The sequence below is a fragment of the Balaenoptera acutorostrata genome, chromosome 1 (assembly GCF_949987535.1).
Source record: "Balaenoptera acutorostrata chromosome 1, mBalAcu1.1, whole genome shotgun sequence".
NCBI classification, from domain to species: domain Eukaryota; kingdom Metazoa; phylum Chordata; class Mammalia; order Artiodactyla; family Balaenopteridae; genus Balaenoptera; species Balaenoptera acutorostrata.
The window spans coordinates 20,528,384-20,589,331 of record NC_080064.1 but is presented as its reverse complement, the minus strand read 5'-3'; the positions used below and the strand labels follow the sequence as shown (position 1 = coordinate 20,589,331).

General features: G+C 44.7%; 1 protein-coding gene across 3 annotated transcripts; it reads left to right on the top strand.

Annotated features, from left to right (window-relative positions):
• The first annotated feature begins 973 nt into the window (after positions 1-973).
• Positions 974-32,084, top strand: PAFAH2 (platelet activating factor acetylhydrolase 2). Of its 3 annotated transcripts, XM_007178680.3 has the most exons (11): positions 974-1,104; positions 6,840-6,981; positions 7,950-8,103; positions 8,885-8,981; positions 13,037-13,105; positions 13,489-13,630; positions 14,580-14,693; positions 18,413-18,504; positions 19,919-20,089; positions 22,620-22,774; positions 29,557-32,084. In XM_007178680.3, the coding sequence occupies exons 2-11, from the start codon at positions 6,892-6,894 to the stop codon at positions 29,649-29,651; spliced, it is 1,179 nt and encodes a 392-aa protein (XP_007178742.1). In that variant the 5' UTR covers positions 974-1,104; positions 6,840-6,891; the 3' UTR covers positions 29,652-32,084. The 3 variants fall into 3 exon arrangements, with proteins under 3 accessions (XP_007178742.1, XP_057412533.1, XP_007178743.1); XM_057556550.1 differs by lacking the exons at positions 974-1,104; positions 29,557-32,084 and adding an exon at positions 28,739-29,489 and having other exon boundaries at positions 6,805-6,981; XM_007178681.3 differs by lacking the exons at positions 974-1,104; positions 22,620-22,774 and having other exon boundaries at positions 6,805-6,981.
• The last annotated feature ends 28,864 nt before the right edge of the window (positions 32,085-60,948 follow it).

The window sequence follows — 60,948 nt, the reverse complement described above, 5'->3', positions numbered from 1 at the left end:
AGTAGGAAGCCTTTGAAAGTTTCTGAGATGCCTGGATGATCCAATTTTCTCATGGAAGTTTACAAGACTCCTGAGGATGTGGTCCTGCCTCCCTCCTCATGTGTGCCTCTCTATCCCATCCTTCACACTCTGTGCTCCAGCCAGAGTGTAGAACATTCTTCATACTCCCCGTACTCCTGGCTAAGTCCTATTCCTTCAGTTCTCAATTTTAACATTTCTCTAAGATCTCCAAGAAGCCTTGAAGACACCGTCCCATTTCTCCCAAGCCTGGGCAGGTGCTGCCTTTCAAGAAGGCTCCTATAACCCCTTGCGTCTTCCCCATTAGAGCTCGTATCACTGTGTAATTCTTCATTTGTCAGAATCCTCCGCTGGATTGTGAATTCTTTCGAGGCTAGCGACAGTAACTTGTTCACCAGTGTGTCCCTAAGAATCAGCATAGTGTCAGCAAAGTGAGGATGGATGGAAGGGCTGGGGCCGGAGGGGCGGGGAGGAATCTCTCAGGTTCCTCTCAGTTCTTGGCCATGAGTTTCTGAAGAAGGACAATGGAATACCACAAGTGTCAACAGGTAGGGTTGGTGGGAAATGCGCCCTTAATTTGAATGATCAGTCTTATACTCTCACTGGAAGCACAAGGTGGAGAACACAAAACAAGCTCAGACCTCCTCCTCACGTCCCTGAGAATAAAGCGAAGCCCAGGCTATCTCCAGGCACGCCCAGGAATTATTTGAGGAACGGTGAGGCGGAGGGTTACTAACCGGGACTATAAGCAGTAACCCTCCGCTCGGGCTTTGTAATCGTGGTGGCGGCTTCTCGACCACCAGGGGGAGGAATCGCACCGCATTCCGGGCCTTGGGCGGTTTCACACCAAGACGAGGGGCCGTGTAGAACTCTGGGAATTGTAGTCCTGGGGGCGGGTCGTAATGGGCCATCTTGCGCGGTGCACCTCGGAAGTTATAGTACCGGACAGAGAGGCGGGAAATGCTTTTAAGCGCTAATTTCGAGTTCTGGAAACTACAACTACCAAAGGGCCACTGGCTCCTGGGCAGTTTCCCGTTTCCGTCGAGTTGACCATTTGGGTTGCTTCTGAGAGGTCAACTTGACTGGGTAAGTTTGATTGGAGAAAGCTTCTATTCTGGACTGAGGGGTCTGCAGACTTGCTCGCATTCCAGCCCGGTTTGAGGGGGCTTCTCGTCTCAATCCCAGACTAATCCACATTAGTCTTTTATCTTTTCTGTTTCCTACTGAGACACCTCCAATATTCGCCCTCACCCTTTATTCTCCCACTATCATCTTGCGCTTTCACTCCCGGCGCCCCTGGAATCCCACGGTGAGCTCTCTCGTTCGGAGCCCACAGCCCCACCCCGAGCCCACGGCATCACCTCTCTGAAATGTGGCCTTCTTTGTGCTCCACACACTTTTTATGTGCTTCACTCTTACCCTCAGTTTCCTGATTTTCATACTAGTGAAAGAAGGGTCACCATTCCTTCTTCACAATCCACGGAAGTGCCCAGGACTGGAAGTCAGCAGACATGTGTTTTATTCCAGCTCTGCAGCTCTCTCGCTCTGTGACCCTGGGCAGATCATACAGCCTCTCTGGGACTCACTCTCTTCAGCTATTGTTGAGTTGGCCAAAAAGTTCGTTCGGATTTTTACGAACGATGGTACGGAAAACCTGAACGAACTTTTTGGCCAACCCATAATACGAAATGGAGATGACAGTTGCTCTCTCCGTCTTAGCTCTAGGCAGTGTTGTGGAGCCAATAAGCTAATACGTGTGAAAGTGCTTTATAAACTGTAAAGCCTCCACAAGCGAGAGATTATTTTTACTATAATTATTAATGCTCTGAAAAACTCTTGGCTCCTTTTATAGCTCTGTCCCCTTGTTGCTCAAACCTGCCCCTTGAGCACTTGGTGTCTCCATTCTCTGAGAGCAGGATGTTAGTTCCTCACTTCCCCAGAGACCACAGACTAATGAGCTTTAAGACTCCAGAGAGCTTTGTCTGGAAGGAAACCCCAGAGAAGTGCTTGTCTTGGACTCTGTCCTGAAATAGCCAGTGATGAAGAGTCCACACAGCTGGCAGAAGGGTGGTCCCTGAACACTGGAAACGGGGCCCCAGCAGGAGATGGACAGCTGCAGTGTAAGCCCTATCCGTTCCCTCTGGGCTCTTCTGGACCTGTTTAGTAGACGCTGGTTTTGGGAGCGGTGTCTCAGACTCGAAAAGGCCAGGAGGAAAGAAACCATTTTGTCAAAGGGTTTAATCCAGAAAACCACAAAAATCCCGGAAAAAAAAAAAAAAGCTTACCTGGGTATGAGGAAAGAGAGCCATAGCATTGTTAATTAATTCCTAGCATTTTATGAGCACTTAAAATGTACCAGGCCCTAGGCAATATCACTTTTCTTATTAATTTTCACTTATGAAGTGTCCTCATTTTACTTATAGGGAACTTAGGCTGAGAGAGGTCATGTAGTTTGTTATGGTTTTAGTGCCTTCTATATGTCAGGTGCTTTACATACATTCATTTAATCCTCATCAGCAACTTCATGAGTGATTTATTATTTCTATCATGTGGAGAAGTTATCAGAGGCTTAGAATTGAAGGACCTTGCTCAAGGTCACACAGCCAATTAAGTGATGGAAGTGGAGTTCAGACTGTCACCAAAGCTTTTTTTCCCCCACTATACCATATAGCCTGATTTTTAGATCAAAAAGACAGAGATTAAAGAATTGAGAGGGTTTAAATCAAAGCCAAATAAAGGAAGCATTTTTGGGGTCCCTACTATGTGGAGAAAGCATGAGGATAGATGGTTTGGACTCCAAAGAAATGTAAAACACAGTCTACCTCTGTAGCATATCTGAAGAGATAAGGCATACATGTGTAAAAAATTAAATAGCATTCATTGGATAAACTGACTATTGAGGCCAGTTATATGCAGGGCACTGCATTAAGCCTAGTAACTGGAAGAAACATGCTTCTAGGTGGCCATGGGGATTAAACTAAGTGGTATCACAGTCATTATCATTTCATTAATATGAAAATGGTGGACTGGAATACCATATACACTCAGTAAATATTTGCTGCATGCACACGTCTGAATAAAAGAAAAATCAGACTGAATAAAAGAATAAAAGAAAAATCCTGGGTACCATTTGGACCAGAGGTTCTTGAACCTTGGGGATCAGAAAGCTTGGCAAGCTTTATAAACTAATTGACCTCTGGCAATGAGGCCCTAAAACCTATATTTTTGAAAAGTTTTCCAGTTGACTGTGATAATAGATTCAGGAACTTCTGATCTAGATTCTACTTGGACCACTTATTGGAGGCAAGTTACTGATTGAAAACTGCTAGAATACGTACTAATTCAAGAGCTGTCCTGAGGCAGCCTGTGATTGGTTATCAGGTGAGGGAGGCAGACAGTACTCAGAGTTGAGAGGAGGGAAGGTTGGAAGGACTTGGAAAGCTTCACAGAGGACCAGAGATTTCACTGGGCTTTGATGGTTGGGACAGGTTTGGATGGGTAGAGAGGCCTTTAGGCAGGCACCACCGCGAATTGTTTAGATAAGGTGAGCCAAAGAAGGTAGAGACACCTGGGCTGATTTCCTTGGAGAATTCCATGGCATTTATTAGAAATGACTTTGGATGCTCGGTGTGGATGTTTCTTAGGCAAAATTTGCAAGTCAGATTGGATTTTCCCATCTTCCCATTCTACTTGTGCATCAGTCAGTATGAGCCCAGGGAATGCAGATTCATTTTCATGTTAGCCTCACTCTGGTCAATTAGCTTCTTTAGTTTTTATTTATTTCCAAATTTAATTTAGTTGATGACCTTCCCAGAAACTTTCCAGGACTGCCAGAGAGTTCTGCTCCCCTCTGTTTGGTTGTTCTCAAGTGCCCTCATCCCGATTCCTATCTCACGTAGTGTTCTCTGTTCGGGTTAAGACCAACATCTCTTCCTATAAGAAGTTACTATCATTCTGGTCACCGAGTCTTGAAACCTGACTCATCTTTGGCTCTTCCCTCTCCCATAACTCCCCAGATCCACTTAGTTGCCAGATCCTATTGTTTCTACTTTTCACACAATCAACAAATATTTCCTGGATACTTCCTAAGAGCCAGGTACTACACTAGGTGCTTTAAATGCATTATTTCATTTTATCTGCATAGCAACCTTATGAGGATGGGTAGCATTTCCATTGTACAGATGGGGAATCAGGCTTAGAGAGATCAGGTAACTTGCCCAAGGTAAGAAAGCTAGGCAGCGAAGGAGCTGGGCCTCAAACTTGGGTCTTTCAGACTTTATATCTCCCATGTGCACGACCTCATTTCTAGAGTAGATTCCAACGCCTTAGCCTAGCACTTGAGGGACTGCTACCCTCCAAATCTGGTCACATCTTCCTTTCTCACCTTGCATCCATCACGAACTTCTTGAGGTTTCTCAAGTGTGCTTTCTCACCTCTGTGCCTTTGCTCACACATTCTTCTACTCGAAAGTCAATCTTCCTATCTTCCCCTGCCCTCCACTTCCAAGCTAAAGGAGCTCTCTTTCTTCTTGGAACTCCCACAGTATTTTGTCTGACCCACTTTTATGGCAGTGAGAACTTGCTGCTGCTTCATTGTCATGTGGGTGCCGTGTCCTGTGCCCCCTCCCCACCCGCCGTGGGTCCTCTGTACATTTGCCCTCAAGGGGAAAAGGTCAGGGTCTGAGACTAAGCAGCACACGTTCAGCTTCCTTTTGGCTGAATAGTCCACTGACTGCATCAGGGGCTTAGCTTCTTTTTAAAATGAATTAGGTTTATTTTTAAATTTGCTTCAGAGAAACAAAATGAAGAAGTCTGTAGTAGAAAGAATATCACTTACTATCTTCCAAAGTTAAATAGAATGGCATTAGTATTATTGGTTGTCTGGGGTTTTCCATTAGATCAGACAATTGGAAGTTGGCAATGAGGAGATCTATGTGTAATAATAGTTCTGGTGACCTTGAGCAGCTCACTTAACCTCTTGAGCAGCTCTCATAACCTCTTAACCTTGATTTTTTCATCAGTAAAGCTCATTTATATACTGGGCTGAGGGGGGTGGTGGTGCAGAGGATAACTGTGAGGAGAAATGATCTCTAAGTTCTCTTCTTGCCCAGGCATGCTTTGACCTGAACTTTCTGATCCATCCCAGAGCATCTTAAAGAAAGCAGAATAATCTAATGACTGAAAATGTGGCTCAGGACTCAGTGTTTCTGTTTAGGTGCTTTTGGTTCAAGCAATAGAATCTAAACCCAGTTGGTTTAAATAAAAAAGGGGATTTATTGGTTCTTGTAACTAGAAGGTCTAGGACTGGGTCAGGTTTCAGGTACAATCTAATCCAGAGATTCTTAAAGTCTTCACAAATATGACTGTATTTCTCTATGATTCTCTCAGCTCTGCCATCCTCCACAAGTAGCTTCATCCAAAAGGTAGCAGAGTGACTGCAACAGTTCAAGGCTTCATATCCGCACATCACTCTAGCTCAAAACAAGAAAGAACTTTTCCACTCTCAACCATCAAACCAAAGTCCTGGGCTTTACTCTGGTTGGACCAACTTATGTCATGAGCCCACTCTTCATCCGGATACTGACGGGGATACCAAGGGATGATTGGCCCAACTCTAGAAGTTAGTGAGGTATCAGCCCCACCCAAATCACAAGGCTTCTGTGTAGGAGGGCAGGATAGAGTGGATATCAAGAAGTTTGCTCGCATTCTCCACTGTCACAGCCACACTGCCCATGATCAAATTCTGGCTCTGCTAGCTTTATGTTCTTGGGTAAATTACCTAACTTTATTAAGCATCAGTTTCCTTATCTGTAAGATGAGATAACAATACATATCCCAGAGGATTGTTGTAAGGATTTAATTAAATAATATATGTATGTAAAGCACTTGGTGTAGTTCCTGGCACAGAGTAAGCGTGATGCTGCTGAGATGATGTGATTGAAGAGGGACGGAGAGCAGTGGCATTAACCCCAATTTAAGAAGCAGCCAAGTTACAGGAATGTTTTCTAGTCAGAGCATGCACACCTGCCATGTTGAAGGCTCCTGTTTGATCTCCTGCCCACATCATACTCTTCCGTATCTCTGCCCCTTTCTGCTCTTACATTATGTCCTTTCTAGAAATGCTTTCCTTCTTCTCCCCTGCCTCTAAAATCTTCCTCATATTTCAAGGCCCGGCATAAGTGCCTTTATAGTTAATAGTTTCGGGCAGTGATTTTGTGTATATGTAACTGAGTCTCCCCATGAGCAGGATCAGTGAGGGTTAGGAGCTCGGGTCTGGATTAGACAGACCCGAGTTTGCCACCTAGAAGCAGTGTGACTTGGGAAGGTTATTCAACCTCTTCATGCCTTAGTTTCCTCATCTGTAAAACAGGGTCTCACCCTCAGACAGTTATTGAGAGAATGAAATGATGCAACGTATGTAAAAAGCTTAGTTCAGTGCTGACACAGAGTAAATAATTGATGGCAGTAGTTATTGTTATTCTTAGCTTCATGAGGTCTGTGTTATAGTCTGTGCAGCAGTTACTGCTGTGCTGGGCACATAATCGGTGCTGAATAAACACTTGTTGGTGGGTTTTGAGGAGTATGGAGGCTCTCTTTCCTTTTCATGACCATCTCCTTACCTCTCCACCACCAACAGAAAAAGCAGCCCCTAAACCTTAGTAAAGGCAGTGTAGCAAAGTGGATGATGTGGAAGATTGACTGAGTCACCGGCGGGAAGGAGGGGTGATAAGGAGGGGTGGATAGGGGTGGCAGATGACATGAATAAGCAACAGGAAGCTGAGAGGAAACCAGCAAGAGGCTGTTCTTTGTTCCACCCTCTAGCCGTCAAGTTCAGCCACGGCCCAAGTCGTTGTTCAGTTCAACTGGTGATGAAATGGGGGTCAACCAGTCCGTGGGCTTTCCGCCTGTCACGGGATCCCACCTCGTAGGCTGTGGGGATGTGATGGAGGGTCAGAGTCTCCAGGTAAGTGTCTCCAGCATGCCTCCGCTACTTCTGTCTGCACAGGACTTATCGATAGTGAGTCTGATGCTGCAATTCCAGGTGGGGGGAAACTGACTTACAGCTGGTCTAGATTTGGTTGTAGAGCCCCTAGGTCTCTTTTCCCTGACCTTTTTCTTCCTCTTTCCAATTAGAAGCATCTCAATAGACAAGAGATTATGGGTTCTTTTTCTGGCTCAGAGGAAATGGGGCCTCTAGCTTCAAAGGTAGCTGTCAGATGTCTTGAGAGCAGATGCCTGATCCTGGAAAGGTTTTGGATCTCATCTTAATCTGAGTGTATGAGAGGAAGAGCAGTGGACCGTGTGCCATTGACCTTTGACTCCCTGACCCGGGTAGGAAGACAGTCTCCTTTTTTTCCTCTCCTGCCTTCGTCTATTTCCCTCTCGTACTTTGGTTGGGGACTTTCCCTCCATCAGTTCCTAGGTTATTCTCTGCTGGCCCTTGAACTCCCCCCTCCCTTGTGAGAGGCACATACTTCCTGGTAACCTCTCACCTACTCCCGTGTAAAATGAGTGTGCTGCTGTTGCTTCCCAGGGGCCAGCCTGGAGGATTGTCCTAGGTGACCCACCAGTGCCGCCCCATTCAGCGTGAGGGCTAATGCCTCGCTCCTGGGACTCCTCCAGGCCTGGGCTCAGGGCCAGATGTAAACCTTTTGATATCTCAAGCATTGGGAATATTGTAGTACCCCTCAGATGTAATTCAAAATACAGTTGGCTGTTTGAAATGACATAAGCCTTGCATGTATGCTAAACATAAAATTGCTTCTTTCTGGATTTTCTGAATACAAAATTCAGGTATATGAATTGAAGGTAGAGTTTCCCTGTTTTGGTGCTTTGCTGGTGCCCCAAACACCTGCTGAATGTGTCTGTTGGGAAATCTAGCCATGCTTGGGCTTCTTGCTCTGAGCAGCTGCTCTCTTTTCTTCCTTACAGGGGAGCTTCTTTCGACTCTTCTACCCCTGCCAAGAGGCAGAGGAGACCACAGAGCAGCCCCTGTGGATTCCCCGCTATGAGTACTTCACTGGCCTGGCTGATTACCTGAAGTTTAATAAGCGCTGGGGGGGTTTGCTGTTCAACCTGGCTGTGGGTAAGATTCTCTCCCAGCTGCTTGATTATATTCCTAGGAGATCCCAAGGCAGACACAGTACATTACAGTTTGCTTTGCCCAGCCCTTTTGTAGTGGGGCATCCATTAGCCAGTGTGGTATGGAGAGTTGGAGAGAATTATGTACATAAGAGCTTTGGTTATAGAGTTAGACTGTCTTGGATTCGAATCCAGACTTTATCATTTACTAACTGTGGGGCTTGGGCAAGTTACTTAAAATGTGTCTGAATATCTGATACTTTTGCCGGGTTATAGTGTGGGACGTATGTAAAATGTGTACTCCAGTGCAGTGCTTGGGATATAGAATGTGTTCCATGGATAGTGGCTATTACTCATTTACCCAGCACGTATTAATTCCACTCTGTGCCAACTATAGTGTAGATCAAAGAAACGTTCTTAACTGCCAAGGAGCATACTGTCTCCTGCAGTTGCCTCTCTAGCTCTTCCTTCTTCTGGGTCAGATGACATTGAATCATCCCCTTTCCCCAAAGGCCCCACTGTTAGGAACTCTACCCGCTGCCTTGGCATCTCAGGGACTTACTCTGTAAGTTGTTCAGTACTTCCCCTTTGGGTTTATCTGCCCATTTTCTGTTGTGTTTATGCTCCCTAGGGGAGAAAAGGGGAAAGAATAGGTGATTGATTGTCCTGGGCTGCTCGGGCAAAAGGTGGTTCTTCTGCGAGGAGGGCCACATATCCTCATCACCCCTGTGCCCAGGCTGCCCTTCGCGTTCAGCCGGAGATGCTATAGCCCTTGTCTCTGCTAGGATCTTGTCGCCTGCCTGTTAGCTGGAATGGCCCCTTTAAGACAAAGGACTCTGGATACCCCTTGATCATCTTCTCCCATGGCCTGGGAGCCTTCAGGTAAGAGCTGCTCTGCCCCAGACCTTGTCATATTCCTTACCTGGTTGCAGCTGCTGAGTCTTAGCTTATTCTCAAAGGTCAGGGAAACACATATTTCCATTTGCCAGTTTTCTTATCTACCATGTGCTTCATCCCAAGGCACTGGGTCCACCTTCTCTAGAAGGCCTTCCCCCAGGCCCCTTTCACCCGGTGGAGCCTTTTATATCCTTTGCTTCTCATGTTCCAGCATTTATATAAATACTTGCTTTTAGCTTTCTTCCTCTATAACAGCCCAGAAGTACTAGAAGGAGCTTGAGCTTTATGGTCAGAGAGTCATTTATTCAACCTACATTGAGGGCACCTCGGCCTGGGGCACTGGCGTAGTGATGAGGACAGACTCGCTCCTGCTCCCGTGGAGCCTGCAGCCTCAGCTGTAAATCTCAGCCATACCACTGCACTCTGTGAGCTCGGGACTGTGGTAGAACTCTCTGAACCTAGATTTCCTCATCTGTCAAATGGAATTCCGCTCCCACAGTGTGGGTTATGAGGACTCAGACAGGCACCTAATAGGTGCACACGCCTGCCAGTTTTCCTCTCTGTCTCTCTACGTGGAGGATCGTGGGGTGATGAGCTGTAAGATCTCTTTCACCAGATTTCGGGAAACACTGGTCCAAGTTTTACAAGTCAGTATGCATTCAGAATTCTCCCCATGAATTCTGATTTTTACACCTTGGTGTGTTATATACATAGCTTAATAACTGTAGTACATGCGTTCTTATTTAAGCTTGTGAATATTCTCTCTATATGTTCATTCATCAACGTATAAGTCTAGTTTATGTCCCAAAGTGTTACACAAAGGCATCTATTTTTGCCTTTTCACACCTCCCACCTCCACCCAAACCATTGTCTACACTGTAGCCAGGCAGATCTATTTTAAAACCAAATATGATCTTGTCATTCCAGCACCTAGAACAGTGCCTGGCATATTGTAGATGTGCAATAAATATTTGTTGAATGAATGAATGAATGTAACTTCCCTATCTAGATCTTTTTAATAGCCCTTTGAACTTAATTCAGCTCTTGTCATTGGCTTACCTGAATGCAGGTCCAGGACAAAGTTTCCAGCCTTGTTGCTTGCTACTTGCCCTACTCCAGCTCTCCAGACAAACAGCCCTAAAGGCACTATGTTAGTTTCTGCCTCAGGGATTTCATTTGTGCTGTGCTTTGTGGCTGTTCCCTTTGCCTGGAATACTTGCTGTTCTCCTTTCTCTCTTCCTCTTCCTCCTTTTCGTCTTTTGCCTGGCTAATTCCAAATTACCTTCAGGGTCTTAGTTTGGGTGTCACTTTCTTAGGGACACCCATCCTGACCCCTATATTATATTAGGTTAAGTTTTCCGGTGGTGTGCTTTCATAAGACAATCTGTACCTCTCAGTACTTAACATAATTGTAATGAATTAATTACTTATGTGATTATTCTTTAATGTCTGTCTTTTTAACTAGATTGTAAGCTCCACAAAGGCAGAGACCATGTCTGTCTTCTATCTTTCCCAGTGCCTAGGGCATTACCTGGAAAATAGTAGTTTCCCAATGAATATTTATGTTTTGCTAGGTTCCATACGTTCAGCAGATATCTGTTGAGCACCTGCTCTGTGCCAGCTCCTTGGCATGAAAAGAAGGTGGGACATATAGAGATAAACAAATCAAGGAATTTGATTCCAGTAGAGGAGACTGAATATGGATTCACATAACTGTAGCGCATGGCAGGAAGTGGAGAGCAGATGTGGAGATGAGGCTAGAAAGGCAGCAAGATGGTTTTCTTTTTTTTTTTTAATTAATTTATTTTTATTTTTGGCTGCGTTGGGTCTTCATGGCTGCACGCGGGCTTTCTCTAGTTGCGGCGAGCAGGCTTCTCATTGCGGTGGCTTCTCTTGTTGCGGAGCACGGGCTGTAGGTGCACGGGCTTCAGTAGTTGTGGCACATGGGCTCAGCAGTTGTGGCTTGCAGGCTCTAGAGCACAGGGTCAGTAGTTGTGGCGCACGGACTTAGTTGCTCCGTGGCATGTGGGATCTTCCCAGACCAGGGCTCGAACCCGTACCCCCTGCATTGGCAGGTGGATTCTTAACCACTGCACCACCAGGGAAGTCCAAGATGGTTTTCAATGTTGATTTCTTATTCAGTAAATTTAGTACCTGCCATGTGCTATGCTGGGGTTGGGTATGCAGTAGTGAATAAAATAGAGACCCTGCTTTCAGATTGTAGTCTAGTGGGGAAGAGAAGCTAAGAAATATTATTTCCTAAGCTGACAGGTATTTTATAGAGAGAGCAGGTGAACACATGACTTTAGAGTGGTCTTTTTGGACTAAGAGTCTGTACTGAGGCTTCAGATCTCAATAGACTGGGGTGAATCAGTTATAAATACTCTTCATTAACCATAGTGAAATTCCAAGAAAAGGGGCAGGGAGGTAAAGGGACATGGTTTCCTCTTGTTGCATCTGTGGTTAATTCAGGACCTGAAATCCTTCCCATGAGTCACAGACCTCTGGCTTCCCATCCCAGGGAGGAGTATATATATTTAAACATTACCTAGCCATTTGTAATGTGCCTCTGTCTCCTCTGGTTCCCACACAGTCCTGTGACGTACGTGGGGAGGGGGATGCATATTTTACAGATGAGCAAACAGGCTCTGAAAGGCAGACTTGTCCAAAGTTACAGTTTAAACTGGGAAGGGATCAGAAATCTCTGGCTCTCAAGTCCAGTTCTTTGCCTCCCTGAGAGAAGTGAGAGAAGGTGAAAAGAAACTTAAGGCACTGACTTTCCACATCAATTAGGATCTGAGTAAGTTGTATTTCACAGAAAAACCCCAAACAATAGTGACCTAAATAACATAAAATGTATTTTTTGCTCAGATAAAAAGAAAGCTAGAGGTAGACAGAGCTGATATGATAGTTCTACAAAGCTGTCAGAAAACTAGACGTGTAGCTTCTATTTCTAAGGGTCAGAAAACTAGACGTGTAGCTTCTATTTCTAAGGGTATCTCATGACCCAGGCTGCTTTAGGTCTAACCATTACATCTGCAGTCTATGAAATAGGAAGGGAGAAGTCTCCTGAAAGTTCTATATAACACAATTGCTTACATCCCATTGACTAGAGCTGCTCTGTCCATTATTGGTAGCTTCTAACCACATGTGCATATTGAACATTTGAAATATGGCTGGTCCAAACTGAGATGTGCTATAAGTATAAAACACACATTGGATTTCAAAGACTTCATATGAAAAGAAAAAGAGAATGTAATAAAATATTTCATTAATTTAAAAATTTTGATTATATGTTCAAATGATGTTTTGGCTATATTGGGTTAAATAAAATATATTATTAAAATTAATTCTACCTATTTCTTTTTACTTTTTAAGATATATCTACAAGAAAGTTTTAAATTACTTAGGAGGATAGCATTATATTTCTATTGCTGGGCTAGAACTTAATCACACAGACAAACCTGGCTGCAGAGAGGCTGGAAAATGTCATATTTTTTTGCATGACAGTGTCTTCAGCTGAAAATTAGATTCTGTTATTAAGGAGGAAGGGAAAAATAGGTGTTTGGAGTAGGCAATTAGCAGTGTCTGCCATATTTTTTCTGGAAAGTTGGAGGACAGACCAAGAAAACCCACATGCTAAATCACAGATGCATATTTGCATATTAAAGAAATAGCCAGAGTCCCTGTCCTCAAGGAGCTTACCAACTAATTTGGGAGACATACAATATATAGACAATAAGAATGCAATTGTTTGAAATAGCCAAACTCTTGGGGTTGGAGGTGGAGGAGATGCGTCAGTGTATGGGGTTGAAAAACACGGTGGATTGACTTGCACATGCTCCCTGGAGGAGGACACTGGAGCCTTGGTGAGAGCAGGGGTATGCTGGCTGGAAAAAGCTCCTGGGGAAGGGCTGCTGCAAATGAAACTTCCTCAATTCCATCTTTTGAGATGGCTACTAGCAGAGCATGGTTGGACTAGGGGCTAAGGGTAGGCCATTCTTTTGATCACTTCTCTCGGTTCCTTCCTGGATCTTTAGGACACTGTATTCAGCCTTCTGCATGGAGCTGGCCTCCCATGGATTTGTGGTTGCTGTACCAGAGCACAGGTGAGGGATGACATTCAGAATGAACCATCATGGGTTGGGTGCCTGCAGTGGGCTAGGGTATAGGCTAGTTCCCTATAGATATATTATTTCTAGTTCTCACAACACTATGCAAGGTAGGGGTTATATTCATTTTAAAGGTGAGGAAACCAAGGTTCAAAGATGTTGAATAACTTGCTGAAAGTGACATAGCTGAATTGGGGTTCAAACCCAGGTCAGTCTCCAAAATCCACATTTTTTTCTACTCTCCTATGTGTGCCCCCAATCTTTTTCCCTATTAGCTAAAGGATAATCTAGAATGTCTTGGCTGAAAAGGAGGATTTGGTAAAGGGGAGAAATAGGTCCAAGTGTCTTCTGGTTTCTCTCTGATGGCACATGTATTGCAGGGATGGGTCAGCTGCGGCAACCTGTTTCTGCAAGAAGGCCCCAGAGGAGAACCAGCCCAACGGCGAGTCACTGGAGGAGGAATGGATCCCCCACCGTCAAATTGAGGAAGGGGAGAAGGAATTCCACGTTCGGAATTGCCAGGTAGGCTTATGCCAGTGGGGAGGGAGAGTTACTAAGCCTGTCCTCCCTATAAAACACTCACTAAGAAGACTTTGAACTAACCTCTCTTGATATCTTGGTCATAGTGGTTCTGAGCTTGTCACATCAGAGAAATGAGGTATTAATCAAGACTCTTACAGTTGCAAGTGACAGAAACCCAACTTAAGCTTGTTAGGCAAAAAGGAGAATTGGTTGCCTTATATAAGCAGACAAGGGAAGGGCAAGACTGCTAGAACCAGACTCAAATGCCATTGGGACTTGTTTTTCACTCTTATCTCTGTCCCTCTGCTGGTTGGGCTCATCTGCTAACTGGCTTACCTTATGAGGTTGCATATGTTTGCCCTCACCCTCTGAGAGAATAGGGCTGTTTTGGGGTTGTCCCCCACTTCTACCCCAAGTTGCAAGATGAAAAATCCTGGATAGAGGCTCCGAGGCTGGGGAGAAGTACCAAAATACGAAGTTCCCATCCGAAATACATTGCTAAATTTTTTGGGGGAGGGGCAATCCTCAAAAGTCAGGGTTAACAGGAGAAGTGGGGGCAGGTGAGTGCTATGCAGACCAAAACAATAGACATGTGCTATAAGTGGGCAAGTGGAATCCAGTACTGGGTTGATGATAGGAGCACTTTTGTGTCCTTTTGTTGTCAAAGTGCTTTCATATGGCGCACTGTATACCCATATTATACCCCTGTGTACCACGGGTAGGTAGGTAGAGTCTGAACAGCAGGGCTGACTTCGTTGTGCTCTTAGGTGGAGCTTACGTGAGTGGCTGTGAGGGAGCTAAGCCTTTCTTAGGGTGTGGGGACCGCAGTGCTGGCTGAGATGTGCATGGGCACATCATCTCTGCGTTCTTCCTCGGCTCTGTAGGGGAGCGAGATCCCCGCTGGATGGTTGTGCAGTATTCCAGCTCCCACTGGGACTGTCTGTTGCAGGTGCATCAGAGGGTAAGCGAGTGCCTGAGGGTGTTAACTGTCCTGCAAGAGGCCGCTGCTGGGCAGACTGTCCTCAACACCGTGCCTGGCGGGTTGGATCTGATGACCTTGAAGGTATGGCAACGGTTGGTATGACCTGGAGCACATTTTATTCATCAAGACTTTCTTGGTTGCAAATAACAGAAGCCTAACTCACTAGCTTAAACCAAAAGAGAATTTATTGGCCCAACTAAGTAGGAAGACCAAAAGCAGATTGGCTTCAGGCCAGTATGGCTAGATCCAGGGTCTCAAACATTGTCATCAAAGCTCTGGCACTCTCTCCCTTCTCCCGGCTCAGCTCCACTCTGTGTATATGGGCTTCATTCTCACCAGACTCTCTCCATTAGGCAAGAAAGGTGGTTGCTGGCATATTCCAAGCCTGCATCTCAACTCAGCTCCAGACCTAAAAGGAAAAGAAACTCTGGTAGCTTTCAGCAATCTGGAAAGGCCATGGCCTGCTTGGGTCACATGCCCGTTCCGGGCCAGTCACTGTGCCAGAGGGATAGGGTATTCTGGTTGGCCTGCCTACGTTATACACCCACTTCCGGGTCAGGGGAACCTGAGCACCAGGACTGACAGCCCCACGGGGCCGCATGGGTGAGGGAGTGAAGGTTTGTTCCGCAAAGGAAGGGCTATGGAGCCGTATACAACGTGTGTTGTCTACTGCAGGCTCGTTCCTGCCTTTAAAGGAATCCCAAGAACCCCCCCAGGAGGAGAGAAACTGTCCCCCCCATGGAATTTGGTGCCTATGAAGGCACATTTTCCTCCCCTATCCAGTCCTTTCCTCCGTAATTTCAAAAGTAGCTCAGGCTTTATTTAGAGGACGAAGAAATCACACAAAAGCATGAAGGAAAAAGAAACGGAGTTTTTTGGACATTTTGATGTTTGTCCTTCCAGTTCTTTTAAGATGCATTTTTTTAAAAACAATAATGTTACTATTTAATACAAGCTGTTTTGTGGCCTTTTTCTTCATTTTGCAAAACAGTATGAATGTCTTCTTATTCCAGTTAATATTTTTCTATGGCATGATTTTTAATAGCCATGTAATATTCCATTGTATGAGTGAGAATGGTATATACATATATATATATAAATATATAATAATTACTCCTTTATGAGGACTTCCTATGATAAGAGCTCTTTTCACAAACATATGCATTGTTATCTCTTTACATAGTAAGAAACCAAGGATCTAAAAGGCTAAGTATCTGCCCAGGGTTACACAGCTAAGCAAGTGGTAGAGTCAAACTTTAAACTGGGGCTTTTTGCCTATGCGGTGTGCCCCAAAGCCTCTTTAGAAAATATCTTTTAAAGGCTCTGGAAAAGTCTTCCAGGAAGAAACATCAGCCTGAATGGCCAATAGGTAAGGCAGGACCTGAAATCTAGAGAGCTTTGCCCACTATATGGTGTATGTCATCAGTCCCCACCGGATAAGCAGGGCCAGGCACTGCAGTTCAGGCCTGTGGGCCTGTGGGCCTGAGACAGGCAGCGGGGGATGGCGGGCTATGTGTAGTTGGATTAGTTAAGAGGCAGCCTTTTGGAGAAATACAGAATGAAAAAAGCTAAGTGAATTTTCCTCTATCAGATTGAGCAAGATCCAAAAATTGATTACTCACCCTGTCGGCAAAGCTGTGGGGAAGTAGGCTCTGCTCCATTGCCAGAGTGAGTGCAGATTGCCCCATGCAGGGCAGTTTGGCAATAGCTCTCAACAGCACGAATACACATAGTGTTTGACCCAGCAATTTCCAATTCTGGGAATTTATTTTATACATCCCTGCACACATGTAACATGATGTATGTACAAGCTTATTCATCCCAGTGTTGTTTGTAATAACAAAAGATTGATAGTATCCTAAATGTTCACCCATAAGTGACCACAGCTGGTTTAATAGATTATGGAACAATGGATGTATTATTTTGGATAATACTAATTGCTATAACATGTAAGCCCCAAATCTCAGTGGCTTAACAAAGAGAAATTTATTTCTCTCCCACCTGAAGTCCAAAATGGGTGCTTCTATGCAAGGGCTGACTCAGGAATCCAGGCTCCCTTCTTCTAATCGCTCTACCCTCTTCCACCTGTGAAACCCAACTTCACCATGTACGTTAAGCCAGGAATGGGAAAGAGCATGGAGGTTTGTATGGAAGAGTTTTTATAGACCATGCCTGTAAATGGAGATAATCACTTTCATATTCTATCACAAGACCACTATCACTCACATCAAGTCACAAGGCCACATCTAACTGCTGGGAAATAGAGTCTAGCTGTGTGTCCAGGAAGAAGAACAGTTTTGGTGATCACTAGCTGTCTGTACCATGGTGAAATCAAATGTAGCTGTGAAAAAGAATAAGGAAGCTCTTTATGTACTAATATTATTATGTAAAACAAGTAAGATACAGGGCTTCCCTGGTGGCGCAGTGGTTGAGAATCTGCCTGCCAATGCAGGGGACACGGGTTCGAGCCCTGGTCTGGGAAGATCCCACATGCCGCGGAGCAACTAAGCCCGTGAGCCACAACTACTGAGCCTGCGCGTCTGGAGCCTGTGCTCCACAATAGGAGAGGCCGCGATAGTGAGAGGCCCGCGCACCGCGATGAAGAAACGAAGACCCAACACAGCCAAAATAAATAAATAAATACATTAATTAATTTAAAAAAAAAAGTAAGATACAATACCACTTGTGTAAAAGGGGGGAAAGTATATATTCATGTTTACCTGTGTAGGCATAAGTAAGCTCTGCAAAGACGCAAGCAACTTACCTGTCTGGGTAGGGAGTGGGCAACTGTGTGGAAAGGGAATAGGGTAGGTGGGAGACTTCTCTATATACTCCTGATTTTAGAGTTATGTAAATATATTAACTTATTAAAAAAGCTGAAGAGGCCTTGACCAATCCAAAGGTACTGAGCAAAGAGGGGAGAATTTAGATACAAAAACTTGGGATAGAAGTTGGGAAGAGCAAAGGAAAGCATGGGTTCAGGGCAGAGGCTGGGCAGCAAATCCTGGAGCGATTTTTTGAGCCCCTTAGCAGGCAGCTGCAGTGGTTTTTTATATAGCCATGTCCTGAAGGCTTCTAGGGACAACCAGAAATAGATGCTTGCAGAGCACATTAGAGCGAGCAGGCTCACTTTGCTAGATAAAAGTCAGGACAGATGTCGGAGGAGGTAGAACCTGAGTTGGTTTTGGTACAAGCAGTCCTTGCTTCAGAGCAAAGTGGAGGGGCAGTAGGAGTGCCCCCATTCTGTCCTTGACTTGGTGCATGTGTCATCCATCCCTCTGGTTGGATTGGTTATAAGGCAAGGATCTAAATGAAGTGAGTTCTTATTCTTTTTTTTTTTTTTGGCCGCGCCATGCGGCTTGCGGGATTTTAGTTTCCTGACCAGGAATCAAACCTGGGCCACCACAGTGAAAGCGCTGAGTCCTGATCACTGAACCGCCAGGGAAGTCCTGAGAGTTCTTATTCTTAACGTGCTCTTATACTGATAGGTCATATAATTTCTGTTTATACATTTATTCATAGATATTTGAATATCTACCTCGCCCAGATATTATAGGTGGCAAGATTATTAAAATAAAGATGAAAAATGTGGTTTTCAGAATTCCTGCCTACAGAAGGCTGTTCAGTCCAGGGATGGCCTGACCCGTTGCTCTCCAGTGGGCAAGAGGCGCTTAATACCATGGTTTTGGAGGTCTCGCCCACTGTATTGTGTTTCTGCATCATTGTCTCACTGTTTCTTCCTCTTGCCCCTGAAGAGTTCCTAAAAATGCACCCCTGTGTTTCTGACCTGGCTTTTTCAGGGCAGCATTGACATGAGCCGCGTGGCTGTAATGGGACATTCATTTGGAGGGGCCACAGCTATTCTGGCTTTGGCCAAGGAGACCCGATTTCGGTGAGTTTCCCAGTGATGCTGCTGTTAGCTCCGCACACCATACATTCATTCAGCATGTATTTTGTGCTAGGTACTGTTTTGGGAGGTGGGGATTCAGTGGTGAAGAAGAAAGCAAGGTCTCTGATTTCATGGAATTATGTTGCTGTGGGAGGAGACTAGTAAACAAGTAATCAAATCCCTGGCACCCAAGTGCAACGAAGAAAGTAAAATAGGCTAATAAGCTGGAGTATGTGGACGCTTCCTGGAGAAAGTGACATAAGATAGACTCAAAGGCAAAGAAGCCATCCACATAAAGGTCTAGGAGAAGATCATTCTAGGCAGAGGGAACAGCTAAAGGCCCTGAGGTGGAAAGAAGCTTGCTGTTTCAGTGTGGGAGGACCATAGTGAGCGAGGGGGAAGCGATTCAAGGTGTGATCAGGGAGATAAACAGGGGCCCGGTCATGGGGCCTTTTGGCCAGCGTAAGGAAGTTAGATTTTATTCTAAGTATGACAGGAAACCATTGAAAGATTTTAAGTATAGAAAAATCTTATTTACATTTAAAAACCACTATGTGAAGAGGGGTTGTAGCAGGATAAGACTGGAAACAAGGAGGCTATTTCAGAGTCAAGGTGAGAGATGACGGATTTGCTTTAGGATGGAGGTAGTGGGATGGAGAGAAGTGAAGGGAGTCAGGATAGGTTTTAGAATTTTCAGGACTTAGTGATGTTTGAGGTGAAGGAAAGAGAGGAATCAAGGTTTTTCATCTGTGTGTCCACCATTTGAGTGGAAGATGATTGTCCTTTACTGAGATGGAGGAGACTGGAGGAGCATTGGGGGTGGGGGAGAGTAGGATGCTAATCTTTGAGCCTTAGTTTTGCCCTTGGTGACAGAGATTACTGCTGGACAAACTGGCCATGACTTTGAGTTGTGGCACCAAGGAGGCTTTCCCTGACGTTCCTGCCACGTATGCTCTGGGCTTACTTAGCAGCTTGTGCAATCAGGGCACTAAACTGTATTTTGCTACCTTGTGTGTTCTATCTCCACTGCTATTCTGGGAGCTCCAGGAGAGCAACAACTGTGTCATTTATCTCTAGATCCACAGCACAAGGCTAAGCACATAGTAGGTACTTGATGAGGTGAATGAATGAATGAGTAAATGAATGAAGTGCCATTCTGTGTGACTCAAGTCAGCTGCCTGAGAGTAGATCCAAGAGAAGGAGGAGGTCTGATCCTTGTTTTCAGAGAGTTTAAAAATCTAGAAGGATTTTTGGCGACAGGTAAAAGTGATCTCTAACCAAGATCCTAACTGAAGGGTATGGGCCCTGGTTCCCCTTCCTTGCTTTCTGAGCTTTTACCCCGCTGAAGGGAGAACTACCCTAACTGTTCTTGCTTGAGTTTCTACATGGCAGCTCCACATGTCTGGTCCTGTTCCAGGTGTGCTGTGGCTCTGGATGCTTGGATGTTTCCTCTGGAACGTGACTTTTACCCCACGGCCCGAGGCCCTATATTTTTCATCAATGCTGAGAAATTCCAGACAATGGAGAGCGTCAACTTGATGAAGAAGATTTGTGCCCAGCATGACCAATCCAGGATCATAACTGTCCTGTGAGTAAACTCCAAGATCATGATCCCCAGTGTCCTCTCCATTTTCTACTCAGCTGTGGCTCCCGTAATTTCCTCTAAATTATCCAGAAGTTCTACCCATTGCTAGAATACATGAATACATCCTGAATTTCAAAATCTTAATTCCTTTGGAATTTCATATCTGTCCTTCTTCTCCACTTAGCTCCACCTACAGTGATTTCTTCACTAGTTTATATGACTTTATGACAGGGTGTTATGGGATTATGTGTTAGAGAGGAAGAGGTGTGGGTCTGGGTGGACTCCAGGAATCTCTAATCTCATTTGGGAATTTTATTGAATCTTTTGAAGAGTATGGATATAGTAGACCTTTGACACTCACAAGATGGATATTTAGAGACCTTCCTGAATACCTAAATTCAGGTATCTTGCATGAACCATCTATTCTCTGCCTGAGAGAAACCACATTCTCTTCACTTCCGTCATCAACACTGTCAGATGGTTTGATTTTAGGAGACATTTTTCACAGAGAGAAGATTTTGAGTGACTTTAAGAAATGAACTTTAGGGCTCCCCTGGTGGCACAGTGGTTAAGAATCCGCCTGCCAATGCAGGGGACACAGGTTCAAGCCCTGGTCCAGGAAGATCCCACATGCCGTGGAGCGACTAAGCCTGTGCACCGCACCTAGAGCCTGTGGGCCACAACTACTGAGCCCATGTGCCACAACTACTGAAGCCCACATGCCTAGAGCCCGTGCTCCACAACAAAAGAAGCCACCACAATGAGAAGCCTGCGCACTGCAACAAAGAGTAGCCCCTGCTCGCCACAACCAGAGAAAAGCCCACGTGCAGCAACGAAGACCCAACGCAGCCAAAAATAAATGAAATAAAATAAAATAAATAAATTTATAAAAAAAAAAAAAAGAAATGAACTTTATATAGGAAGTGGCTTAGAGCTACAGGTGCAGGGCTAAAGTCTCACTGACAAGTCTCTGACTTGGTCCTGCCCTGTACTTGAGCCAAATAGCCCACATGATTCAAGGATCGCACGTCCTGTTTCAGCGAAATGACATGTAACTACATGTCATGGACCTATGGACTCATTCAGGTGGTTGAAATGCCAGATCCAAAGCCCGGACTGCTAGGGATCTGCTCAGTAGGCCATGGCTTCTTCCCTTGCCCATCTTGGCCCAGGCTGTCTTCCTTGGGGCCAGCCCCTCTCCTTTCATTTTGATTTCATGGCAGCAGAGGACTGCTTGACAGTTTTCCTAAGCCATTCAGATCCAGGATACCCGTGACCTCTGGAGGGGAGGGAGAGCATTTGGGAAGGGGTCCACAAAAACTGCGGATTTAGCTCTTTTTTTTTTTTTTAATAAATTTATTTTATTTATTTATTTTTGGCTGCGTTGGGTCTTTGTTGCTGCACGCAGACTTTCTCTAGTTGTGGAGAGTGGGGACTATTCTTCGTTGCAGTGCACGTGCCTCACATTGCAGTGGCTTCTCTTGTTGTGGAGCAGAGGCTCTAGGCATGCAGACTTCAGTAGTTGTGGCACGTGAGCTCAGTAGTTATGCCTCACAGGCTCTGGAGCGCCGGGTCAGTAGTTGTGGCTCATGGGCTTAGTTGCTTCGCGGCATGTGGGATCTTCCCAGACCAGGAATCGAACCCATGTCCCCTGCATTGGCAGGCGGATTCTTAACCACTGTGCCACCAGGGAAGTCTCTGGATTTAACTCATGACAATATATTATTTCTTAAACTGAGTGCTGGATACTCAAGTATCCATTATATTTTTCTTTATACTTTCGTATGTGCCTTAGATAATCCATTTTAAAGTCAATTTTTCTGCATGATATCAAATAGAGTTTAACATTTAGATCTTCCTTCCCTCATTGAATTGACTAGTAAATTTAGTTATGAGTAATTTAGCTAGGAATGAACCTAGTGAGAATTTCACCTTCAAATTAAGTGCATTTGATGTCAAAGGACTTAAATTCTGATCCAGAAACACTCTTTTACAAGCACTTGCCCTAACTTTTCTGATTACTTAATGGCAAGTTATTTCTTTTTCCTGTTTACTTTGTGTACAGTTCTGAGCTAAAGATGGAGCTGATAAGTTTTGCGAATACTCAGAAGTCACTGGGTAAAAACCATGGGGTGATAGTTTATAATAACATGGGAATGGCAAGTCTGTGATAGTTTATAATAATGTGGGAATGGCAGGTGCTGCAGACCTCGCCTCAATGCCCCATCTGCTCTCCCGCTGACTCCGCCTTTTCCCTGCATAATCCGGCCTTATGGTCTAGGAGTTGAAGCAGCTTTGAAGCCAGGTATACCTCCTTTCAAATCCTAGCTCCATCCCTTACTAGCTGTGTGAACTTGGGCAGATCATTTCTCTCCTCTGGTCTGTCAAAGAGGAAGATACTTTCCTTACAAGACAGTTGTGAAAATTAAGTGAGATAATGCATGTAAAGCACCTTGCACATTGTAGGTGCTTAAATATTTATGTGCCCTAGCCTCCAGAGCCCTACCAGATACTTGTTTTTCTTTTCTTTTAGTGGTTCTGTTCATCGGAGTCAAACTGACTTTGCTTTTGTGGCTGGTAACTGGATTGGTAAATTCTTCTCCACTCAAACCCATGGGAGCTTGGACCCCTATAAAGGTCAGGAGACTGTGGTGCGGGCCATGCTGGCCTTCCTGCAGAAGCACCTTGGTAAGGAGAGAACTGGGGCTCGTGGGGCAGCTTGGGGGGTCTCTTAGATTTCCCTGCATAGTGATCTATACTGACATGTCTCGGATCAGGGAGATTTATGCCAAAACGTGAGTGAAGGAGAGAGTTACATAGAATTCTAGAAAGAACACTTAGCTGAAAGTTTGGAGATCCTGATTCTGTCTCTTACCACCTGAATGACCTTGGCCTAGTCATTTAACTTTTCTGAGCCTTGGTTTCCTCATTGTAAATGGAACATTCACCTCTCTCTACTCCACTACCTCTGTTCTAACTCATTAGCACTCACCTTATCTGTGCTGTGGAGGAGGTTATGACGATAGATGGGCTAAATTGTGGAAGTGCTATTTAAAAAAAGAAAAAGCATAGAAGGATGATGATTCATGTCATAAATCACAGACCAGCAAATGGCAAGACCTGTAGAGGTCTTTGGTCCAGCCTCCCACCCAGAGAAGACATCCTCTCATTATCTTCCCTGCTGTGTGGTCACGCAGCATGGAGAGTGCGCTGCTCTGAGGGTCAGACCTCTCCGTCACTGGAAACTTCAATAGTTTTAAGAATTGATATTCTAGTTAGGCTTTTTTTGGTTACAAGGACTAGAGATCCACTAATTTACCTCGAGAAGAAAGGAGAGTTTGTTTATGAGAGTACACCTGGCCAGGGAGGGAAGGGAAAAGTTACGGGAACCGAGGTAGCTTGTAGGACTGACTTCTCTCTGTCTCTCTCTTGGGCTCAGTCTCTCTGTCTCTTCCTCTCATGACATCTCTGTTTCTCTTTGCTCCGGTCTGCATTTTTCCTCTTTCCCGTCTGTGCTTTTACTCTTGCTGAGAGCATCTGCATATCCACTGTTTCTGCTTCCTCATCACTTCGGTTGGCTTGAACCACTTGCGGCTTGTTCTCTCTCCCCGTGGCATCCTTTCATCTTCAGCTGCCTCTGCTCAGCGCCATACTTCTGGGATTTCTTAGACCAGATTGCCAAGAGAAACAACTTGGTTGTACCAGCTCATCTTTACCTGCCGAAACACGTTGTAGGCCACTGCCCAACCCGGGCCCGGAGCTCTCTTGATCAGATGTCCCTTTCTGATCCAGTCAGAATGGAGTAGGCTACCATTATCTGTGCAGAGCTGATCCCTCAGCAGGTGCTGGGTGTAAGGCAGCTTCCTTCAGAAGGGAAGTTAGGTTTGACCTAACTCTAACCTAAGACCAAGATCTGATTCTTCGTAACTCCTCCCCACTTGCCCTGGGTATCCCCTCAAGAGCTACCCCGAGAAGCCTCAGACCCCTGTACATGGCAGCTCTTTAGATATTTGAAGTCACCTATGGTGTCCTCTCTGAGTTTTCTGTTCATTAAGCTAAATGTGCCTGGTACTTCCACCTGTTCCCTGTGCAGTTTCCCTTGGGGCCATTTATTTCCCCCTTTGGATGTGCTGTTTGTTGGTGTGCCTTTTAACATGTGCTGCCCTGACTTGAACACGACATGCCTGATGGGGTCTGGCCAGTGCCTGGTACAGCAGGACTGTCACCTCTGAGCTCTGGACACTAGACTTCTAGTTGGATGGCCTGAGTGTATTAACCTTTCCACCAAGTGCCAAACAAATCTGATTTGGATTGAGTTTGCTTTTAAAATGTATCTGTCCTATTTTGAATGTATTGACTTTTTGAACCTAAATTTACATTTTAATATTTATGCCTGTTCACTTCATCTTGCTCATCATGAGCCATTGTGCCAGCATGGGTTTAGAGCCTTTAGGGTTAATAGAGACCTTAGAGCATCATTCTTATCACTTGGTAGGAGAGGAATGGATCCATGTCTCAAGACTTTAACGGGGCCTGATTACACGGTCCTCAGCCCACTTTCCCTGTTTCCTCTTAGGCATCATATCATTAGGGAAGAGCTAAAGATGACAGGGGAGTGGAGCCCACCATGGCATGATTGCTCTCCCTTGAGTAGCAATGTCCGTTGAGCTAAGATACTCACTATTGGAGACCAGCTGAAGATTAGGAGGGTCTTAGATTGTAGGAAGATTGTTGAGGACGTACTTTATGCCAGGCCTTCTGCTAAGTACTTTAGTTACATTAGCATGTATAATCCTGCAGATGGCCCTTTCCAATGGGTGCTTTTATTATTAACTCCATTTTACAGACGAGGATACTAAAGCTTAGAAAATTTAAGTAATTCATCCAAGGTTATCTGGTTAGTAAGTAGCAAAGCCAGAATGCCCCCTCGGCTGTCTGATTCAAAAGCCCAGGTACTTCATTGCTGCACTGTTCTGGCAGTGGCTCTGCTGACCCAGGGATGCACTGAGTCTTCGGGAGACACAGAGGACAGGCCGTAACTCTGACGGAAGGAAAAGGACAGCTAGGAAAGGAGGCTCCCTAGACAAAATGATGCTTGTCTTTAATGTTAGAGATGAGTAACGCTCACTAGGCAGGGAGGGGCCAAGGGTCTTCTAGACAGAGGCACAAAGACTGGTGTGGGCTTGGTCAGTTTTGAGAAGCTGTGTTTAGTGTATTTGGAGTTCAGGATAGTGAATTGTTGGAAGATAAAGGTCGAGAAGTGGGCAGAAACCAGATCTAGAAGCCCATGTATTTGCTGAAATAAGTTTGAATTTTTTTTTTAATTTATTTAATTTATTTTTTATTTATTTTTGGCTGTGTTTGGTCTTCGTTGCTGTGTGTGGGCTTCCTCTAGTTGTGGCGAGCGGGAGCTACTCTTCGTTGCGGTGCATGTGCTTCTCATTGCGGTGGCTTTTCTTGTTGTGGAGCACGGGATCTAGGCGCACGGGCTTCAGTAGTTGTGGCTCGTGAGCTCTAGAGTGCAGGCTCAGTAGTTGTGGTGCACAGGCTTAGTTGCTCCGCGGCATGTGGGATCTTCCCGGACCAGGGATCGAACCCATGTCCCCTACATTGGCAGGCGGATTCTTAACCACTGCACCATCAGGGAAGTCCCATAAGTTTGAATTGGGCTGTGAGTGTCCTTGGTGGGTTCTAAGCAAGGGATTGTCATGATTAGACTTGTGTTTGTAGTCTGGCTGCATCATGGAGGATGGGTGAAATGGGACAGTTTGAGAGCCTTTCCAGCAAAGAGCCCAGCTAGGAGGCTCTTGCAGTATCCAAGTGATTAAGAGATAAGACAGTGAAAAAAGGCAAAGTCTCTCAGCTTGGGGTAATTAGTTTTGCAAAGAGAAAAGCTTTCTGGTGGCCATTTCCCACAGTACATTGTCACTTGGGAAACTACAATAGGTTGTAGGTGGCTCAGGTGAACTTCTCACCACTCCTAAAAAATACCTGTGATCCTAAAAAATACCTCTGAGAGCACATGTTCCGCTGACACAGGGATTGTGTTACCTTCTGTTAAGAAGATTGGTGTTTCTTTCATATGAACTACATGCAGCTCCTGTCTCCAGCTACTCATCCTCCCTCCCACTCTCCTGGAAGACCATTTCACACCTTCTTTTTTCTCTTCAAAGCTCTAACGCCTTTCCCCCCCCATCCTATCTCTCAGCTGCTTAACTTTGTCTCCCACTTCACTAAGAAAATGGAAGCAGTCAGTACCTTCTCAAAATCCCAACACTGCATCTACCTACCTTCTTGCACATACTCAGCTTTCCGTCTGGTTCCTAGAGGTTCCTACTCAAGTTGTCTAACTGGGCCAACCCCTCCACCTGCACGGTGGATGTCACCCTCTTTGGTCTGCTCAGGATGATTGTGCCAGCAATTTTTTCCTCTTTACCTTAGATCATCAATTTTTCCCCCTCTGCTGGTTTATTTCATGCTGAAATTTCTCTTGAAAAGAATCTGTCTTGACCCACACTTTGCCCCCCAATTACCACCCTGTTTCCCTGTTCCTCATGATAGCGAACTCCTCACAAGAATGTCTTCACTTTCTCTGATTCTTCTCTTCCCATTCTCTCCTGAACCTACTCCAGTCAGCCTTTTGCATCCCAGTCCTCCATGAAAACTGCCCTTGTCAAGGTCACCGGTGACCTTCACGGCACTAAATCCAGCGGTCACTTCTCATTCCTCATCTCACTGGGACTCTCAGCAGCTGCTGACAGAGCTGGTGACACCCTCCTCTGTGAAGCCCTGTCTTTACTTCCAAGATGTCCCCCTGCGGATCTCCTCCCCTCTCAGTGTCTGCTCCTCCTCCATCTGCTTTGCTGCTTCCAGGACTCAGTGCTTGGACCGCTTCTCTACCTGTATCCCCTCATGTCTTCTAGTCTCATGGCTTTAAATGCCATGTCTGTGCTGACAACTCTCCAGTTTATGTCTCCAGTTTGATCTCGCCCATGAACATCAGATTTATATAACCCACTACTCAGCATCTCTACTTGGACGTCTTAGGGACATCACACACAAGAACGGCTTTCAACTGCAGTCTTTCCCTCCTCAGTTAATAGTAACTCCATCCTTCTAGTTACTCAAACCAAAGTCCCCATTCTTTTCTCTTACACCTCCCATCTAATCCCTCAGAGAATCCTATTGGCTCTACCTTCAAAATACAAATGGAAAGTAATCACTTGGGGCTTCCCTGGTGGCGCAGTGGTTAAGAATCCGCCTGCCAATGCAGGGGACATGGGTTTGAGCCCCGGTCCGGGAAGATCCCACATGCTGCGGAGCAACTAAGCCCATGCGCCACAACTACTGAGCCCACGTGCCACAACTACTGGAGCCTGCATGCCTAGAGCCCGTGCTCCACAACAAGAGAAGCCACCACAATGCGAAGCCCGCACACCGCAACGAAGAGTAGCCCCCGCTCGCCGCAACTAGAGAAAGCCCACGCACAGCAACAAAGACCCAACGCAGCCAAAAATAAATAAATGAATAAATAAATTTATTAAAAAAAAAGAAAGTAATCACTGGTCACCACCCCCACAACTACCATCCTGTCCAACTCTTCTCTCACTTAAATTACTCTAAGAGTTTCCTACCTGATCTCCCTACCGCCACCCTACACAGTCCTTTCTCAATCAAGCAGCCAGAGTGATCGTTTCAGAAAGGAAGCCAGATCTTGTTACTCCACTGTTCAGGATCCTCCAGTGGCTCCCATTTCTCTGAGAGACAAAGCCAACACCCAGAGTCCCTGCTGCGGCTGCTCCCCGGGCCTACTTCACTGTCGCTGCACAAGCCTCCACACCCCAGGCACACTCCTGCTTCACACCTTTGCACTGTTGTTCCTGCTGCCTCAAGTGTTCTTCCCGTGTAGTCTCATGGCTCACTCCCACCTCCACATTTTTGCTCAAATCTCACCTTCCTAGTGAGACTCATGTTGACAACCCTCTTTAAAATATTGTACTGGGACTTCCCTGGTGGCGCAGTGGTTAAGAATCCGCCTGCCAATGCAAGGGACACGGGTTCGAGCCCTGGTCCGGGAAGATCCCACATGCCGCGGAACAACTAAGCCCGTGCGCCACAACTACTGAGCCTCTGCTCTAGAGCCCGCGAGCCACAACTACTGAGCCTGCGTGCCGCAACTACTGAAGCCCACACGCCTAGAGCCCATGCTCTCCAACAAGAGAAGCCACTGCAATGAGAAGCCCACGCACCACAACGAAGAGTAGCCCCCGCTCGCCGCAACTAGAGAAAGCCCGCACACAGCAACAAAGACCCAGCGCAGCCAAAAATAAATAAATAAATAAATTTATTTAAAAAAACAAAAAACAAACCAAAAAACCATTGTACTGTCCCTTCCTCCTGTCACCCCCATTGCCTGGCCACCAGCACTGCTTCTGTCTGGCTCTCATTTTTGCCACAGCGCAGCTCACCTTTTCATATCCTATGTAGTTTGTTTTGTTTGTTGTTATCTCTGCCTCCTAGATTGTGAACTCTGGTAGGATGAGGGTTTCTATTTGTCTGTGGCTGTATTTTTGGCATCAAGAACAAACTGTGGCACATAGTGGTGTGCTCAGTAAATTTTGAATTAATGAATATGTCGCTCTGTTTGTCGAGGACCTGTTCCATGCCAGGTTCTTGGCAGGGCCCTGGGGATCTGAAGATGAAGGAGAGTGGTCGCTGCCTTCTGTCCCAGCTTTTTTGTTTGTTTTGAACAAAAACACCATTTGCCTGCTCAGCTGTGTCCTACTCCCTCAGCCTGCGGCCTTGGACCCTTTCTGACTCTTCTCGCCAAGTCATTAGATCCATCTGCCCGTGGTCCCAGGGCCCTCTCTTGAATTGTACCCGGTGTTATGCTGCTTCATGATGTTGCTGTCCTATGCCTTCTGCCCTTCACTGACGTGGCCCTGCTTCCACATTCACTGGTTGGCGTGTGAAGGATCTGTTCTTGCTCAGCAATATCCATGGGCTTGGAAGTGGGCTTTCCACTTTCTCATCCTTTCTGACCGGGGTTTGAATTCTGTCTCTACCACTCACCAGCTGTAATGGCTTTGGACAAATCAGGTAGCTTCACTGAGGCTCAGTTTCCTCAACTGTGAAATAGGGCCAATATGGTACTTAACACATAGGGATATTATGAAAATTAAATGAAACAATGCATGTTTAGCAAAGTTCCTGGAATGAGTTATCCTTCAATAAATGCTACCTTCTGTTATTATTATCGTTACTGAGTTGTTATGGGTTAAGCAAGGCATTTATGAAGCACATGTATGAATAGTAGTTATCATTATTTCTTCCACCATCACAATCACTGTAACCAGTCCTTTTAGTATCCCAGGTGCTCCTCTCTCTAGTATGACCCACTAAATCCATGGTAGCTACTCTTTGATCTAACCTTACAACCGTTTACCTAACCTGGTTTTTTTCTCATTCAGACCTGAAAGAGGACTATGACCAATGGAACAACCTCATTGAAGGCATTGGACCATCACTAACCCCAGGGGCCCCACACCATCTGTCCAGCCTGTAGGCACAACGGGTCATTTGTGAAAGGTCACTGAGCCGAGTTCCCATTTGGGGCCTGCCCAGGGACACCCACGTCCTCCTATCAGGAAGTGGTCATCATGACCCTTCTGCACAGACTGAGAGGATGTAATCACACTGCTGATTGGATAACCGGGTACTTGGATCTTGGACTTGTTGATCGTAAACTCATGTTGGGACTTGGGTCACTCACTGATTGGCAAACTGACTTTCTGGGGACTGAGCCCTGATGGTGTGGGGAACAAGCAGTGGGATGGGGCGAGGGAGGACCCAAGCCCCAAGCTGAGCACTGTGAACGCTATTAACCCAGCCAGCTGACTCCCTCATCTTGGGCCAGTGTGGCTTCTGCAGTGGGAGAAATGGAGCCAAAGGATGGAGGGAAAATTCCCACTGTCCGGACCTCTAGCCCAACCTGGTGCTATCTCTTCTTCCCCCTCCACCTTCTCCCTCCCCAGGGCTGCTTGGGGAGTTCTAAACACTTTAGGTAGCTTTCTAGGATATGGACCACCATCAGATTTTGTGTTTATTTTCAAGCCTTCTCACTACATGAAACATAGTCCAGGCATTTAGTCAGGATGAAGTTATACTTGTGAGCCCGTGGGAGGGGCAGACAGCATTGTCCTGATAGCATAAGGAGAGAGGCTGAGGGATAGCGGGTACCTCAGAAGCTCTGGATGTCTTAGAGTTTTCCTGAAAATGTAGCTTGACAGGAAACAACACAAGTAGGTTGGGGTGGAGAAGGGAGAATAACAGTGTTAAGAAGCCATTTGATCAGGCCCTCACCACAAAAGAGAGGGAGTTTGGTCGGTTCGAATTCAGGAAGCCACCCCTAGAGAGAAGTCTTAGGAACACTTTGGTCTTGCCTCTTACCTCAGATATCGTGAGCCTCCAGCTTGCTCAGAATCAGGGTGCTGTAGTTGTCTTCTGGCTCTGAGGCCCTAGTCTCAAATTTAAGTCAAGATATAGGTTGAATTTCCATTCTGTTCCATTTATAATATGAATGATATTAATACTCATGTTTGCCTAATGATATGTTTGCCTAGAATATTTTCTGTATTTAAACTGCATTACAGCAAGATGGGGAGCCATCTGGAAGTAACTTTTCCTTCTGTCTTTCTTTGATTGCTTACCACTTGTACCCATGTGGAAAAAAACTTTAAAAGGAAAGGAAGTCTTCCTAGTGATCTAGTTCAAAGCTGTCTGGGAACATCAACCTGAAACACCCCTCTCCACTACTCTAGACCTCTCACCTCGGTCCAAGTAGGGGACCCCAGAGGAAGCAAGAGCAAGAGGGAAATGCGTCTCTACGCAACAGGGCCAAGGTCAGTGTCACCAAAGCAAGCTGATACTTTCTCCCATATCTCAACATCTATTCTTTCTCAGAGGTGAAACACCAGATCCATTGAGGCTGTGGACCTACCTGGGGAGGATCTGTGGATTCCAGTGAGACATAGCATAAGGAGAATATCGTTAAAGCCCTGGCTCTAGAGTTCTATAGCGTGGTTTTGAGTCCAGGCTCCACCACTGCTAGCTGGGTAAATTTGAGCAAATTATGTTCTCTTTTTAGTCTCAGTTCCTGCATTTCTAAAATGAGGATCTGCATTATGAATAGTTAGGAGGATTAAGTGAAAAGATGTATAACCCAGGGATTATTTAAAAGTATGTTTCCTACTTTCCAAACATGTGAGATTTTTCTAGTTACCCTATGGCTGTTGTTTTCTAGCTTAATTTGCTTTTGGTCAGAGCAAATGACCCATGTGGTTTTCATCCTGAGACTTGCTTGTTGCCTCAGTGTGAGGTCAATTTTGTAAATGTTCCATGTATACTTAATAAGACTGTACATTCTGAAGTTGTTGGCTTGCTGTTTTTACTCAAGCACACATTATGGATTTCCTTCTTTGAGAGCACATACAGATATATTGTAGGGCCTTTTAACCCCTAGACAGGGACCAGAGCCCCTCAGCACTCACAGAACCAGTAGAAGCCATCCCTTGTGCCTGGGGCTGGTTCTGCAGACACTGAGAAGTCAGTTCTGACAGCATTAGAGCGTGAGACCCAACTTCTGCCTTAGACCCATAAATAATGCAGGTATATTTTGTAAAGACCTGGACCCTTCCGAGAGAAAGAAGTTGTTCGGAAACTGGATCCATCTCCTCTATTCAGTTCATGTTCTGGTAATGACTCATTTATCTGATGTCATTGGAGTAGGTGAATTTTCCTCACTGAAAATTATCCTTTAAGTCACACAATATTATATTGACTATAATATTGAAGGGTAATTTACCAAAAAGATAATGCACACACTTCTTAATGTGATCTGACCTCATTTAACTTTTTAGAATGTTTCAATCAGGATAGATTCAATTTTACAGTAGTGACAAACAATCCCCAAAAGCAATAAAAGTTTATTTCTTGCCTATGCTTCTTGTCCTCTGTGGGTCAGCTCAAGACTCTCCTCTGCATCATTTTTATCCTCACTTGGGGAACCAGGCTGGCAGAGCTGCCATTATCTGGAAATGTTGCCATTGGCCATGGTGGAGCAGGAAGAGAACATGGTGAAGCACCCACTTAGCCCTTAAAACTCCTGCCCAGAAGAGACCCTCATTATTTCCATTCACATTTCATTGACCAAAGCTAGTCATCTGGCCGTACCTAACAATCCATACCATCCCCAGAGAACAAAAACACATGTGACCAGGTCTAATGCCAGCGCAGTGGTGCCCTCTGGTCTGTGAAGATGTGGAGAGCTGTTTGCACCTACACTACATGGCTCCCAGCTGCTGGCCTCTTAGTTCTTTTCATTGCTTTTCATAGTTTGTGTTGTCTCCCTTGTGGTCAGCCTGCCAGCCATTACTCTTCACTGCCTTGACTGTGCCACCCCCCAGCAGCTCTCCCTGTTCACTTCAAATTTATAACTTCTGATCACCCATGTTATTTACAACTGTCTCAAGTAAAACTAAACAGTCACTAAGAGAGGGCTTTAGGGACGTTCCTGCAACTAGAATGCACTACCTTTAGTGCTTAGACTTTGTAATCCTTCCTTTGACTGCTCAGCCTTTGGTCTTTTGTCCCGGTTTTTTGTTAGCTCCCAGGGAATCAACTGGCACCAGTTAAATGGCCTTTTAAATAAGCAAGGTAGCTCTTAGATAGCCTCAACCACCAGAGGGCAGACAGCAGAAGGAAGAAAAACTACAATCCTGCAGCCTGTGGACCAAAAACCACAGTTACAGAAAGATAGAGAAGATGAAAAGGCAGAGGGCTATGTACCAGATGAAGGAACAAGAAAAAACCCCAGAAAAACAACTAAATGAAGTGGAGATAGGCAACCTTCCAGAAAAAGAATTCAGAATAATGATAGTGAAGATGATCCAGGACCTCGGAATAAGAATGGAGGCAAAGATTGAGAAGATGCAAGAAATGATTAACAAAGACCTAGAAGAATTAAAGAACAAACAAACAGAGATGACCAATACAATAACTGAAATGAAAACTACACTAGACGGAATCAATAGCAGAATAACTGAGGCAGAAGAACGGATAAGTGACCCGGAAGACAGAATGGTGGAATTCACTGCTGTGGAACAGACTAAAGAAAAAAGAATGAAAAGAAATGAAGACAGCCTAAGAGACCTCTGGGACAACATTAAACGCAACAACATTCGCATTATAGGGGTCCCAGAAGGAGAAGAGAGAGAGAAAGGACCAGAGAAAATATTTGAAGAGATTATAGTCGAAAACTTCCCTAACATGGGAAAGGAAATAGCCACCCAAGTCCAGGAAGCGCAGAGAGTCCCATACAGAATAAACCCAAGGAGAAACACGCCGAGACACATAGTAATCAACGTGGCAAAAATTAAAGACAAAGAAAAATTATTGAAAGCAGCAAGGGAAAAATGACAAATAACATACAAGGGAACTCCCATAAGGTTAACAGCTGATTTCTCAGCAGAAACTCTGCAAGCCAGAAGGGAGTGGCATGATATACTTAAAGTGATGAAAGGGAAGAACCTACAACCAAGATTACTCTACCCGGCAAGGATCTCATTTAGATTTGATGGAGAAATCAAAAGCTTTACAGACAAGCAAAAGCTAAGAGAATTCAGCACCACCAAACCAGCTCTACAACAAATGCTAAAGGAACTTCTCTAAGTGGGAAACACAAGAGAAGAAAAGGACCTACAAAAACAAACCCAAAACAATTAAGAAAATGGTCATAGGAACATACATATCGATAATTACCTTAAACGTGAATGGATTAAATGCCCCAACCAAAAGACACAGACTGGCTGAATGGATACAAAAACAAGACCCATATATATGCTGTCTACAAGAGACCCACTTCAGACCTAGGGACACATACAGACTGAAAGTGAGGGGATGGAAAAAGATATTCCATGCAAATGGAAATCAAAAGAAAGCTGGAGTAGCTATACTCATATCAGATAAAATAGACTTTAAAATAAAGAATGTTACAAGAGACAAGGAAGGACACTACATAATGATCCAGGGATCAATCCAAGAAGAAGATATAACAATTATAAATATATATGCACCCAACATAGGAGCACCTCAATACATAAGGCAACTGCTAACAGCTATAAAAGAGGAAATTGACAGTAACACAATAATAGTGGGGGACTTTAACACCTCACTTACACCAATGGACAGATCATCCAAAATGAAAATAAATAAGGAAACAGAAGCTTTAAATGACACAATAGACCAGATAGATTTAATTGATATATATAGGACATTCCATCCAAAAACAGCAGATTACACGTTCTTCTCAAGTGCGCACGGAACATTCTCCAGGATAGATCACATCTTGGGTCACAAATCAAGCCTCAGTAAATTTAAGAAAATTGAAATCATATCAAGCATCTTTTTCTGACCACAACGCTATGAGATTAGAAATGAATTACAGGGAAAAAAACGTAAAAAAGACAAACACATGGAGGCTAAACAATACGTTACTAAATAACCAAGAGATCACTGAAGAAATCAAAGAGGAAATCAAGAAATACCTAGAGACAAATGACAATGAAAACACGACAATCCAAAACCTATGGGATGCAGCAAAAGCAGTTCTAAGAGGGAATTTTATAGCTATACAAGCCTACCTCAAGAAACAAAAATCTCAAATAAATAATCTAACTTTACACCTAAAAAAACTAGAGAAAGAAGAACAAACAAAACCCAAAGTTAGCAGAAGGAAAGAAATCATAAAGATCAGAGCAGAAATAAATGAAATAGAAACAAAGAAAACAATAGCAAAGATCAATAAAACTAAAAGTTGGTTCTTTGAGAAGATAAACAAAATTGATAAGCCATTAGCCAGACTCATCAAGAAAAAGAGGGAGAGGACTCAAATCAATAAAATCAGAAATGAAAAAGGAGAAGTTACAACAGACACCGCAGAAATACAAAGCATCCTAAGAGACTACTACAAGCAACTTTATGCCAATAAAATGGACAACCTGGAAGAAATGGACAAATTCTTAGAAAGGTATAACCTTCCAAGACTGAACCAGGAAGAAACAGAAAATATGAACAGACCAATCACAAGTAATGAAATTGAAACTGTGATTAAAAATCTTCCAACAAACAAAAGTCCAGGACCAGATGGCTTCACAGGTGAATTCTATCAAACATTTAGAGAAGAGCTAACACCCATCCTTCTCAAGCTCTTCCAAAAAATTGCAGAGGAAGGAACACTCCCAAACTCATTCTATGAGGCCACCATCACCCTGATACCAAAACCAGACAAAGACACTACAAAAAAAGAAAATTACAGACGAATATCACTGATCAATATAGATGCAAAAATCCTCAACAAAATACTAGCAAACAGAATCCAACAACACATTAAAAGGATCATACACCACGATCAAGTGGGATTTATCCCAGGGATGCAAGGATTCTTCAACATACGCAAATCAATCAATGTGATACACCATATTAACAAATTGAAGAATAAAAACCATATGATCATCTCAATAGATGCAGAAAAAGCTTTTGACAAAATTCAATACCCATTTCTGATAAAAACTCTCCAGAAAGTGGGCATATAGGGAACCTACCTCAACATAATAAAGGCCATATACGACAAACCCACAGCAAACATCATTCTCAATGGTGAAAAACTGAAAGCATTTCCTCTAAGATCAGGAACGAGACAAGGATGTCCACTCTCACCACTATTATTCAACATAGTTCTGGAAGTCCTAGCCACGGCAATCAGAGAAGAAAAAGAAATAAAAGGAATACAAATTGGAAAAGAAGAAGTAAAACTGTCACTGTTTGCGGATGACATGATACTATACATAGAGAATCCTAAAACTGCCACCAGAAAACTGCTAGAGCTAATTAATGAATATGGTAAAGTTGCAGGATACAAAATTAATGCACAGAAATCTCTTGCATTCCTATACACTAATGATGAAAAATCTGAAAGAGAAATTATGGAAACACTCCCATTTACCATTGCAACAAAAAGAATAAAATACCTAGGAATAAACCTACCTAGGGAGACAAAAGACCTGTATGCAGAAAACTATAAGACACTGATGAAAGAAATTAAAGATGATACCAACAGATGGAGAGATATACCATGTTCTTGGATTGGAAGAATCAACATTGTGAAAATGAGTATACTACCCAAAGCAATCTACAGATTCAATGCAATCCCTATCAAATTACCAATGGCATTTTTTACGGAGCTAGAACAAATCATCTTAAAATTTGTATGGAGACACAAAAGACCCCGAATAGCCAAAGCAGTCTTGAGGGAAAAAAACGGAGCTGGAGGAATCAGACTCCCTGACTTCAGACTATACTACAAAGCTACAGTAATCAAGACAATATGGTACTGGCACAAAAACAGAAGCATAGATCAATGGAACAAGATAGAAAGCCCAGAGATTAACCCACGCACCTATGGTCAACTAATCTATGACAAAGGAGGCAAAGATATACAATGGAGAAAAGAGAGTCTCTTCAATAAGTGGTGCTGGGAAAACTGGACAGCTACATGTAAAAAAATGAAATTAGAATACTCCCTAACACCATACACAAAAATAAACTCAAAATGGATTAGAGACCTAAATATAAGACTGGACACTATAAAACTCTTAGAGGAAAACATAGGAAGAACACTCTTTGACATAAATCACAGCAAGATCTTTTTTGATCCACCTCCTAGAGTAATGGAAATAAAAACAAAAATAAACAAATGGGACCTAATGAAACTTCAAAGCTTTTGCACAGCAAAGGAAACCATAAACAAGACGAAAAGACAACCCTCAGAATGGGAGAAAATATTTGCAAACGAATCAACGGACAAAGGATTAATCTCCAAAATATATAAACAGCTCATTCAGCTCAATATCAAAGAAACAAACACCCCAATCCAAAAATGGGCAGAAGACCTAAATAGACATATCTCCAAAGAAGACATACAGACGGCCAAGAAGCACATGAAAAGATGCTCAACATCACTAATTATTAGAGAAATGCAAATCAAAACTACAATGAGGTATCACCTCACTCCTGTTAGAATGGGCATCATCAGAAAATCTACAAAAAACAAATGCTGGAGAGGGTGTGGAGAAAAGGGAAACCTCTTGCACTGCTGGTGGGAATGTAAATTGATACAGCCACTATGGAGAACAATATGGAGGTTCCTTAAAAAACTAAAAATAGAATTACCATATGACCCAGCAATCCCACTACTGGGCATATACCCAGAGAAAACCGTAATTCAAAAAGACACATGCACCCAAATGTTCATTGCAGCACTATTTACAATAGCCAGGTCATGGAAGCAACCTAAATGCCCATCGACAGACGAATGGATAAAGAAGATGTGGTACATATATACAATGGAATATTACTCAGCCATAAAAAGGAACGAAATTGAGTCATTTGTTGAGACGTGGATGGATCTAGAGACTGTCATACAGAGTGAAGTAAGTCAGAAAGAGAAAAACAAATATCGTATATTAATGCATGTATGTGGAACCTAGAAAAATGGTACAGATGAGCCAGTTTGCAGGGCAGAAGTTGAGACACAGATGTAGAGAATGGACATATGGACACCAAGGGGGGAAAACTGCGGTGGGGTGGGGATGGTGGTGTGCTGAATTGGGCGATTGGGATTGACATGTATACACTGATGTGTATAAAATTGATGCCTAATAAGAACCTGCAGTATAAAAAAATAAATAAATAAATAAATAAATAAATAAGCAAGGTAATCCTGCATATTAATTGACATGTGTTGATAAATTGCATTCTAGTGAATCCTTTCCAAAAGCAAAGAAGATGTCTTGGGTTTCTTTTGCATCTTCTTGTTCCCCATCCCGTTATAGGACCGTACCTGTGGAGGCATCCTAGCGGTATAGGTATATTGTGAAGTTTCTGTGCACAGAGTGGTGTGTCTGTTAGGAAGGATGGTAAGTAAATACAGGATGGAATGAAATTCCTCATCCCTCCCACTTCCTGGACGTGTCAGGCTAAGACTGATTGGGTTCTTGTTATGCTCTCAGCAGTCCCCAAGCCCCTTGCCAGCATGTGTCCTGATACAGCTCCCCTGCTTGCCCTTCTTCAAGAAGACTACTGGGCTCTTGAAATGTCAGTTGATGGATTCCAACTCTATGTCTTGGCCTTGTGGGGACATTCATCTGCCCCCTTTTTCTTCTGGGGCACCACTTACCCCTGGGCCTGCAAAGTGACAGAGGGACAGGAGAGGCCCATGCTCTGTACTTGGGACCTAGGAAGTCAGTAGGAAGCTCACTTCTGTCCCATCACAGCCAGATGCAGAGGCAAAATGTCCCTGGCCATAGCTGCATGGAAAACGATATTATCATCATCGTGATAGCCAACATTTATTGGGCCCTTACTGTGTGTCCCAGACTGTGCTCAGAGCTTTACATGCATCATTTCATTTGCTGTTCACAGTAAGCCCATGAGGTCAGGTGGTATTAGCCTCATTTTATGTATGAGGAAACAGAGCCATAGAGAAGTGATTTGATCAAGCTCTCACCAAAAGAATTTGGCAAAACTGGAATTTAGGCATCAAAATCCAAGCTCTTAATCACCGGGCCATACGGCCTAATAGATACACTTGGCTTTGCACCTTCCCCATCTCTTTAAACTGTCAGGTTCTGGACTTCCCTGGTGGCGCAGTGGTTAAGAATCTGCCTGCCAATGCAAGGGACATGGGTTGGAGCCCTGGTCCGGGAAGATCCCGCATGCTGCGGAGCAACTAAGCCCATGCGCCACAATTAATGAGCCTGCGCTCTAGAGCCGGTGAGCTACAACTACTGAGCCTGCGTGTCGCAACTACTGAAGCCTGTGTGCCTAGAGCCCATGCTCCGCAACAAGAGAAGCTACCGCGATGAGAAGTTCACGCACTGCAACAAAGAGTAGCCCCTGCTTGCTGCAACTAGAGAAAGCCTGCGTTCAGCAACGAAGACCCAACGCAGCCAAAAATAAATATAAATAAATAAATAAATTTACAGAAAAAATAAACTGTCAAGTTCTGAGGAATGTAATTTCATGAGATTGAATCAAGAAGGTCAAACTCTCCAGCAATTTCTATATGACTTGTATTGAGATTCAGCAATATCCTTAGTGCTACTGAGAGGTGGGTTTGGGGGAGAGAACTGAGCTTTGCCGAGGACTGTGGGCCAGGTGCTCTGCTGATTTGCCAGATGAGGAAAACAGTTCAGGGACAAAGAACATGGTCAGAAATCAGACAACTCCAATGCTATTAGCCCTGTGACTCTATGCTAATTTGTTAACTTTTATGAGCTTCAACTTCCTCATTTGTAAAATGGGAATTCTGATAGTATTTACTTATTAGGGTTGTTGTAATAATTGAATGAAATAATGCATGTTAAGCGCTTAGCACAGTGTCTATATTACGGGCTTAATAAACATTAGCCATCACTAGTATTGTTTTATTTGGTCCTCCTTACATACCCATAAGGTTAGGTATAATCTGCCCTTGTGCTGAATGGCCCCACATGGTCTTGGTCTAATTCTTATTCCAGCTTCTCCAGTTTCAGTGAGCTTCCTCACATGATGCCTGCTAACTGCCCCTCAGCTACTACTGTCGTGGGAAGGTGGAGCTAGATGGAGAGAGACAGTTTTTCCATTCTTTTCGCTCTGATCTCCCTGCTCCTCACATCAAAAATCAAAATCCACACCACAGTTCTAGCTGTGCAAGTTCTCTTCACCACCAGGGAGAGGCTACATTCCTAGGTTCTGGTTTGGGTTTTATTTCACACCCAATCATCCAAACACACACATCTAAGCACCAGATGTAAACTGAAGGTCCTGAAATGTTGAGTGGGAGACTCAGAGAAGGTCTGTGTAGAAGTTGGCCAAAGGGACGAGGACCTGGGGATAGGGAGTTTGTTGTAGAGGCTAGTTTATGAATTTTTGTCTGCTGCCTTTGAGTCTGAGGTCAGGGGGTTAAAGTGCCCTGTGACCTCCTCAGGAGAAACTCCCAGGCCTGAGAATGGCCTGTGAATGACCTCTGCACAGCTCTCTCCCTCGCTGCCATATCCGATTCCTGTGAAGTCCTCTTGTTTCTTCCCTCGCCATGGTGCTCAAGCCCAGCCCATCCTTTCCATTTCACTTGAGTTTAGTCCCTCCATCAACTCACCCTGGAATAATTTTTACAGCCTCCTGTACTCGAACCTCTCTTTTCCCTTGCATTCTGCCACCAGATCTGCCTGACACACCACTTTTATAACAAAATACCAGCCTGGAAGTGTGGTCTAACAGAAAGATGACCAAACTAATTGTCTGGAGCCCCGGGTTCTCGTCTTGACTCTCTCACTCTCCCTCACTCTGTGACCTGTGTGTATGCTTTCCTCTCATGATTTCGGCTTCCCTATCTGCCAGCTGGGATGGGGGTGGTGGTCGAGTCTCTGTCACCGAGTTGTCAAGAATCTACACGATTCCCTTTCCTCTGTAGAACTGCATCTGTGCCCCTTCCTGTCTGTTCTTGCCTTACCTCTCCTGTCCTCTGCTTCTTTACCGCGCATTCTTCTTTTTCCCCTTAATATGCCCACCCATCCCCCAAACAAACATGCATGCCCTTTCTCGTGGTTTTTGTGCTTGCAGGGCCTCCCAACCTCCTTTCTGTACATCCAAACACCACGATTTGTTTAGGCCCATTTCGAGTTCCACCTTGTCTACGAGAGCCTTCTTGATTAGATTCAGCTAACATTTGATCTCTTGGCCTCCTGCTCCCCAAGAGACATAGATTCTGTGCCACATTTAGTATTTCAGTTTATTACATTATTCCAGGAGCAGGACCCATCTGTTGGATGGGAAAAGCATCCTCTTGTTGACTGACATGGGGAGCAGAGATTGCTCTCCCCTCCCCACATGCCCCCATCAGCAGGCTTCTTGTTCCCCAGCCAGACTTGGGAGCAGCTGGTGTTCGTCCAGCCCTCAGATGTCTCCAGCTGCTCCTGCTTCCTTTTTTTTTTTTTGGTTTTCCCAGATCCCAGCTGTGGGGCCCAGGGCAGAGCCAGTGACAGAGCGGCCAAGGGCAGGTGGAGTAAACTGAGATCCATGGACATGTAGCATTTGAGAGTTAAAAAGCAGGCAAAACTGAGCACAAATCCCACCAGTGTTGAATGAGGGAAAGTAGTTTGCCAGCTTATTTTTCCCATCTTGCTTTCGTCTAAAAAAAGAAGCTGCTCAGAAATACAGTCCTCAGCCTGCTAAACCAGATGGTCCCTAGATGCTCAGCCTGCCAAGTGTGCATGTATAATTATTCATTTTCATGGAATCACACCCAGGTCTGAATTCAGACACTGACACTTTCTTTTGCCATTTGATCTAGAGCCAGTGAACCCTTCTGAGCCTCTCTTTCTTCTTCTGTAAAATGGGGTCACTAGGGTCTGCCTTGCCCACCTCGGGATTTTTTGGGGGGAGAGGGTTTCAATATAAAATGTAAGAGCACTTTGCAATTTACAAAGCACTAGACAAGTATATGTTGCTGTTAATAATAAAAGGGCCATAATTTGTTTTTGCCATAGCGTGCTACTACTTAATGAGCACTTGTTCTGTGCCAGATACTGTGCTAAGTGTTTTACCTACCTTGTGGCATTTAACCCTAACAACATTCCTGGAAGGAAGTGCATGTTGCCCATACAACAGATCAGGAGAGTGAGGTTCACAAAGATTTGCTAGTCCAGCCATAGTCACCGGGCATGTATGTAAGTGCTGGAGCCAGGAACCGAAACTTTTGGGTTCCAAAGGCAGTGCTCTTAATTCCTGTTCATTCCTATCTAACAAAAAGAAAGCAGTTCTTTACCCTGTGGAAGCTAAAATACCCCACAGTTTGATCTCCAGTAAATGTCCTAAGCAGTTGGGTCATGCAAAGAGTCATTCCTGTTGAAGACCTGACTGTGTCCTAACAGTTATACCTTGAGTTGCTTTTCTAGCAGTAGAGGTAGCCTGGTTCCACCCATCCATCCATCCATCCATCTACTCATATAAAGTTCACAGTTCAGGGAACATATCTATTAGTACTGTACTCTATAAACAAGGAAGCCAACCAGCTGGCAGAAAAACATTTTTAAGTCTCTAACCCACATATTGTAGATTCATGATTTTCAGCTCTAGATGCACATCAGAATCACTTTGGAACTATATAAAAATACAGATGCCCTGGCCATGTCTCCAGAGACTCAGAGAAACTCATTCAGAAAGAATAATGTGGGGACCAGGGGTGTGTGTGTGTGTGAGATAAACTCCAGGGGTATTCCTGATACGCAAGTGTTTTGAAAACCCTTGCTATGCTTTAACACTATTAGCCTATTTTACCTTCTTTTATGGATCAGGAGTAATTGCTAGCTGGAAATATAGAATCATTAAATTTTAGAATTGGAAGAGCCCTTACATCTTTTGGTCCAAGAGAAAACCAAATCTCAGAAAAATTCATCAGGTAGTTGCCAGACTTTAAAATCCAGATCTTTTGACTTCCAGTCTAGTGCTTTAGATACATCCATGGGTAACAGGGTTTTGTCGAATTATTAAGAAAATTCTCAGGACCCATTCACCATGACATCCATGATTTCCAGCCACCATACTTCGGAGTTTTTGTAGGGAAGGAGCCTGGACTAGACTCAAATGGCCGTTCTCATATGTGTTCATTCATTCTATAAGTGCTTACTGAAGCCTGTGTTATGGCTGGCCCTATCCTCCTGGAACTGAATCTAGAGGGCAAGAAAGGCAAGTCACAGGAGGGCCCCATGTGATGAGTGCTATAATAGGGAGTGTATCAAGCTCAGAAGTGGCACACGGTGTTCGATTCAACTTCAGCAGAGGAGAGGCTAAAAAGTCTTCACAGAGTATCATATACTTGAACTTGTCATTTGTATTAGTTATCTATTGCTGTATAATAAATTACCCCCAAATTTAGCAGCTTAGAACAGCAAACATTATCTCACACTTTATGGCTCAGGAATTCTGGAATGGCTTAGCTGAGTGCTTCTGGCTTAAGATCTCTCATGAGGTTGCAGTCAAGATGTCAGCTGGGATTTCTGTCATCTGAGGGCTTGACTAGGATTGGAGGATCCACTTCCAAGCTGTCTCACTCACATGGCTGTTGGCAGGAGGCCTCAGTTCCTTACCACGTGGAGCTCTCCATAGGGCTGCCGAAGACATGGCAGCTGGCTTCTCCCAAAGCAAGTGATCCAAGAGAGGGTAAGGTGGAAGCTGCAATGTCTTTTATGACCTATCCTTGGAAGTCATACTACATCATATCCACACAGGTCAGGCCTATTCAGTGTGGGAGGGGACCACACAAGGGCATGAATACAACGAGGTGGGGATTATTGGGGGCCATCTTGGAGGCTGGCTGCCTTGTTGTTGAAGATGAATGGATTTTTCCAGATAGATGAGGGAGAAGAAAGGCCTTCCAGGCAGAGGAAATAACATGTAAAGGCACAGAAATGTGAATATTAGAGCAGAGCATGATCAGGACATCGTAATTGGCTTGGAGAAAACAGGTGAGAAATAGGGATATAGGGGCGCTTACTGAAGAAATCAGAGAAGGCCTTCTATGCCAAGTGAAGGAGTTAGGCCTTTATCAGGTAGACCAGTGGTTTTCAAATGTTTCTGCATATTGGAATCACGTGAGGAGATTTTAAAACTTCCAATGCCAAAGCTGCACCCGTATCAATTAAATAAGAATCTCTGGGAGTGGACCTGGACACCAGCAGTTTTCAAAGTTTCTCACTTGATTCCAATATGCAGCCAAGGTTGAGAAGCAGTGCAACCTCTGCTCACCTAGGAAAAGAAATATTAGAACTAGAAAGGCCCTATCATCAGTACTCACCCCCTCACTCAGGTATTATACGTTTCATCATCTGTACCAACAAGTAAGCAGAAATATCTAAACTTTAGCAGCCCTGAGTAGGTTCTCAGCATCCTAAATTGCCTGTTATTTATAAATTTCCAAACCTAATGTTGATGCCAATGTTCTTAGATTAACATAAGTACTCTAGAGGGTTTTTTTTCTCCCCACTTAACACTGTGTCATATATGCATTTCTGCGTGGTCCTCATATCCAACAGTCTGAGGCAGTAGAGTGTAAAGGTTAGGGGCACAGCCCTCCGAGTCAGATGGACCTCTGGATTTGAGTCCTGAGGACATCACTTATCAACTTGTTGGGTGATTTAACCTCTCCAGGCTTCAGTTAACGCATCTGAAAGATGGTGATAACACCTACATCAAAAGATACTTGAGGATGTTAAATGAGATCATGTGTGTCAAGACCTCTGCCTAGTGCCTGGTATGTAGTTAGTGTTTAATAAATGTTTGTTATTATTCAGCATTCCAAATGGCATTTTAACATTCTGTTACATCAACTCTTCCCCGCCTCCCCTCCCCCTCCCCGAGTCTGCTTAGCAGTTCTCTCCGTTGCCAGGGTATTTGAGCCATTTCTAGTTGTTTTTAGCTATAATATTATACATGTCTTTGTAGAAATTGGTGGGGTGTTTTTTTAAAAGTTATTTCCCTAACTTATTAGGTGTGGAATCTGAAGATTGGAGAGATAAAGTAACTTGTCAAACAAAGGTCATACTGCTTGTTAGTGGCAGAGTTAGGACTAGGGACCAGGTCCCAGACACCCTGAGTCTTAACCGTTTGTTCTTTCTACCCTGCCACCCAGCCCCCATTGAAGACTGGCCCTTCTTGCCTTCTCTTCTCCAGGCTGAATGAGTCAGATCTTCCATTGTATCCTCTGACACCTCCTCTCCTACCCTTTCATCATCCTAGAGGTGCCTCATCATCCCAGTATAATTGGAGCAGCATCTCTGCTTGTCCCCTGGGGAGTGGGAGCAGACGACGACTAATGCTTTGGAGACCCGGACTCATCTCTCGGCGCCTCTGGACCTCTGTTGGTTGATGTTGTGCCGTCAGACGGGGACGGGGATCCTGTCTGATTCAGACATACCCCTCCCTCCTACCAGGACTGCTGTCTGACTTCATCAAACCCACCTTCTCAGAACAGTAGAGTTTAAAGGGACCAGAGAGACCATTCTCTATCCCAGCCCCTGTTATTTTAAAAAGTGAAGAAACTGAGGCTCAGTGATACAGGTTGATCAGTAGCAGATCTGGGACTGGGACCCGAGCCTCCTGACTTCCAGTGTGGTGTTGGGGAGAGGGTACTGGAGCCAGGCAGGCCGGGGTGTGAGTCCCAGCTGTGTGAACTTGGGCAAGTGAGTTAAATGATGCTCAAGTTCCTTTTCTGTAAAATGGCGATACCCAGCTTGAGGATGTTTCAAGGGTTAAATGAGGTAAGGAATGTAGAGAATGGGGCACTGTGCTCAGCAAATGGTAGGTATTAGGTACAGCACAGTAGTTATTAGGTATTAGGACTTAGAGCTTGGGCTTTGGAATCAGAGAAACTATTCAAATCCTAGACACCCACTTATCAGCTATGTGGTCTTGGACGACTTGGTTTAACGAGATCTTGCTTTAACAAGAGCTAGTACTTACTGAATTTCCTTGTTCCAGGCATTATGCCAAGTGCCTTAGAGATATTATTTCAGGTAACTTTCCCAACAATTTTTTGAGATAGGTAACATCAATATTCTGATTTTATGAATGAAGATACTGAGGCATGAATCAATTTATTTTCTGATTAATCTCTAGTTTTGAATTATTTTCTGCCAAACACACCCCTCTTCTCTCCCTCAGTGCCTAAGAATTTTCTCCTGCCTTTGAGCTTTGGAATAGGCTATAGTCTCTCTCTCTCTCTCTCTTTTTTTAAAAATTTTATTTACTTTAGGCTGCGTTGGGTCTTCGTTGCTCTAGTTGCGGCAAGCGGGGGCTACTCTTCGTTGCAGTGTGTGGGCTTCTCATTGTTGCGGAGCAAGGCTCTAGGCACGTGGGCTTCCGTAGTTGCAGCACGCAGGCTCGGTAGTTGCGGCACGAGGGCTCTAGGGCGCACGGGCTTCAGTAGTTGTGGCACACGGGCTTAGTTGCTCCCTGGCATGTGGGATCTTCCCAGACCAGGGATCAAACCCGTGTCGCCTGCTTAGCAGGCGGATTCGTAACCACTGTGCCACCAGGGAAGTCCCCAGGCTATAGTCTCTTAAATGTCCCCTCACCCCCGTCTCTTCACCGAGTTCTTTTCCTCTACTCTTTCCAGCATTGCTGCTAACTCTCCTCCTCTAAGAATCCTACCCTGTAAGCCTCATACCAGCTGCCCCAGCATCTTCTCTCTCCTGTCTGCTGTCAGCTGTGGATCTATTCCTCAGGTTTGTTAGTTTTACTTTTCTTGGTATGTATCTCCTACCCAGGTCCTCGTGGTGCACCCTGGTTCCCCCTTAACACAAAGCACTTCCCAAGGGACAAATGTCCCTGGCCAATGCAATGCAACCAACATCATACCTGCTTGTGTCACTGCTGGACCAGGTGCTGGGTGCTGTCCTGACCCTTTAAGCCAGGCTGACAAATCATATACCGCTTACCCCTGCTCCACAAAAGCGAGACTCAGATTTCACACCCAAAATGTGCAAGTCTGAAAACATGAGTGCTGGCAAAAATGTAGAGCATTGGACCACTCATACCCTTCTGGTGGGACAGCCACCTTGGAAATATGGAGTTGAAGATGCTCATATTCTCCAATCAGCAAGTGGCATATGTCTAAAGAAATCCTTGCTCACACATACCCGTGTACAAGGAAACACATACAAAAATGGTTCTTGCAGCATATAAATGTTACTTCATAACAAGTTATTGTTTCCCAGAAAGCTCCAGCTAGAGTTTTTAAAAATAATGAAAATACTGAATTTTTAAAAATCACGCTTCATTAAACGTTTTATTGTGGTAAAATATATATAAAATTTACCATTTTAACCATTTTTAAGCATACAGTTTTGTGATATTAAGTACATTCAGGTTGTTGTGCAACCCCAAAATCACGTTTTTTAATGCGCATATGTTTAAACATCTAGATGGTAGAACCTAGTAAATTAGGAAATACCTACGTTATTAACAAAACATTAAATAGCCAATATTTTCATTCATCTTAGCATTTAACTGCCTCTTTTTTTACTGTTGACATAATAGATATGTGTTATTTTTTTTCTTTCTAATCCTTGTGCTTCTATTTTTTCCAACTTTAAATTATGAAAAAATTCAAACAGAGAAAAGCTAAAATAAAAATACAAGGAACACCTTTAAATGCACCACCTGGATTTAATAATATGGAGGCTCTTCTTATTCTTCTTCAGTTTATGAAATGCCACCTTCATAAGTCTCTAAGGTTAGTTTCTCTCTTTCCTGTCTCCCATTCAGGTCCATTTCGTGCTGGGATTCCTTTTCCATTTTGCTAGAGTATGCATACTTTTTTGAAATGAAGCATGAGAGGGAAAATTGTAGGACCTCAATCTTGTGTATGCTAATTTGGCTGTGGAAAGAATTCTAGGTTCAAATTCATTGTTTCCCTCAGAACTTTGAAGACCACACTTTTTTGTCTTCCAGCATACACTATTGTGGGTAAGAAATCTGATGCCAGTCTAAGTCTTGGTCCTTTATTTCCAGAAACTTTGGAGGCTGACCTTTATCCTCAAAGGTCAGAAACTTCACCAATATGTGCCTAGTTATGCATCTCTTTTCGATCGAAAGACATTTATGAATAAAGGACTTGGTTGATTGGTATAAACAGATAGCTGGTTTAGGTTTCCTCTGAAGCATGTAAGTTTTCCTTTCACAGAGGATCTCTTTCCTGAGTGGGAGGTCTGACCGTGGGCTCTGACAAGTGGGCAGGGCCTGTCAATAAACAGGCTTCTCTTTAGGCAGTCTTGGGATCTCCATAAGTGCCAAAATAAAGAGTGGAATAATGTGTTAGGGGTCTGTTCGTTGCAACTGACAGAAAACAGACTTAATCCAGTTTAAGCAAAAAGAATTTATCGGCTTAGGAAGTTTGAAGTGGGGTTGCTGAGTGCATGGTGGCAACATGGCTGCCAGCAGCCCCAGAGTCCCTTCATCCTTACAGTCCATGATCCTGGAGGAAGATCCTGAAGATGTTCTCTCCAGGGATCATATTGTTAGACCCCATGGAAGGAGGCTGACTCTGCTTGGATTCTGTACCCTCCTCTTGGACCAGTCACTGTAGACTGGAGTTAGGTACTGAAATTGGCCAGGCCTGAGCCGTGGTCCACCTCTGATGCCTGGGGCAGGCGTGGCACTGTGACTGACTGTTCACAGAACCATGGGATGGCAAAAGGGCAGGCAGCCTCCCAAAGGGCAGAATTCTAGGCAGATGGACCACCCATATCCTCATAGGGATTCTAGAGTATTTCATTCCCAGATGGAGTTGTTTATTTCTCTTCTGGGACTCTGGCTTTTTCACTTGGGAATCCTCCCTAAGATCTCTCACTTTGTTTAGAAAGTACTTCCAGGACTTCCCTGGTGGCGCGGTGGTTAAGAGTCCGCCTGCCAATGCAGGGGACACGGGTTCAAGCCCTGGTCCGGGAAGATCCCACAAGCCGCGGAGCAACTAAGCCCGTGTGCCACAACTACTGAAGCCCGCGCGCCTAGAGCCCGTGCTCCACAACAAGAGAAGCCACTGCAATGAGCAGCCTGCGCACCACAATGAAGAGTAGCCCCCGCTCGCAACAACTAGAGAAAGCCCACACACAGCAACGAAGACCCAACGCAGCCAAAAATGAAAATGAAATAAAATAATTAAAAAAAAAAGAAAGTACTTCCAATACCTTTAGCAGATTTTAAAGCAGCCATTCAACCATGGATGCATTGAAGTAGCACTATTCATCTGAGGAAATTTACCGTACAAACCAAATCATTAAATTTGTATATATTTTTTACTATCAAGTGGCACATGCTAAGCAGACATCCTCAATTCCACTCTGAGCCCCAGGCAATGCCAGCTCTCACCTCTGGAAATCAAGGATGGAGAGGGGCTCAGAGACATGGTAGAAGTCAGGAATGGAGTCAAGGTTAATGATGGAATGAAAGTCAGGGGTAGGGTGAGCATCAGATGGAAAGTAAGGGTTGGATATGTCTTTTATAAGAGACTTGATAGTATTTAAATGGTAATTTTATATTTTGACTCAATTCTATCAAAATGTCTCCCATGTCAAAATGTCCCCCATATCAAATTGGCTTAGCCACACTGCCCTGCTTTGAAGCACAGTTGGACTGAAACTCAGATGGCTGACTCTCAGGCCAATACTCTTATCAGATAGGGCACGGTCTCCTGGCAGATTGGGCTTAGGCCGGGGCAGGACAGATTCCAGGCCCAGACTCTGCCCTCATTTGTCTCCCATAGGTCACTACCTGAGCAGTTGGCCTGAGCAGATGCTCCACCCATCCTTTGTCTCACTCCCCACACCCCCTTCCTGTCCCTCCTGGGTTGCAGATCTGGAAGGTGAGTGTGGAACAGGCAAGTGTGAGCTAGCTGGCTGCTTCCACTCCCAGCCCCCAGCCCCAGCCCCTGCCACTCAGTCTCTCTAGCCTCCTTGTCTTTGATAAATAAAGCTGAGGTCCAGAGGATGCCCTCATTTTCCTGCTGCACCCAGTTTAAGCTTGGGAGCTGCAGAGCCCGTAAGACTTCCTCTAAACTGCTTTGGGTGGCTGGGAAAAGAGGCCACAGCCCCTGGATCCCGGGGCTGGAGCCCAGGTGTAAACAGAACAATTGCCTGCCCAGAGAGCAGTCCCTCTTCACTTTAGGGTCTCAGCCTTGAATCGCTATTTTTATTTAGTTATGTTTTCTGTTTTGATTTCCCTTTGTTTCCCCCACCCCATGTATTTTCCCACACCTCCCCCTGCCCAGCACCCCCATTCTTGATTAAAAGATGCTGTCTTAGTCAGTTCAGGCTGCCATAACAAAGTACTATAGGGTGAGAGGCTTAAACAACAGACATTTATTTCTCACAGTTGTGGAGGCTGGAAGTCCAAGATGAAGGTGCCAGCTGATTTGGTTCTGGGTGAGGGCCCCTTCCTGGCTTGCAGACAGCTGCCTTCTCTCTGTGTCCTCACATGGCAGAGAGAGAGAGCGATCTCTCTCTCTCTCTTCCTCTTCCTATAAAATCATTAATTCTGGGCTTCCCTGGTGGCGCAGTGGTTGGGAGTCTGCCTGCCAATGCAGGGGACACGGGTTCGAGCCCTGGTCTGGGAAGATCCCACATGCCGTGGAGCAACTAGGCCCGTGTGCCACAATTACTGAGCCTGCGCGTCTGGAGCCTGTGCTCCGCAACAAGAGAGGCCGCGATAGGGAGAGGCCCGTGCAGCGCAATGAAGAGTGGCCCCCGCTTGCCGCAACTGGAGAAAGCCCTCGCACAGAAAAGAAGACCCAACACAGCCATAAATAAATAAATAAATAAAATTTAAAAAAAATCATTAATTCTATCGTGAGGACTCCACACTCATTATCCCATCTATACCTGATTATCCTCCCAAAGGCACCACTTCCAAATACTATCACATTGGGAGTTAGGGCTTCAACATTTGGGGGGAAGATACAAACACTCAGTCCATAATAGATGCTTATTATAGAAAATTTTGAAAAATACACAAAAATAAAACTGAGGAAAAGCACAACATACTCTACCGTCAAAAGATAGTGTTAGAAACTTCTAGCATATTTCCTTCAAGTATTCCTCAACATTTACATTATTTTTTATTTTTTATTTTTTTTAAATGATGCTCTCTTTTTAAAAAAAAATACATTTATTTATTTTTATATTTATTTTTGGCTGTGTTGGGTCTTCGTTTCTGTGCGAGGGCTTTCTCTAGTTGCGGCGAGCGGGGGCCACTCTTCATCGCGCTGCGCGGGCCTCTCACTGTAGCGGCCTCTCTTGTTGCTGAGCACAGGCTCCAGACGCGCAGGCTCAGTAGTTGTGGCTCACGGGCCTAGTTGCTCCGCGGCATGTGGGATCTTCCCAGACCAGGGCTTGAACCCATGTCCCCTGCATTGGCAGGCAGCCTCTCAACCACTGCGCCACCAGGGAAGCCCCGACAAATACTGTTTGATTCCACTTTCTTTTTCTTTTTCTTTTTAAAAACTATTTGTTGGCTTCCCTGGTGGCGCAGTGGTTAAGAATCTGCCTGCCAATGCAGGGGACACGGGTTCGAGCCCTGGTCCAGGAAGATCCCACATGCCGCGGAGCGACTGAGCCCGTGTGCCACAACTACTGAGCCTGAGCTCTAGAGCCCGCAAGCCACAACTACTGAGCCCGCATGCCACAACTACTGAAGCCCATGCGCCTAGAGCCCGTGCTCCACAACAAGAGGAGCCACTGCAATGAGAAGCACACACACCGCAACGAAGAGTAGCCCCTGCTCGCTGCAACTAGAGAAAGCCCGCGTGCAGCAATGAATACCCAACGCAACCAAAAATAAATATATAAAATAAAAAATAAATTTATATTTAAAAAATATTTATTTAATTTATTTTATGTATTTATTTTGGCTGCACTGGGTCTTAGTTGTGGCATTCTGGATCTTTAGTTGAGGCACGCAAGATCTTTTAGTTGTGGCATGTGGACTTCTTAGCTGTGGCATGTGGACTTCTTAATTGCGACACGCATGTGGGATCTAGTTTCCTGACCAGGGATCGAAACTGGGCCCCCTGCATTGGGAGCGCAGACTCTTACTCACTAGACCAGCAGTCCCCAACCTTTTTGGCACCAGGGACCAGTTCTGTGGAAGACAATTTTTCCATGGATGGGTGGTGGGGTGGGGTGGTTCAGGCAGTAATGTGAGCTATGGGAAGTGATGGGGAGCAGTGGGGAGCGGCAGATGAAGCTTCGCTAGCTCGACCGCCACTCACCTCCTGCTGTGCGGTGCGGTTCCTAACAGGCCTCGGACCTGTACCAGTCTGAGGCCTGGGGGTTGTGGACCCCTGCACTAGACCACCAGGGAAGTCCCAACACTTACTTTAAAATATATATATTATACATAAAACTTTGTGTCTTATAAGCATTTTCCCATATTAAACAATCTTTACCTTTTATAATATTTATGTATTCACCATTTTAAATGACTGAATAATATTTTACTCTATAACTGTACTATAATTTATGTAAGCAATCTCCTAATGCTGGGTGCTGAAGTTGTTTTTACTTTTTTACTGTAAAAATTAACGTTATTTCTCGTGATGGAACTATTCTATGTCTTGACTATGGTGGTGATGCCACAAATCTACATGTGATAAAATTGCATAGAACTAAATAAACACAAATGAATACACACAAAATAGTGAAATCTGTCGATTGTTTGAATGGTAATTCCTTGATTATGATTATACAAGATATTATTGCCATAGACTGAATGTTTTTGTCTCCTCAGAATTCATATTTTGAACCTAATCCCCATTGTGATGGTGTTTGGAGGTGGGGCCTTTTGGAGATGATTAGGAGGATATTCAGGAGAGTAGAGCCCTCATGAATGGGATTAGTGCCCTTATAAAAAGGACACCAGAGAGTTCCTCCTCCCCTTCTACTATGTGAGGACACAGTGAGAAGACAGCCATCTATGAACCAGGAAAGGGGCTCTCATTAGACATGTAATCTGCTGGTGCCTTGATCTTGGACTTCCCAGTCTCCAGAACTCTGAGAAATAAGGGTTTGTTTTTTAAACCACCAAGTCTATGGTATTTTTGTTCTAGCAGCCCAAACAGACTAAGACAGTTACCACTGGGTTAAACTGGGGAAGGGTATATGGAATCTCTCAATATTATTTCGTCAAACTGCATGTTAATCTAAAAATTAACTCAAAATAAAAAGTTTTTGAAAATCCACTATGGTCGACATCTTTTGTATGTACATGTGTACATCTCAACTCCTAATTATTTCCTTAGGGTAGATTCCTAAGAGAGAAATTACTCAAAAGAAAATTGAGTAGAAATAAGAGCTCTCAATCACAGCACATTGAGGTTTATTGACTATCACCCAAGAAGCTTCATGGGCATGGAAAACTGATCTGTATGTCAGCAGAGGAGGAGGGATTAGCCATACTCACAGACTGTTCTACAAACCCTGAATGCCAGTGCACTAATTTACAATGAGAAATGTAAGTGGAGGGGACTAGACTCTCCTTTCTCTCCCCGTAGACCCTCCACTGGCAGAGCCATGTAATAATCAGAAGATTGATTGGTGATATGGGTGCAGTCAGAGCCAGGGGAATTAGGTGACATGATCCAAATGTTCAAGATATCAGGCCAAGGCCTGCTACACACGTCTCCATAGTAGGGCTAAACCACTGCCACCAGAGACACACAAATGGGTTGCTGGGCCAGGGCACCCTTCACTTAGTATGTAGTGCTCGAGTGGGGACATCCTATGTTTGCCTCTGTAACTCTCCACTTCTGTGCTCCCAAGGTTTACTAAGCCCTGTTCTATACACTACATTGTCTCTTTAGTTGTGTGAATACATTCTAGTGAGTTATAGTCAAATCTTGTTGGCCTGGGAAACCATCTGTTTCTTTAAGGCACTTGTCCTTAACCCCTGGCTCAGTGGCCCTCTGGAAGGCTCCCATCCCCTCTGAAATTGTATGCAAAATTTTGAGTGTATGGTCAAACGTGCATTTTTCTAGAGAGAGAGTTTGTTGTGTTTATCGGATTTTCAGAAAAGGATATTAATTTAATAGTGAATGTCATGTGGTCCCCAGGTTCCAGGCCTGGTACTGAGGGTTTTACATACATTATCTCATTTAATCCCCCCTGAGGTTAAGGAACTTCCCCAAGTTATCAGTTTGAGCAAGTTAAAGAACTACTGCTTTAAAGTGACTTCGTGGGAATTCCCTGACAGTCCGGTGGTTAGGACTCGGCGCTTTCACCGCTGGGGCCTGGGCTGGATTCCTGGTTGGGGAACCAAGATCCTGCAAGCCTCGTGGCATGGCCAAAAAAAAAAAAGAGAAAAGTGACTTCATAAATCTCTTCTCTGGTACAGTCAGTGTCTGTGCTGCAGGGAAGTCTTATCTGCACACCACCCCCCCCTTTATCTTCCTAAATGAAAAAAAAAGTTATTGGCAACAAGCATACACACGATCCATGCCAAACAAAGCTGTGGAATGGCTTTGTTGATTCTTCCTAGAGACTGAGCTCCATTGTCCGCCCAGCATCTCTAGTTACCTGTTTTATTTTCTTATACACAGATCCCTGTGTGCACTCAAATTAACTTGTGAACTAGCACCTCATATCTGCATCTCACCCACTTTGACAGCTTGGATGCCAATTTCTCCTACAAATGCCTTTTCTTCCAAAAAGCAGGCCCGCTGTCTGTTTATTCTGTCAGAGTCTAGAACCTTAAGGTTTTCTAAAGGACCATTGGGTTGCTTTTTATCAAAAGTGGAATGCATTTCTGCCCACTTTCCAATAGAAAGTCAGGCAAGAGGTTATTCAACATTCATTTATTCACTGAATAATTTACTCATTTTCCAGACACTGTTCCTAGGCGCTAGGGGTATGGATAAAAATCTTTGCCTTCATAGAGTGTAGGTTGTATGGGAAGGAAACAGACAGTAAGCAAATAAACAAGAAAGATACAGTAGGCCAGATGCTTTTAAGTGCTGAGAAGAGAAAGAAAATAGGGGGACTTCCCTGGTGGTCCAGTGGTTAAGACTTCACCTCCCAATGCAGGGGGTGTGGGTTCCATCCTGGTCGGGGAGCTAAGATCCCACATGCCTTGTGGCCAAAAAAACCAAGAAAACATAAAACAGAAGCAATATTGTAACAGATTCAATAAAGACTTACAAAAAAAAAAAGGTCCACATCAAAAAAAAAAAAAAAAAAAAACACCTTGAAAGAAAGAAAGAAAATAGGGACAGGGCATAGAGAGCCCCAGGAAGGAGGCAGTGCATGTTTACTCTGGGTGGTCAGAGAAGGCCTCACTGAGAAGTGGCAGTTGAGCAAAGATCTCTGTGGTGTAGCAGAGAAAATGTGGGTTTGGGGGGTCAGACAAGCCTAAGTTCAGATCTTGGCTCTGTCCTTTTTATTGTGTGACCTTGGACTATACACTTACCCTGAACTTTAGTTTCTCCATTTACAGCAATGCAAGTAAAAGTACCTACTTTATGACGATGTTGGAATTAAATAATATATATAAAGGATCTGGCACCAAAACTATACATGGGAACCACTGTCATAGCCTTTGCTAGATGACAATGAAAGTCCATTCAGTCCAGGATTCTCTTATTTTTGGAGGGTCTCACTTGGGTCTGAAGGACCAAGGAGTGGGGCTGGAGTCTCCTTCCCTTCCTGAGTCCTGCACCAAGATGGGGTCTAAATTTTCTCCAGGGATGATTTAGATGAAAGTCACTCTGCAGCAATATGAACACTCCTCTCTGAAAAGAGAAGCTCTTCATTTGTAAGAAAGACTCCTCATATTTCTCTCTTCTCTCTCTCTCTGAGAAGGGTGTGGTCTCCAATATAGTTCACTGATTGCAAAAACCTGGGTTGATTCAACACACTTGATCTCTTTTCATCTCTCTCCCACTTGCTTAAAATAAGAGCTCATTGCTATTCTGCCCACGGCTGCATCTAAATCATAACTAGGTTGGGTGTTGAATACATTTTTCTCTCTTCTGTTAAATACCATTTTCATCTGTGCTGAGCCCACAAGCCCTCAGACGACAGTGTCTGCTTTAGCGGCCCACACGTGGGCCTGAGGGAATACACGGGTGTTGCAGGACCCCTCCTTAGCTCAGAGTGAGACCCCCTCCCAAGACCTGTTTGTCTCCCACTGAAAATCCTCCTATACCTGCAGCTAGCCAAAGCCACCTTCCAAGCTGTCACCAGTTCCTCCTGCTGTCACCATCTTTCATTCCTTGGTGAGGGTAAGAGGGCTTTGTGAGCCTTTGAGTCTCTAGTTTCTCCTGCAAAGGCTTGAATCTAAGCACCCGCTGGACTCAAGTCTCCCCTTTTTTTGACTCTTGTTATAAGAGATAGAAAATTAGCAAAATGAGGAATTCAAGGAACTCCAAAAAGCAGTTTCATAAACATGAATTAAAAGAGACACGACTTATAAAAAGAATGATGTCATACTCTAAATTCAGCCTGAAACTCATACTTTTTCATCTCTAATCTTCTCTCCTCTGAGCTTTAACTCCTCCCACATACTTCCTCTCCTCCTCCTTCCCATGAGAAGGGTCAGCATTATTGTCATCATTTTAACAGACAATCACATCAGCCCCACTGGGGGGGGAGTCAGTGACTTGGTCCAGATTAGGATGTGAGGCTTCCCTGAGGACAGACAGGATCCTAAGTGTCCCTTGACTGCCTCATCATTTTAATCACTGTGAATTTTTCCTTTTCAGTCAGCCTCCATGCACTTGTATCAAGAAATCCTTGCCCCACCATTGCAGACATCAGGTATAAGGAAAGGAAAAAGGATAAGTGGCCCATTCTGCTTTGAGAGAACTGAAGGTAACTGGGAAAGCCAAGGGTAAGGGCGCCAGAGAGAGTCAGGAATACAGGAGAGAGGATCAGAGGCAGCCTCTGCCTCTCAGCTGGAGAAGTGGCACTATGAAGGAAAGGGTTTCCAGCAGTGGAGGTGGATGGCATTGGGCCAACTACAAAAATGGCAAGAAAACAGACTCTGAAGCTAGTCAGCCTCTATGCAATCCTGATTCTGCTATTTCCTAGCTGTGTTGTCCTAGACAAGTTACTTTGCCTTTCTGAGCCTCCGTTTCCACATCTGTAACATGGGAATGATAATATTTCCACCTTGTAGAGTTGTTGTAAGGAATACATAAGATGATACATAAGAAAGTGCCTAGCACAGTATACAATAAACGGTAGCTATAATTATTAAATGTCTACCGTGTGCTAGGCACTGTGCCAGTTACTGGAAATACTTGAATAAAGCAGATTCCTCACCTCTGAGGAGTTTATTCTGTGGATAGGACAGGCAAGTAAATACTTACCAAACAGTGCGATAGGAGCGGCACTGTCTATAGCTTTGGAATAGATCTCCCTGTCTCTAGGTGAAGTTAATTGTGTGGGAACAAAGACTGAACTCATGACCTTAATAATGGGAACACAAAAAATAATAATAATAGTAGATAGCAACTGGCTATTTCCAGGGAGAGGGTTTAAAATGTCACAGTAGTCAGCCATTGCACTTTATGCTCTGCAAGGCCTTATAATATTTGAATAACCGAAGAGGTGAGTGTGGCTCTCCTGGAGCCTTAATAAAAGTAATTGTCCCTAAGGCCCTGTGCATACCAACCCCTACCCCAATAAAGACCAGCAGGGTCGGGACTGGTATGTTACAGACCTCCCACCCACCTCTTAGAGGGGAAAATAAGTACCAAATGGCCAAAGGGTAATCTGGGAAGAGGCTGCTGGCCAGAATCTGGTGAATCTATTACCTACCAGTAAGTAGATCATTTTTATGAGGTCAAGGAATTTAGGAAAATGCCTTTTTGCAGGTTTAGATTGAAGTGAAACCCTTTACCCTGCCCTTTCCCCAGCTGGCTATAGGGCAGTGACAGGAAAGGCAGGAATGATATAACAGAGGGCAGCTTGTGCCAGTGACTTCTGCTTAAACATAGAGCTCCGAGGCCGTGTCCTGACACAGGTCTGAACTTGAGGCCTTGTCCACCTTGCCTTGTATTTGCCATGTCATTTTTGTCTTTCCCCTCATATGCGTATGATACTTTAACAGAGAATAAATTCTTTTATGCCCTGGATGGCCACAGATTCTATAATCGCCCTGTGAAGCAGACACATGCCACTTCTTAGGAACTGAGGCTCAGAGAAAGTAAATGACATACCCAAAATTAAATAGCTAGAAAGTGGAAACCCCAAGACTGGAGCCCAGCTCTGCTGGCTCTGGGCCCAGTGCTTCCACAGTTTCAGATGCCTTCTTCCTTGGGCTGTGGATTTGGGCTTTTGCTAAGAAGGAAAGGTTCCTCCCAAAGGACCAAAGGATCCTTAGCCTCAAGCTCTCTTCCTTTTCCTGACATCCCTTCTCATGTGGGACATGAGGAAGCCAGTGGTGGCAGTGGAATGAGCCCCAGCTCCAGAGTCAGGAGGTCAGAACTCTCCTACGACTCTGTGCCATCTCTCCTGTGACCTTGAGCAGGTCACTGTACCTCTCAGCATCTTGGAGTCCTTGTCTACCAAAGGGAGTCATATTCCTCTCCCTGCCTACCTCTTGGGTATGATGAGAATCAAAGTAACAAACAATGTCAGAAATGCTTTGAGAGCATTAAAAACATGCTAACAAATGCAAGGCATGATTCTGAACATCTTCACACAAAAATGAGGGCTGGCGGCCCTCAGATTGTTTCTTTCATTCATTCACTCAATGCTGGTAAAGTGTTTATTGAATACTTCCCCTGTGCCAGATACTGTGTTAAGTACTGGGGACCCAAGAAAATCCCCAGGCTATGAGGAATTCAAAAGGAGGAGAGATAGATCTAAACAAATAATTGGCACATAGACGTGAGGGATTTTAAAAAGATGTCTACAATTGGGGAGACATTTTACTGAGGTGTCGAGAGGTGCTATGAAATTTAGAGAGTGGTACTGTGAGCAACAATTAGAGCCAGAGAAGGTTCCACAAAAGGAGAATGAGAAGGAGGGTTCTAGGGGTGGGGATGGAGGGGGAAGGGCAGAGGAAACCATGTGCCCATGGCATGGGGGAGTATAGTTTAGTGTAGCTGGAGCACAGGGTATTGGAGGGAAGTGTGGTGGCTGTTTCTCATTGTTGGGATGGAGCCTAGCGATCACCCTGGAGTGTATGTCTGTGTGTATTGGCTGCAGGAAGAAGCCCACGTAAATAAAACTCAGTGATGGAACTTTGTTATGAGACTCCACGGGGAGAGGAGAGATTTTTAGGAAACTATCTCAGCTACTAGCTGGACGTGCTCTGGATCCCTAACCTTCCAAGTCAGTGCAGTGCTATTCAGATTACAACCTGAGCTCCAGGGTCCCACCCTCTCCGTGAGCACCTCGTGTTGGTTGTTGGTGGTTCCTGAGAGAAAGAGGGTCCAGTTGTGTTGGTTTGCTGCTGACCGATGTAACGCCCCATCAGGCAGAGTTTTGAGCCCAGCCACCATGGTACGAGTTGGTTTCCATACTCGGGCCCAGCATACATCAGGTCATCCCATCCTTGGTCCAAGCAGAATTGGTTTTAATCATAATCCACTACAACCTTATGCAGAGAGAACTCCTCAGGACACCTTCCTCATGGGTACTGTGAGTGGGGCAGGTACTCAGCTTTCCAGAACTCACCTCCTGGATGGCATTTAATCTGCGTAGACTGCATTGTCTATTCTCCCAGCCCTTTTCAGTTGTGACATTACAGTCTGTAGCTGCCATTTCATGACTTTTTCTCTTCCTTAATTTATCTTGATTTTGATCCAGTTTCCCCCACGAGAGCTTTGTGGATTTCTCCCTGAGACAGAGAGAGTGGGAGCTAAAGAGGAGGCTTTAGTGATCACAAGTCCAACTTACATCACCAATGGGGAGAGTGAGGCCCAGAAAAGGCAACAGACTTGCTCAAAGCTGTGCAGCAAGTTAACTGCAGGGCTAGGCCTAGAACAAGTCCCTTGACTCAAGTCAGATTTTTTGGTTAGTACATAAAGGTACTTCTGTGCTACTGAGGTGTTCAGGAACCCACCTGCTGTGTACGAGGCCATGTGCTGGATCCTGGGAAGAGGCACCCATATAATCCCTGTCCTCTAGGAAGCTTATAGCCAGGGTGTCGGAGCACAAATAGAAAAAGATAGCTGTCCAATTAAAAATGGCCCTGGAGGAAGCCAGGCAAATTAGGAAGTTAGGCAAATTTTACTATATCCAAGGGAGAGGTCTGTAAACCTCCAAATACCTGCCTGACCCTCCGTGACATTCTGAGAAAGGTGATCATCAAGATTTTTTATGTTTCAGGCTTGTTAGAACCAGACAGGCGACAGGAGGCCTCCTGGACCCAGCCACAGGCCAGCAAAGAGCAGTGAGGAGCCTGACGGAATGGAAAGGGGTAAGATTGGGGACCTGGGTGCAAGTGACCTGTCCCTTAAGCCATCTCTTTTTGCAAATCCCTACGAGCAGCCCAGAGCAACTAGGGAGAGGGACGGGGTCTTTGAAACACAAATCACCAGTGATTACAAGGCCATTGGGCTTAAGGCTGTCTTTCCTCTCTCCAAGGGGATAAGGTTTATAAAGGATAAGTACTGTGTTTTTTTCTAGCTGGCTCAGGGTGCCTCCCATGCAATAGCTAGAGGATGCTGTCAGAGGCTCCTGGGAGTGGCAATTGACTGGTTTCCAGAAAGACAAACTAAAACCCAGCTCCAAGGTAAGCTCCGGAGCCTGGACCCTGGCAAATTAGTCTTTTGGCCTGGTTGCCATGGAGACAGACAGGCAGCAGCTGCGTGGGAAGAGGGACCATCAGCTTCACCAACATCCAGGATTGAGACAGCCATGGTGGGGGAGGGGCTCGGCACCGCCCTTTCTCCCCCAGATACAGAGGTTCCTGTCTGCCCCCCAACATCCAGACTCGCAGGATCTGGTGAGTTGCCAGGGTCACAAAAGGAGACATGGCAGCGCTGGCTCCTGAAGCCCTGGTTTTCTGCTTCCAGGCCAGTGCCCTCCCGCTGCCCCACAGTTGCCTCCTGCTCAGCTTTTGGAGCAAACAGATCTTCCAGCGCTGAGCTCCTGGGCCCCGGGAGGGTCCCCAAGCTCCCTCTTTGGAGGGGATAAGTCATTGGAGGTGAATCCCAGAGTGTTTGCCACCTGAGGCCAATTTGGCCCCGTGCTCTGTTGCTGTCTCTC

What these genes read in the sequence shown, in the direction of transcription:
- PAFAH2 (XM_007178680.3), top strand. Translation starts at nt 6,892, where the DNA reads ATGGGGGTCAACCAGTCCGTGGGCTTTCCGCCTGTCACGGGATCCCAC. An exon ending in GCTGTTCAACCTGGCTGTGG is followed by an intron (nt 8,104 to 8,884) that starts GTAAGATTCTCT and finishes TGTCTCTGCTAG; the next exon opens with GATCTTGTCGCCTGCCTGTT. An exon ending in TCCAGGATCATAACTGTCCT is followed by an intron (nt 20,090 to 22,619) that starts GTGAGTAAACTC and finishes CTTTTCTTTTAG; the next exon opens with TGGTTCTGTTCATCGGAGTC.